This window comes from Melanostigma gelatinosum (assembly GCF_949748355.1).
Source record: "Melanostigma gelatinosum genome assembly, chromosome: 5".
Taxonomy (NCBI): domain Eukaryota; kingdom Metazoa; phylum Chordata; class Actinopteri; order Perciformes; family Zoarcidae; genus Melanostigma; species Melanostigma gelatinosum.
In genome coordinates, this window is record NC_136638.1 from 28,361,729 (window position 1) to 28,433,667 (window position 71,939).

The 71,939-nt window shown below is 43.0% G+C and overlaps 4 protein-coding genes across 10 annotated transcripts; 2 read left to right on the top strand and 2 right to left on the bottom strand.

Moving 5' to 3' along the window:
- Positions 1–7,032: 7,032 nt before the first annotated feature.
- On the bottom strand, positions 7,033–29,149 carry b4galt7 (xylosylprotein beta 1,4-galactosyltransferase, polypeptide 7 (galactosyltransferase I)). Of its 5 annotated transcripts, none has more exons than XM_079268237.1 (6): positions 17,557–18,075; positions 14,344–14,700; positions 14,033–14,258; positions 13,437–13,520; positions 12,711–12,815; positions 7,033–7,722 (listed from the first exon to the last, which is right to left on the bottom strand). In XM_079268237.1, the coding sequence occupies exons 1-6, from the start codon at positions 17,607–17,609 to the stop codon at positions 7,717–7,719; spliced, it is 831 nt and encodes a 276-aa protein (XP_079124363.1). In that variant the 5' UTR covers positions 17,610–18,075; the 3' UTR covers positions 7,033–7,716. The 5 variants fall into 5 exon arrangements, with proteins under 5 accessions (XP_079124363.1, XP_079124362.1, XP_079124360.1 ...); XM_079268236.1 differs by lacking the exons at positions 7,033–7,722; positions 17,557–18,075 and adding exons at positions 10,604–11,925; positions 29,070–29,149; XM_079268234.1 differs by lacking the exon at positions 7,033–7,722 and adding an exon at positions 10,604–11,919.
- On the bottom strand, positions 19,324–24,073 carry tmed9 (transmembrane p24 trafficking protein 9). The gene is made up of 5 exons (XM_079268426.1): positions 23,884–24,073; positions 22,829–22,929; positions 22,626–22,751; positions 21,905–22,051; positions 19,324–21,535 (listed from the first exon to the last, which is right to left on the bottom strand). The coding sequence occupies exons 1-5, from the start codon at positions 24,029–24,031 to the stop codon at positions 21,386–21,388; spliced, it is 672 nt and encodes a 223-aa protein (XP_079124552.1). The 5' UTR covers positions 24,032–24,073; the 3' UTR covers positions 19,324–21,385.
- On the top strand, positions 24,556–28,336 carry tmem216 (transmembrane protein 216). The gene is made up of 6 exons (XM_079268929.1): positions 24,556–24,567; positions 25,207–25,220; positions 25,370–25,463; positions 26,209–26,301; positions 27,655–27,856; positions 28,006–28,336. Exons 1-6 carry the CDS (start codon positions 24,558–24,560, stop codon positions 28,019–28,021), a joined length of 429 nt encoding a protein of 142 aa, XP_079125055.1. The 5' UTR covers positions 24,556–24,557; the 3' UTR covers positions 28,022–28,336.
- A 1,424-nt stretch (positions 29,150–30,573) lies between the features above and the next one.
- LOC306777840 (uncharacterized protein) lies at positions 30,574–38,106 on the top strand. 3 transcript variants are annotated; one of them, XR_013772014.1, is made up of 2 exons: positions 30,574–35,141; positions 35,340–38,106. XR_013772014.1 is itself a non-coding variant. In XM_079269143.1 (2 exons), exon 2 carries the CDS (start codon positions 33,633–33,635, stop codon positions 35,085–35,087), a length of 1,455 nt encoding a protein of 484 aa, XP_079125269.1. In that variant the 5' UTR covers positions 30,574–33,283; positions 33,588–33,632; the 3' UTR covers positions 35,088–38,106. The 3 variants fall into 3 exon arrangements, 2 of the variants coding, with proteins under 2 accessions (XP_079125269.1, XP_079125268.1); XM_079269143.1 differs by having other exon boundaries at positions 30,574–33,283; positions 33,588–38,106; XM_079269142.1 differs by having other exon boundaries at positions 30,574–31,790; positions 33,193–38,106.
- Positions 38,107–71,939: the final 33,833 nt, after the last annotated feature.

Here is a 71,939-nt window from a genome sequence, read left to right on the forward strand (position 1 = left end):
TCAGGATTGATCGCTTCCATCAGTCGATCTGATCTCGTCCATCGCTTGCTTTGGTCTGGAAGCTGATCTCAGATCTGTCCTGTCACTGTTTCTCTTTGATCTGAGGATCTGACCTGCTGGGCGAGCTCAGAGGATGTTTATTCCTCACCTAAAGTGTTGACAGGTGTCATGGGGGATGGGGGGGGGGGGCGACGACTATGTGTGTGTGTGTGTGCGTTGCTGATAGACACTGTCTTTGTCTCCAGGTGTGTGTGGCGCTCAGGGACACTCACACATTTCTTCTCATTTATGCATCAGTGTGTGAGTGTGCTGATGTTTCTCTGCCCAAACCTGTGTGTGTGTGTGTGTGTGCGCACGTTCAGGTGTGTGTATGTGTGTGTGTGCGCACGTTCAGGTGTGTGTATGTGTGTGTGTGCGCGCACGTTCAGGTGTGTGTACGTGTGTGTGTGCGCACGTTCAGGTGTGTGTATGTGTGTGTGCGCGCACGTTCAGGTGTGTGTATGTGTGTGTGTGTGCGCACGTTCAGGTGTGTGTATGTGTGTGTGCGCGCACGTTCAGGTGTGTGTATGTGTGTGTGTGTGCGCACGTTCAGGTGTGTGTACGTGTGTGTGTGTGCGCACGTTCAGGTGTGTGTATGTGTGTGTGTGTGTGTGTGTGTCGGGGTATGAGTCCTCCTGTGCCCCCAGGCTCTTCCTGTAGCAGCGTATGTTTCCGTCCCCCAGGCCTGGGGACTTTACAGGCTTTACCTGAGCCCATAACAGCTCCCCAGTGAAGACAATTAGCTGCTAAACGCCTCCCTGCTCGCCGCTGTTTGTTTACCGTCGGCCGCCATGTTGGCTTTTTGTCCTCGTTCGTGTTTCACCGACAGGAACGTCCGGAGAAGAAGAAAAGAGGAAAAAAACAAGTTTGTTGACGACACCAAACACATCCGTCCACAGCTGTCTGGTTTTTAGTTAATGCATCTGGATCACATGAACTCATGTTAACACAGACCCTGTTGTTTTGCTTCCTGTTTTCACAATAAAGGTCATCGCTATATGACACTAAAAGGAAAAGTTGTGCAGATTTTAAATCCGCCTAAAATAAAAAAGGAGCTGTGATTTTTTTTAAATGAAATAATGATCTGTTTCATGTTTTTCCTCTTTCATAAAATAATCAGAAGTAAACTGTAGATGTATTGTCTAATCATACAATTTACATATATTTATGTATTTTACATTCAGTAAAAGAGAAGTACACAGATAAAGTGATCCTTAAACTTAAATCTCTCACATGTTTTTGTGATTCATCTATCTTTATAATCATTCAAGTATTTTTATTTACCCATTTCCATAATACTGCATGGTCAAAAGGGTGTAGTAAGTAGTGTGTACTTTGTAGTATTTGTATAAAACAGGACACTGGGATATAGTAGTGTCTCCTGGAGTAAAGCTCACTTCTAAATATTATCGGTAAAATGTATGCAAAGGACACACAGAGGTAGAAGTTTTACTAAAGTAAAAGTAGTAATACCACAGGTTCAACATACTCTGTTCCAAGCAAATGTATTCAAATGTATTCAAAAAAATATATCGTGAGGTAAAAGTACAAAAGTATTACTTGAAGAACCAAAAGTAAAAGTACTCATTATGCAGAATGGCTCATTGCATAATGTATATCATATATGGAACATAATTATTGATCTTACTATAAAGTTCTTATCTTTATCCATAATAACATTATTACATATTTTTGTTTAATAACCTGAAGCTGCAAAGTAACTAGCAACTACAGTAAAGTAGAAGTTTATTTATTTAATGAAAAGTATCTTTTGTTCCTCACAAAAACATCTGCAAAACCAGTTTTTAAGAAGTATTTTAAGCCTTTCATTGTTTACATCCGTCGATCTTCTTCTATTCTCTTTTTGTTGGTACATTTCTGTGTTGAACTTGTATCTTGTTTAATAACGTTTAACAAACTTAATGTAAAATGTAGTTTCATCAATAAAAACTGCTGTAAAGACGAAGTCACAAACAGATCTCAGAGTCCTTTAACCAAACAGCCACTTAAAGAAGGTTTTAATCGTCTTCTGTCGGTCAAAAAGACATCAAATGTATGAATCTCATATACGATTAGAAGATTCAGAAGGTTTGGATTCAGTCTGCAGCACAAAGAGAACAAAAGAATAAAAAGTCTCATTTCCCTGTTGTGGTTTGAGGCTCAGACGTCTGTGGACTTGTCTCTCTGCCACATATTGAAATGGTCATTTTTTGTCCATTTTCACGGAGATCGTGGTGTGAAGGTTGGAGGTCGTGCTGAGACACATCGTACATCGACGTCTCCGTAAAACACCCGCCGAGTCTGTTTCACATGAATATGTGAGGTGTTATTCTGTAATCGAGTCATATCTCTGATTTAATTCAATTCAATTTATTTTTGTATAGCCCAAAATCACAAATTACAAATTTGCCTCAGAGGGCTTTACAACATGTACACGTTTGACATCCTCTTGTCCCGGGACCCTCACATCAGAACAGGAAAAACTCCCAAAAACCCCTTTAACGGGAGGAAAGAGGAAGAAACCTGTGGGAGAGCAATAGAGGAGGGATCCCTCTCCCAGGATGGACAGAAGTGCAATGATGTCATGTGTAGAACAGGACAGTGAATTACAACACATTCAATGTAATTACAGCACATTCAATGTAATTACAGCACATTCAATGTATGACACAACCACGACAGGAGGCAACACCTGGTCCAGGTAAACCCGGATACACAGGAACCTGTGAGGCCAGAAAGCACAGAGACTCTGGTGAAGAAGCAGGTCAATAATGTGCATTAATGGTATCGGCAATATGAAATAGTAAAGTGAGTAATAATAAAAGTGATATTAGCAGTTGGAGTCAGCAGGGCCATGGTAGGAGGAAGGACCAGGGTCCAGATGAAACCATGCTCCATGGAAACCTGTGAGGAGAGGAAGCACAAGGACTCCGGGGAAGAGACAGAATCAGTACTGTCCATTAATGGTGTCGGTAATATGATTAATAATGTTAATAATGAAGATCGTAGTAGGTGTCAGCAGGGCCGTGGCTGGTTGAAGAACCAGTGTCCAGATAAAACTGCGGTCATCCTGTGAGGCGAGAAAGCACAAATACTCCGGGGAAGAAGTGAAGTTAGTAATGAGCATTAATGGGACATCAATGCATACAGACGGAGGTGAAGAAGAGGAGGATCAACTGGATCAACTGGTGTCTGACTGGGCCGACTGACAGCTGATCACAGCTGATCACAGCTGATCACAGCTGATCAGCTGTGATCAGCTGTCAGTCGGCCTCAGTCATCAGAAACCGACGTCGCTTCACGTGACGCTTCACGTGACGCTTCACGTGACGCTTCACGTGACGCTTCACGTGACGCTTCACGTGACGCTTCACGTGACGCTTCACGTGACGCTTCACGTGACGCTTCAGAGGAAAGGACGTCTCATGTCTGTTAAAACATATCTCCTCGCATGGTTTTCTCTCTCCTCTCCATTTGAAAAAAAACTGTCCCCATTGGACATACGTCTGTTTTTTGCCCTGTTGGCTTTGGTTGTCTCTTTTGTCCCTGAAATGTCTCCAGCACGCCTCTGTCCATATGTGGCACAAAGCTCGGGTGTAGGATTACACAGGACTTACATTTGTTATACTGTGGTATTGCTACCCTGACTTCAGAAAAGGATCTGAATACCTCTTCCACTTCAACATTCATTATTTGTTTTACAGCAACCATCAGTTGAACAGATAACATTCAAACTGGTGCGTTCAAGTACAGACATTCTGCATCCCTCTTTCTACCACTTCATACTGCCGATGGACAAATGAGGCTGATGAAAAAAAGACACTGCACACAAGTCCCCAATAGACTGAATCACTTTAGAAATTCTTTACTTTTTGAGCCGTTAAATGTTAACCAAATTAGTTTGGTTTTCTTTAAGAACCCTACAGAGAAATACAACCCTTTTTCTTCATGTTTCGCTGAATCCGGTCTGTTTGTTATTGTGTCGAACCACGTCTCGCTCAAGGAGAAGTCTCGTTCCGCAATCATGCGACAGGTGACTTGTTGCACAAGAGAGAATGCAGCTTTAAGACTTTTCTGTCCACCAGGAGACTCTGAAACCCTCCGAGACCAGGTCCCCCACAGACATCCTGATGCTGTCATTAGCGTCCATCATCCACCAATCACATCGTCCCCTGAGGGACGACTGTTGATTTAAGACGACTGTGGAACTGGAAATTTTTTTTGGACGACCAGAGTGAAGTAAATATGAGGAGCTGGTCCACCTTAAACATGTGGCTCCACCTTAAGAGCTGAGGTTTAAATAGATGTGAGGAGTTTAGTATTGGGAGGCTTATCTGAAATCTTTTTTCTTATCTGAACCGAACAAACATTTTAGATTTTCTTTTTTGGCGGTAAACAAAAAATTTTAAATACATTTTTTGGGGGGTAAATTTACGCCTTTCTTTTGCAACATCATATATTTTTTCTCAAAACGTTACTCATTGAATTACGACATTTCTTTTATTTTAATTACAAAAAAAACATTCTTTAAATATTTGATGATATTTTTCCTCATAAAAATTTCGCCTTCATTTAAAATATCTGATGGCTCTTTTATTAATTAATAATAATATTAAAAGTATGTGGCTGCAAATGTTCCTGCTTCTAGTGGTCATATAAATATTTTTTTGTGTTTTAATGTACTTTTTATGTGCTTCTGAATTTAACTGAAAACACTTTATTGTTGTCAGTCGTCGTCGAGTGAAAACATTTAGACCTTTAACTAACATGATCAGACAGCTGTTTGACAGATGTCTGAGTGACATCTAAAGATTCTCTTCAGTCTCTAATTTAAATTCTTGTAAATTAAAGTTGAACAGGGGACCTGTTGGAAACCCCTGGAGGACCCTCGAGGAGCCCCCAGACCTCAGGTTGAGAACCTCCTCCGTCCTCTCCCAAACTGTCAGTCAGCGTTCAGTCGTCTCTAAACGGTAATTTATGTTGTTGTGAGGACAAATTGCTGCAGGAGGTGAACCATTAGCTAAACGGTGTTTCACACAGACGTGTTTTCACCTGCAGAAAAAATGAGAAAAATGTCCGGTGTCAATGAATTATGACGGCTGATTGAAAGCAAACCTCCCACTAAAGATTAATATCTACTTGTGTTCAAGTGGTTTGTTTTTCTGCACATGACACTTCATTTAAAATGTTATTACAGATTCATGAACATGATATTTGAGAACTCTGTAGATCAATAAAGAAGAAGCTCATAACAAACAGCACAGCGCCCTCCAGTGGTCGCTGGTTGTCATTCACATCAACGACACAAGAAAATCAAATCCTGTTTGTTTTTATTTATCTATATTATCTTTTTATCATTGATCAATGAACAAGGAAACAGCATTTTCATGTTACTGCTGGTTTACGTGCAGATAATTCAAAAAACGTGGGAAGGCAAGATTAAAAAGGGAAGATTAAGAAGAATAAACTAGATTAAAGTTGCAAATTTAAAAGAAAAAAACTCAAATCAGAATGTTGTTTTCTTCTGAATCAGCAGATTCACGGCGGTGTCCTGAAAGTCCAGATACTGATGATAACGTGCTGATTCGGACTATTTCCTAATTGATGAATATGATTTCAAAGCATAATTCGAATAAATCTTCCACTGCAGCTGAAAACATTTTTTCTGTAAATCTGTAATTTTATAATCTCAGAGAATAATCTGGTTTTTTTCAAGTTCAAGTTTGTGTGTTTTTCTCACAAAAGTACCACTTGAATCTCAGATAATTTGAAGTTTATTCCCTGAATATTACCCCGTTCCCCCATCGCTGTAACGTCTCATGATGTACGTGAACGGTCCCCGATGCGTCCTCATAGTTTAAGTCTTTTACCAACAAACGTGAATAACTTACTCGCCATTTAAAGAATTCTCTCGATCAGGATCCGAAGCTTTCGTATTTCTCATTGCAGGTTTATATTTCTTGGATTTCTGTGAATTTAGGATGCCAACGAAAAACAAACAACAATAATAAATACTTTTACTAATGCGATCAATCGATTTCCCCAGACGTCATCATTCTGTTCATGTCACACGAGAAAAGATTCATTGATCCATCGCTAGAAGTTTAACAGTCGAGCTGCTTGTGATGACGAGTAGGCGATATTTATACTTCATTGATACTGTTCGATATTTGATACATTTGATACTTCATATGTTTCATATTTGATACATTTGATACTTCATATGTTTCATATTTGATACATTTGATACTTCATAGGTTTGATATTTGATACTTCATAGGTTTGATATTTGATACTTCATAATTTGATATTAGATGGATGGATGTATATGTTGATTTAGTTTATCGAATAAACTAAACTGAAATCATCTTAAAACTTCAAATAAATTAGGTTTATTAAACACTTTATGATATTTGTTGTATTATTTCTATACTATTCTCATAACACTCTGTTTTTAATGCATCAGTGAATTGATCAAATCTAATCTCTGGTATTTCATGTCACATATTATTGCTATACTGTTCTTCCTATATGTGCCATACTGTCCTGTGTGTGTGCGTGTGTGTGTGTGTGTGTGTGTGTGTGTGTTGTCCTGTGAAATGTCTGTCAGGTTTGATTCAGGAGCTTCCAGCAGCAGCGAAGCAGCCAATCAGAGTGTGACAGACGAGTGCGAGTCCGACCATCTGTAGGTGGACTGATGCCGACAAGCGCGCGCGCGCACACGCACACACACGCACACACACACACACACACAATGGAGTGAACGATTGCTCGATTAGTTTCACGATGACGTCGATCAGCAGATCTTCTGATCTTCGATCTTCTTCAATGTGAATATTTTCTGGTTTCTTTCGTCCTCAACCGAACGTCTTTGAGAGAAACGGGTCTCAAAAGAAATCTACATTTCAAATCAAATCATTTACAGGATATTGCTCCTTTGTTTCTTTATAAAACATTTAATACGTCACTTATTTCTTTACAGGGTTTGTATGAAAGTAATAAAGTAGTTCATGAATATGAGATTTAGAGAGTTTACAGTTATTATCATTCCTCCTGTGCATTGTGGGGTTTGGGTTAAAGAAGTTTTACCGGTTACACTATTACATAATACAGAATATTCATTTTTCATACTTCCTCTGGTGTTTTGGAGAAACTAAAACGAACATAAACTCCGTCATACATACAGAGGCTCCTCCCCCTTCTGGGCGCCACTATAAACAAAGCTTAAAGCACCAAATGCCACTGAAAATAATGATACACATAATAACACAAAACTCATCCAACAAACGGAGAAGGTGAAACCAGCCGGATGTGTGTATTTAAATATTGAAAGCAGCAGATACTGAACATGATGTCATGCTCCCCCCCCCCTTTAGGTTCATTAACAAAAGATGAAAATACATGTCTTAGTTATAATCATTATTACTTCACAATTTACATTATTTTACATCAGCGCTGAGGTAAAAGCTTCATCATCACCGAGTGGGGAATTTAAGAATGAGCACAAAGCTGCAGCGAGGGAGAGCTGCTGCTGTCTATTTGTGGCGGAGGTGTTTCTGTACTTCCACCGCGGTGCGTCACCTCCAACTGAAGGTGACAATTGCACCCTGGGGGGGGGGGTTACCCTCTCTTTGTCTTCTTCTCTGGATCGTTCCCGAAAAATCCACAACTGCACCATCAGAGCTGCAGAGACACAAGCCACACACACACACACACACACACACACACACACACACACACACACACACACACACACACACACACACACACACACACACACACACACACACACACACACACACACACACACACACACACACACACACACACACACACACACACACACACACACACACACACACACACACACGCCATCGTGTTAAAAAAGTTACTCCGAAACACGCAAACGAGGAGAGAAGAAGAAGCGACGGTAAACACTGTGATCTCGCCTCCAGCTGAGTGATATGAACGACGGTAGAAATGTTTCAGTGTTTATCGATTTATTTATAGTTTCATTATTTAAGATGACTGAGAACAAACCAAACAAATGTCAATCAAGCTGAAGATGTTTGACAGTCATTTGTTGTGCAAAATAATAATTATGTGTCCAATAAACGTCCCTGAGGTGATCGACAACACCACCGTGATGTATTGATCATCTAATAACCGTACACGTGTTTTAACCCTCAGAACCCCCCAGCGGGACGGAAAAGCATGTTTTCTTTAAACAATCGCAAAAACAACACCGTTTATCACAACAAGAAGCTGCACAAAAACATATTTATCGTCAGATTGTTATCTTTACAACGGTCCTTGAACACATCATTTGTAACGATCACTTCCATCACAAAAAGCAGCCGAAACGAAGCTTAATTCAAATCTTGGTATTTCAACATTTTATTCTTCATGTTCTGATTCTGAATGTCTCCTCTAATGAAGCCTTCACTTTAACCAGATTGCGTAAAAGCATTAAACGGTGAGCTCCTCCTCCTGTGGACCCAGATGTTTGCTCTGAAGAATCCATTGTTTGTGTGCATCCTCCTGCAGAGGCAGTTTAAACCTCTGGGGCTCTGCAGGAGGATGTTTGTGTAATTCCTCTCTCTGCCAGAGGGGGAGACACACGCTCCGCTCTGCAGCTTTAAATACGATCCAACACAGGAAATAGAACAAGAAGCAAACAAGCCTTCAGTGTTTCTTTTGTAGACTCAGGTTTTTATAAATACTTAATATTGTACAAACACACGGTACCGCTCGTCTCTGTAACATAAAACTATGACATCACGTGGAACCTCAGCGCGCCCTCTGGAGGCCGACCGGCACACAACAGTCAGCCGACCTCTGAATATAAAAACTAAAGACAAGAGACTGGACCAGGACCAGGACCCCTGCAGGGTCACAGGTCCAGAGGAACTCAAAGGGACTTTTCAGTGACTCTGATGCTGTTTTGTGTCATTAAACGAGACAAATTCTGCATTTTAAAAAGGTAAAAATACTGATAAACGATATAAAACACGTTGCAGCTTTTCCTCAGGATGGAACTTTCTGCAACATTTAAATTCACAAGAAACTTATCGCTCATCAAAACACAATTATCAAAGAAGTGACTTTTAACTCTCTACTCAACAGGAAGTGAGCAGATAAGGACGTGAAATAATATTTTAAAGAGTTATGTCAAATGTACTTTAAACTCCCGACTTTAGATTTTGTCTTTAAAACTATATTTCAGATTTAATTTGACAGAATTGAAGGTATTAATCCAAATTATTATGTCTTTGAGAGTTCAACGGAAATCCTGCTGAGTAACTGAAATGAGAGAATAAAGTATGAATCTCGTGGTTGAGATCAGTTCAATTATAAAAAGAAAATAATACAAAAATAAACGTTTTTCACCAAAATATTTAACAAAAATACATTAAAATAATATTTCTCCCAAATAAATCTTTCAAATAAATACACCGAATCTCATCTGGTTTACAGTGAAAGCAGGAAATGATCTGTTGGTCAAATGGAGACGACACTCTGACAGAGACGTGAAGCTGTTACCTGTGATGGAGTGATGGGGTGATGGAGTGATGGGGTGATGGAGTGATGGGGTGATGGAGTGATGGGGTGATGGAGTGATGGAGTGATGGGGTGATGGGGTGATGGGGTGATGGAGTGATGGAGTGATGGGGTGATGGAGTGATGGAGTGATGGGGTGATGGAGTGATGGGGTGATGGGGTGATGGAGTGATGGGGTGATGGAGTGATGGAGTGATGGGGTGATGGAGTGATGGAGTTATGGGGTGATGGAGTGATGGAGTGATGGGGTGATGGGGTGATGGGGTGATGGAGTGATGGGGTGATGGAGTGATGGGGTGATGGAGTGATGGAGTGATGGGGTGATGGAGTGATGGAGTGATGGGGTGATGGAGTGATGGGGTGATGGAGTGATGGGGTGATGGAGTGATGGGGTGATGGGGTGATGGAGTGATGGGGTGATGGAGTGATGGGGTGATGGAGTGATGGGGTGATGGAGTGATGGGGTGATGGGGTGATGGGGTGATGGGGTGATGGAGTGATGGAGTGATGGGGTGATGGGGTGATGGAGTGATGGGGTGATGGAGTGATGGGGTGATGGAGTGATGGGGTGATGGGGTGATGGGGTGATGGAGTGATGGGGTGATGGGGTGATGGAGTGATGGGGTGATGGGGTGATGGAGTGATGGGGTGATGGAGTGATGGGGTGATGGAGTGATGGGGTGATGGAGTGATGGGGTGATGGAGTGATGGGGTGATGGAGTGATGGGGTGATGGAGTGATGGGGTGATGGAGTGATGGGGTGATGGAGTGATGGGGTGATGGAGTGATGGGGTGATGGAGTGATGGAGTGATGGGGTGATGGAGTGATGGGGTGATGGAGTGATGGGGTGATGGAGTGATGGGGTGATGGAGTGATGGGGTGATGGAGTGATGGAGTGATGGGGTGATGGAGTGATGGGGTGATGGAGTGATGGGGTGATGGAGTGATGGGGTGATGGGGTGATGGAGTGATGGGGTGATGGAGTGATGGGGTGATGGAGTGATGGAGTGATGGGGTGATGGAGTGATGGGGTGATGGAGTGATGGAGTGATGGGGTGATGGGGTGATGGAGTGATGGAGTGATGGGGTGATGGAGTGATGGGGTGATGGAGTGATGGGGTCTGGTGTGTTCAAAGAGCTGATGGATGAATCAAAGGTCCGCCTGACAGCAGAGTAAAGAGGTGAAGACGTTCTGAACAAAGCGTTCATTTGAAGAACATCTCTGCTGCTCTGGCTGGAGAAGAACTTCACACAAACACACGTCTGAACATCGCCGCCGTCTCTTTAACCTCCGATCAATGAAATCATCTGCTTGATGAACCCATGAGGATGATGATGATTAATCCTGCAGGCTATCGCTCTACCAGTGAAGCTTCAGCTCCTTCTCGAGGTGATGTTGGATTGAAATATATAAATAGTGTCTTCAGCTCAGCTCAGTTTACTTTGAAGAGAACAGGAAATACATTTGGGGACGTTTGGTCGTAATTAAGAAAATCCAGATTTCTCATTAATTATGAGAAAAAGTCTCATTTATTCCTGTTGTGATCAGTTCAAGAGACACATTCTGCAAAAAAACCCACAAAACATAAACTTGTTTCTTTCTTTGTCAGAATAAGCGTAGCGCCTCATGTGACCAGCAGGAAATGAACCGTGTTGAGATTCTTCCTCCGTTCGTCGTCACTTCTTCTCCAACGTGGATCAGAACAGAGAACACGAACCCTCTGACACGCATCTGAACATCTCGGCTCCTTCTGCACAATCACAGTTAAAAACAACAACAACAACAACGCCAGCAGGAACCAAAGTGCCCCGCCAAAATAAATGCCTTAAAACAGCCGAGCTCGTGTGTTTGAGTTCATCTTGGTTCAGTCTCGTCATCGGCAGGTTTTTAATCCACCGAAAAACCTTCAGCTGGCTTTAAAAAGACAAAGCAGCAGCTTCAAGAGCTGAGATGTTCCCGACGGTGGACGTCAGCTCCACTTGTGTCCTGGAGGAAACGAGTCAATGTTCGTACCATTGGTTTGTTTCACAGCCTCATTCGGTTTGTAGAAACACGACCAGCGTTAAACGGATCAAAGCCTCCAGGTGAGCGACCACGACTCCAGACCTGAAACCCGTTGGGGGTGTGTGTGTGTGTGTGTGTGTGTGCATGTGTGTGTGTGCGTCCTCTACGCCAGCAGACACCAGGGCGTGTGGTCCTGGTCACACTCCAGCTTGGTGTTGATGACGGTGCACGGAGCCCCGCTGATGGTCACTTCCTGTCTGGACTCCACCTGGTAACGGAGGTTAGTCAGACCCCCCTCCTGGTCCACCTTAAACTGCTCCTGCAGGGAGGAGGGAGGAAACAAGGGAAGGAGGGAAGGTGACAATGGAGGGTGTGTTGTGTTTAACAAGAGGAGCTTTCCATTGATTATTTATTGGTTGTTTCGTTGCTTTGTCACAGCGAAAGGAACTGTTCCTGAGTCTGAAGCTGCTAATTCCAACAAGACTTGTGTGTCAGTGAACGCAACACGAAGACCTCCTCTCCCGAGGACGTTTGGTGCAGCCGGACGGCGTCTTAGCCGCTCAAACAGCAGCTGTGATTGTGTATGATCCATGAAGAGAGTCCTCTCTGCAGGCTGCAGGAAGTGACCTGGATTTATTGTGATTGTGTGACTTGAGTGGTTCCTCAGTTTGCAGTTTCTGTCTAAGGTCAGCTTAGCTTAGCTTAGCTTAGCTTAGCGACAGTGACGGTCAAAGCTCCGGGTCTTTCCTGTAATAACTAGCGGAGCAGACAGAAGCTACTGGTCGCTACTTAGCTTAGCTTAGCTTAGCTTAGCACGTCTGTCTCTGGTTCACGAAACCTTTTCAAAGCATTTTGAATAAAAATGTGAGCAGAAAACCAGAATGAGGAGATGTGAGGTTTTCACCTGCAGAGGATCATTGAGTTCACTCACGTTCTCTGTGAAGAAGGAACTCTGGTGTTTACTGACGAGTCTTAGTCGAATCGAGTAAGAGCGCCGTAGCATCGACCACAGCTGTTGTATATTGATGAGATGTTTATAAAAGATATGGGCTGGGCTCAGAGGGACCTTCTGATTGGTTCCCTCTAACAGGTGAACTCTTGTACCTGTTTCTGGGCGGCGACCCTCTTCTGGTCTCTCTTTCTCCAGGCCGAGTCGTGGATGTGGAGGAAGGTTTTATATCCTGTCGTGATTCCACTCGGTCTGAAGAGCTGCAGAGACAATAAACACAGAAAGAATGTAAGACGTGGTCCGACATGGTCTAATGTGGTCTGACGTGGTCCGACGTGGTCTAACATGGTCTGACATGGTCTAACATGGTCCGACGTGGTCTAACATGGTCTGACATGGTCTGACGTGGTCCAACATGGTCCGACGTGGTCCGACATGGTCCGACGTGGTCCGACGTGGTCTAACATGGTCTGACATGGTCCGACGTGGTCCGACGTGGACCGACGTGGCCCGACGTGGTATGACGTGGTCTGACGCGATCTGACGCGGTCTGACGTGATCTGACGTGGTCTGACGCGGTCTGACGTGATCTGACGTGGCCTGACGTGGTATGACGTGGTCTGACGTGGTCTGACGTGATCTGACGTGGTCTGACGCGGTCTGACGTGGTCTGACGTGGTCTGACGTGATCTGACGTGGTCTGACGTGGTCTGATGTGGTCTGACGTGATCTGACGTGGTCTGACGTGGTCTGACGTGATCTGACGTGGTCTGACGTGGTCTGACGTGGCCTGACGTGATCTGACGTGATCTGACGTGGTCTGACGTGATCTGACGTGGTCTGACGTGGTCTGACGTGGTCTGACGTGGTCCAACATGTACCTGTAACTCAGCTTTCCTCAGTCTTCTGTAGAACTCGTCGTCCTCTCGGCCCCAACCCCAGAACCGGTTCGACATCCCGTTACACTGAAAAACAAAAACATGAAGCATTTTATTTCTCTGCTTCAGAGGAAATAAAGTGAAGATGTGACGAAGAAGAAGTCCTGAACTGAGGTTTCTGCTGAGTAGAGTCCAGCGGAAACGGGTGAAACAGCTCCACCTGGTGGACGGTTTGAATCATTACATCAACGTGATGTGAAACCACTGTCGGGTATTTTTAACTTCAGGAACTTCAACCACAAACCGGCACCTTCAAGATAAACGTCACTAAAAAGACTAAAGAGAGGCTTCGTGTTTCTGGGACTGATTATGGAACCGGAGCTCAAAGAACCACACTATGTCGATATATTGCAGAGCTCCATGTTACATAACATTTAGTTCAGTTCCTGCAATAGAACAGGACTAAAATAACCCCTTCAGTAACAGTCGTTTCATATTATCACTCTGTATGTTGTTTCCAGTGAAATATGAAGACACAGAGCAGACAGTCCCTCTGACCCCTCATGTTTAAAGAAACCACAGAAGAAGCCGCTCCGTACCGCGTGGTAGTGCTTCTTGGTGAGCAGCAGGATCCCCCCCACGTAGGTCTTGTAGTGGTACAGCGGGTGCAGCTCGGGCGAGGCCACGTGGAACGGACCCTCCACGGGGAACCCGTAGTCCAGCGCCTCGTTCAGGGGCAGCAGGTCCACGTCGTGCATCGCCAGGTAGTCCGTGTCGTTACCGCTCTCCAGGTAGCCCACGTTGATCAGGGACGCCCGGTTGAACCTGAACCCAAAGTCACAGTCTCAGTTGTGAGAGAGAGAGAGCTTCTTCTTCCTCCTCTTCCCCCTTCTCCTCCTCCCCCCCTCACCTGTAGTGATCCACCTGGTTGATGACGATGATCTTGTGTCTGATCTTCTTCTTGTTGAGGAACGTGTGCATAAAGGGAACAAACACCATCAGCTCGTCGAACCGTTCCCTGAAGGGGATGATGAGGGCCAGTCTGTGAGGACCCCAGGACGGGTCGTCCGCTAAAGACGCCCGATCGGCGGCGGGGGGGCAGGGCGGCTGCTGTTGTTGTTGTTGTTGTTGGGGGGGGCGTCGGTCTCCGTGCAGGGGGGTGGACATCTCACCGGAACAGCTGAGCTGAAGCCACAGCAGAGAGAAGAGCAGCAGCACCATGCACAGACCGAACAGCTTGTAGATCGTACATCTACCAGAGAGGAACCTGGAGACACACAGGAGGGAGGCGGAGCTTCAGGCAGCTGCTGAAACACTACAGAAATCTTTAAATACAGGAAACAACTACAACACTGACCAGGTCTGGATTTCAAAATAAGAGGTAAGATAAGATGTTAGATTATTGTGTGTATATATATATACACACACACACACACACACACACACACACACACACACACACACACACACACACACACACACACACACACACACACACACACACACACACACACACACACACACACACACACACACACACACACACACACAGAGGAGCTGGTGGAACATGTTCTCTGTAGGGCTGTGCCACATCCAATCAATCAGTCAGCAAACATCCCAGAATGATTTAATGCAAAAACATTAAGGTATCAAACACACATTACTGCTTTACAGTTAAATATTGAACCTTTATTCCAACATGAAAAAAAGCAGAAAATAACACTTTGATAAACACGTCAGGACATCTTATTATACTCTCAGTATAATATAATATATATATGATATAACATCATATATATCATATAATAATATTCACTATAATATAAAACACACACACATATATATATAATGATGTATTTATAACTATATATCATGTCTCAGCATGTCTTCATGTCTCTCACTCCCTAACTGTCCGTGCTGGATCCGTCCCCGTTGTTTTAAAAAGCTGAATAAGTGATTAGCATGACGTCATGCAGCTAGCTAACCTGTCTGGTGTTCAGCTGGTGGAGAAGCTTCATGTGCTGCTTCCCTTTCCCGCTAGTCTGCTGTCTGGTTGTGAGGTCAGGCTGATCTGATATCAGCTCTTTGGCCTGAAGGTTCTCCTCAAAGTTCTCCTCTCAAACGGGTCTTGGGGGAGGATCGCTTCCGGTTCAATCGATGATCCGGTAAACCGGAAATCGAGGAAATAACAAATAAGAGACTTATTCAAGAGACTTATTTGTTATTTAGACAACAAATAGTGCGATCTCTGAGGAGCCATGAGGAGGACCCACGAGAACAGACTTCCAGGAAGTGTTTTAACGGCCGACACGCCCCCTCATTGTTCATCTGTCATGTGATTGGACGCTGCAGCCGATCGGACTGATGAGATTTTGTTCAACATGTAAACAGTGAAGACGGATCACAGATTAAACTCTAGTTCATATTTGATTCGTTTTCTGATTCAACATCTGGTTTTAATAAATGTTCATTGTAGTCTGAACAACAAAAGGACCACAAACAACTTTCTGCATTTATTAGAAAGATTTGTGTTTTCATGATCTGAACTTTTATTATGGAAACAATTAAAGTCAGAGAGAGCTGGAGAGACTAAACCCGTTATATCTATCTATCTATCTATCTATCTATCTATCTATATATTAAATCAAACTAACCATTTAATTTAAATAAAACCAGTTCCTGGATTAACGTCCTCATACATGCAGTAATAAGTGACATTTTTGCATTTTTATTTTATGTGTATTCAGATTGCATCATTGTTTAGTTTTCATTTTAGTATTCATGAAGACGTCTGATCTAACGGGGTGTAATCCTGTTAGTGAGGAGTCGTTTGTGTCTCTATTGTGATTTTGAATAAATATTTTACATCAGAATAAAACGGTCTGCTTCACGACACAATGGAGCGTTGAGCCGGTAAAGAGACAGATATGTTTAATATATGTGTAATAAAACGCAGATCGGCAGAGATCTTTTCCAGACGTGGTTTGTGTGTGAGTAGTTGCAGAATTGCGGCAGTGTATGGTTGATTGCGTGCAGCGTAATGTCTCAGGGAGACATCAATTATTGTTTCAATGTATGTTTTAAATCTCCTTTACTTTTTACTACTGAATTTTATTTCTTACACTGTTTCTTTAATTGTTTTTAAATGTCCTTTTCTTTTGCCTTATGTTTTGATGCTTTTAATGGTTTTATGTGAAGCACTTTGAATTACCTTGTTGTTGAAATGTGCTATACAAATAAACTTGCCTTGCCTTGCCTAATAAACATCTATGAAACTTCAACTACAGCTGCAGCGTATTTAAATATACACTTAGTGACACAAACCAGGTTGAATGACGCGTTCATGGCACATGGAGAAAAAACGGGAAAACCATTCTGTTACTCCGACTTAAGCGTGTTTATTCCAAGATGGAATTTTATTGTACTATATCTCAGAGGTACATATTGTACTTTCTACTGTACTACATCTCAGAGGTACATATTGTACTTTCTACTGTACTACATCTCAGAGGTACATATTGTACTTTCTACTGCACTACATCTCAGAGGTACATATACTTTCTACTGTACTACATCTCAGAGGTACATATACTGTTACTGGTTTACTGGTGTAACAGTATGTAGTCATATCGAGTCATCAGTATTAAACAGTAACTTTAAGTACAAATAGTGATACTAAAGTGGAGAAATATTCTTGAAGTAAAAGTCCTGCATTCAAACACGTATTCAAGTAAAAGTATAAAAAACATTGGCATCAAAATATTCCAAGTACCAAAAGTGAAAGTACTCATGATGCAGAATGTCCCACTCATATATATATATATATATATATATATATATATATATATATATATATATATATATATATATATATATATATATATATATATATATATATATATATATATTCATAAATTAAGTACATTGATTTATAATTCTACTTTTAGTGAAGTATATTCACAGTGTGTGTTTTCTTTTTCAATATTTTATACATAAGATAATACTTCTTCCACCTCTGGGGCTATGACTGTGAATTAACAAGAATACAGTGAACATGATGTACTTCTAAGGTTGAATAAAATACCAATACATGAAATAATAAATAACTGAACATCCATCTTACCTTCTCTCCTCTTTGAAGTAGAGGACGGGTTTTCTTCTCGACGAGTACATCATCTTTAAAACATCACTTATGTCCAGTTTGATTACAAAAAACAACAACAGAGACTCAAACTTCTCAAAACAGAAGTTTCTCTCAGATTCTTCTTCTTCTTTTGTGTGACTGACACGAAGCTAACTCCACACAAACCCTCCCGGCACTCTTCTTCCACGGCCTGTCAACATTTGCTTCATTAAGAGTCAAACTTATTCAGTAATAATCCATATTTTGCAACCGGTTGGTCCTGTTAGCATTACATGGCTAACAGTTAGCTGCTAACATAGCTAACAGTAAAACTGTATACGTAGCATGTAGCGGTGCACACACCGCGACGCTCCGGGTTCAACTTCCGGTTTATCTGTTACCGGGTGTCCGTTAACGTTTGAATTCAGCGGGGAAATATTCAATTAACACAATAACAAAAAGCCCGACCGGAGGAATATTTAACGGTAATTTCACGATGGAAAGATTGCGATTGGATTGTTGTCCGACCTGTTGAGGAGTCCGAATGGAAACAGTGCCGGCTGCTACTCAACAAGGTTCCTTCTTCTCGCTTAATCTCCGTTCCTACTTCCGACAACCCAATAAAACATGGTTTCAGTTTCTTCTTCTTAAAACAAGTATTATGCTTTCCAATAACATAGAGAGAACTGTTAAAACCAGCTTGACTATTCCTTAGTCTTGTTATAATCTTGTTTCCTTCCACTAGATCCTCCCAACAAATGGTTTATTTAAAATATATAGATTTCCTTTTAGTCCCTTTATTCCATTTGTTCTGCCACATCCTTTTCATTTGTGCCATAATCACCACTTCTGACTTACCCATATTTACATTAATGTTATTTCTTCCACTCTTCAAAGCCATCAACTCAAACGTGGGACCCACAACAAATAAACACACATCCTCATTAGATGAATTCTGAATATTGATTGAAGTATTTTATCAAATAAATTCTCTCTACTGCTGGAGTCAAACTCATTAATAGCAAAGGTTCCACCATTAAAGGAACATTACACCAGTAAAGGAAACTGTGTACTGTGTAAAGTACTCAGATGTTTTACTCTGAGTACTTTTACTCAAGTACTTAAGTTGACTTTGGAGGTACTTGTACTTTCCTTATTTCTACTTTCCACGATATCACAGAGGAATATATTGTAATTTTTCCTGCACTACATTTGTTGGATAACTTACTTTACATATTCAGATGTTTAAAACTAAATAGAATCAACCAATAAATGATGAAGTATTACTCTATATTAAACTAGCAGCAGTAAATAAAGTGAATACAACGAGCTCCATCTTTACCTGCTGCAACATTAAAGTGATAAAGTCATTATATCAAGAATTATAATATAATATATATATTCTTCTGAATAATGAGTACTTTCATTTTTGGTACTCCAAGTATATTTTGATGCTAATACTTGTGTACTTTTACCTGGTAAAATGCTGTGGTAATAATACCTTTACTTTAGTAAAAGATCAGAGTACTCAGAGTAAACTACTGTCTCCAGTTTCCAGAATGAATCTTTTAAAAAGCAAGTTTTATTTTAGGAGTCATAATTATCATAGTTTAAACTTTATTACATTATTTTGCAGTCTCATTTCTTTGCTTTCTATATTTTATACTTATAATACAACGTACAGCCAATAAAAAACCTCCTTAAGTGACTTTTACAAACTGTTTCAGTGGAAAATATTACAAGAATAAAAGAAATCAGTCCTTCAAACCAAATGTGACAAACTTTATTCTGAGTGCAATGAGACAGAATCTCTCCAAAACTAAAAGATTGAATCAAAGCTCCTCCTCCAGCCTAAAAACAAAATTCAAATTCTAACCCGAAACATTTCTCAAATATTCCAGTAAACACAAAACCACCAGAGAAGAAATGAAAAGGAACCACATGTTTAGAGGTGAAGAAGGAAATTACGGACTGAGGAGGAATTATCAAAAGCTTCTTTTAAATCAGACAGCTGAGGAACGTTTCTAAATGTTCAGTTGAACTTCAGGAGGATTTGAAACCTTTTAGCTGCTCGTGTCACGTTGAAGATGAATATTCAGATTCATGACTTTGGGGGTTTAGATCTAAACTTTAACAGCTGAAGTTGTTTTGTACCTGAATAAGAGAATAATCTGGAGGTACGAGAGCTTCATGAACGAGCCGGTTTGCATCTCAACCACATCTGAAGAACCGCGGTTTGTTTTAGTCGCCTTTAAAACGATCCAACACCAGAAGATTGTAAATATTCCCTCTGATGAACATGAAGGTACATTCAGTTTGGACACACAGTGAAGAACAGAAAACAGAAGTCTCGTTTTGTTGGATTTCACTGAAATAAAAAGAAGAATCAACACAAACGTCATCTGAAAGCTGAGTCGTCACAGAACTCCACCTCATCAATAAACACATCTGTTGTGCATTAACAGGACATGTTATACGCTGTATGTGCTCAGAGCTACGTGTTTTTAAACCAGAGTCCAGCGTTACAGTAAAAGTAGTGTAATGTATTAGAAGTGTGGTTGTTTGAGGTACTTCTCAGTGTACTACTACAGTACAAACAGACAGGAGTACCAGCATGGGAGTAAAGTAATGTACTGCTGTGGATGTATTTTAGACAACTAAAACAATGATATGTACTATATTTAGAAGACTTTCACCTCTTTCCTCTGCTGTCAGACAGACTTACGTTATCTATTCTCTCTTTAAACACACCAGACTCCATAAAGCACTGATTCTACCTCTCAGAACACACCAGACTCCATAAAGCACTGATTCTACCTCTCAGAACACACCAGTTGCTGCTCTACTGCTGCCTGCATCTGTTGGTGTTTGTGTTGATGAGAGACTTTAGTGAACAAACTAACAGATGGAGGCAGCAGTAGAGCAGCAACTCATGAGTGCTTGGAGCTAAATCACTGTTTTATGAATGGAGTCTGGCGTGTTTAAAGAGAGAATAGATAAGAGAAAGTCTGTCTGACTGCAGAGTAAAGAGGTGAAAGCGTTCATTTAAACAGATACAGATTCTTTGAGGAGTCTGACATACGTCCACAGCAGAACATCACTTTACTCCTCTGACTGGAGCAGAACTTCATGCAAACACCTCTAAACATCACTGCTGTCTCTTTAAAGTCTGAAACTGAAGATGTTTAGTTGTTGAGTGGAGCTTGTTGACCATCGTTGGTGTTGAAGCGAGAGACGACAACAACAACGCCGTAACATCCTCGATGTCAATATTTGACTTTTGTTTGCAGAATCTCCACATTTAAGAAAATGTTTCACAAACTTAGTTTACACACATGAATCCAGATTATAATTTCTGCATTTTTGTTAAACGTCATCCAGAACACGCTGAACGACATCTCTAGTGGCCAGTAACACATCATGACCTCATCAGTGAGGGAGGAGGCGGAGGAAGACGAAGTCATTTCAAACTAAAATAAACCACAGAAACACACGACTATCGGCCTGGTGGACGCGGACAGAAAGCAGAATGCTGTAATAAATACAGTTGTCACATTTCCCCCCCCGACAGTCTGACGGTCTGCTGCAGAGGTGACGAGCTCGTTACAAACAAACAGAACATCGACAGTAAAACAAAGATGGCGTTTTCAGGCCGAACCTCTCAGCTGCTTCTCTCTCCGTCTCCTCTGCAGTTTATCCTCCGACAGCAGCAGCGACCGCCGCCAATCAGCAGAGACCACACACACACACACACACACACACACTCTCAGACAGACACACACACACGCTCTAAGACACACACACACTCTCTCAGACACACACACCCGCTCTACACCAGCTTCTTGGCCTCGAAGAAGCTCTTGAGGTGTCTCATCTGCCAGATGCCGATGGCCACCAGGATGAGGGTCTGGACGATGGACCACCAGAGGACCCGCTGGTTGGTGCTCTCGCTGGTCAGACGGAAACGCTCCTCGCGGTACTGAGAGGACAGACGGACAGACAGACACGTCACATGACCGCCAGCACGGACGAAAGAAACCAAACGTTTTTTCACAAAACAACATTCACAAATTAGTTTTCTTAACAAACTCAGTGTGTCGACAAAATATTCTTAATCCAAATATATTTGAGGAATAAAAAGCTTGTTGTGACCTGTTGCATTGTGGGAAAGTGTTAGTTCGGTGTTCCTACAGTTTGAAATGTTCCTGACTTTTTACAATGATAATTAGTTTTAGAGGAGGACAAAATGTTCCCTCAGTCTCCAGCGGGAGGACGGCGTCTGTTCAGAATAAACAAAGAGAAACCACATGAATGTGTGTGAATGCCGTTTAAACCCAGAGACACTGACCCTCTGGTAGTTCTGCTCCTTCTGGATCTGGTCCACCTGCTCCACCAGCTGTCTCACTCTCAGCTGCAGCTCCGTCAGCTTGTCTTTGGCAGCGATCTCAGCGTAGTTGTTGGCGTGTTCTCCCACCTGGATGTCCAGGTGAACCCTCTGAGACACAGGAAGAAGAAGAAGAACTATGTCAGCAGTGAGAGATGCAAGTGTTTCTAGTCTCTGATCATGTTTCATTGTAAACAACCAATCAGTGCTTAAAGCAACAGGAGAGCTAGTAACGTTAGCAGCACCGCTAACGGCTAACCAACAGGAGGAGTAGCTAGTAACGTTAGCAGCACCGCTAACGGCTAACCAACAGGAGGAGAGCTAGTAACGTTAGCAGCACCGCTAACGGCCAACTAACAGCAGGAGAGCTAGTAACGTTAGCAGCACCGCTAACGCCCAACTAACAGCAGGAGAGCTAGTAACGTTAGCAGCACCGCTAACGGCCAACCAACAGGTGTAGCTAGTAACGTTAGCAGCACCGCTAACCAACAGGAGGAGAGCTAGTAATGTTAGCAGCACCGCTAACGGCTAACCAACAGCAGGAGAGCTAGTAACGTTAGCAGCACCGCTAATGGCTAACCAACAGGAGAGGAAGTGGAGGAGAACAGCGTGAGAGGAAGTGGAGGAGAACAGCGTGAGAGGAAGTGGAGGAGAACAGCGTGAGAGGAAGTGGAGGAGAACCTACCAGCATGCCTCCGGCGAACAGGGCGAACTTGGAGGAGTTGGAGTGCAGACAGATCTGATGCTCTCCAGGTGTGTGAGACGTGAAGGTGAACCTCCCCTCTGAGCCATATTGTCGAGACAGGATCACCTGCAGGAGACACAGACAGGTAAACACTGATGGACTATGAGGTCATGATGAGGATGAGGATGAAGATGTTTGTTCACCTTGTCATCAGGATCTTTGACTTCCACAAACATCCCCAGACCCTGAGTGGCCGGCATGTACTCTTCTCTCTGTTTATCGTACAGCTGAGTACGGTAGTTACCTGCAGGGAGTGAGGAAGGAGGGAAGGAAAGGAAGGGAGGGAAGGAGGTGTGTTGTGGTTAGATTTCTGTATTCTCAGGAGTACTCATGAGTTATAAATCCTCTTAATAGATCTTTTCTGAGCACTGCTCTGCCTTTAATGCTGCATTTATTCCATACATTTTAGGAAATATTCTCATTTAATTCATACTTTTCTTGCATTTATATTTAACACACTTAACAGATTTTACTTCTCCACTTACAATGTGGTTTCATGTCGTAAGAGACTGATGCACTTCTTTCTTTGTTTATTATTTTTGTTTTGTGATATACTTGTATTCTCTGCATATATTGTGTTATACATCGTAGCATTGTGGACACTCCTTTATTTATATTATTCTTATACATCTTCATGCTTATATATAAGTACAACTGTGACGTACACGTTCATTCTGACAGAGTTCTTCTGATTCAACAGGTCGTGTTGTATTTGCACAGGTGAACTGTGAGAGGGAAGGAGTACTATCACCAGAGTACACAATGAAGTATGTTTACTCAACCACTGTACCTGCAAGGTTTGAGGTGCTTGTACTTCCTTGCTCTACTCCATCTCAGTAGGTACATATTGTACTTTTTACTGTACTACATACCAATACAGCTGCTTTATTTGAGATGTAACGCCATAGTTTGTTACCAGCTACTCTGAGTGAGTGTGTGTGCGTCTTCATAAAGCTATAACGTTCAACACATCAGCAGTACAGATCCGTCTTGTGAGTGTGTGTGTGTGTGTGAGTGTGTGTGTGTGTGAGTGTGTAGGTGTGTGTGTCTTCACAAAGCTATGACGTCAATCAACATGTGTGTTTGTGGACACGAACGACAACTTGAGCTCAGTTAGCCGATTAGCTAACTAGCTCAAGTTGGTGAGCTAGCTCGTTAGCATTAGCATCAGGTAGACTTCTTCTCTCTGAACACTCACCGATAATCATTGTCTCGTCCGGGATCTCCTCTATGAAACATTTCTTCTCGGTCTCTCCGATGTGAAAGTACAACGAGGACACGACGCTGTAGAAAACGTTCAGCAGCAAAACCGACAACACACACGATCGCATCCTGACAGACACCATCTTCCTTCCTGCCGGGAGAGCGCAGAGATCCGACTGAGCATGCGCGGACACAGCAATGCCACGTAAACCCTCGCTCGACTCTGGCCAATCAGCGCGACGTTTAGAGGATGCTGGGTGTTGTAGTTCTTAACGATTTACTAGTAAATTCAAGTTATTTGAGCTTCCTGGGGGCTGTTTGTACTTTTTTAAAATATACTACATTCACTTTACTATTACTACACTTGACTGTGTCTAAACGTGGTATGAATGTATTCTCAATACTGCACTTTGTTTTCTAGTATTTGGTCCTAGTTAATTCGTAAATGAATAAAAACGTAACGTTAAATTGTTCCCAATGCTTGGCATCAATGTTCACACATATTTACGTTTTACTGATTTAACCGGTAATTACAAATCTATCCACCCATCCATCTATCTATCAGTATCACATACAGCTACTAGGGGGCAGCAAACTAAACCCGCCCCGGTTGAAACCACCACCGAAGAAGAAGCACTTCCTTCCAAGCTGTTTCCATGACAATCAAACATGGCGCCGGGTAAGTCACTCACTCGTTGTCTAATAAAGGTTTAGACGTAACCAATACTAACAACAAGTTATATTTTAATTTATTTACCGATGTAACAGTAAACCGGATAACCGAAACATCAGAGAAGAGAACTTCCTGTTGTGTGTTCCGAATCTACTGGAGTTAGCCGATGTTAGCTTCGTTAGGTAGCGTTACCAGTCCTCGGTAATAACTTACCCGGATGTTAACCGGATGTAACAAACAGCCTACGGTAATAATTACCAGTAGAGGAAGAACTGCTGCGATACTTTTGAAAAATACTCCGTTACAAAATAAAAGTCCTGTCTTCAAAATGTTACTTAAGTTCAAGTATGCAAGTACAGAAACATGTGAAAATATCCATTATGCTGAATGCATCATAACACAGTATTAGCTATATTATTATAGATTATTAACTTAACTATTGTTTTCCAAATATATACTTTGATATAAAATATGTTTTCTTCACCTCTGCATGACATTATTAGGTTACTTGTTTAATCTTCGCTTTTGTAAATAAATACAAATTCAAAAATATTTAGGAATTTGGAACATTTGGTTAAATATCGCCTTATATATTGATGCATTTTGATCAATTGTTTCTAATTTATTTTCTCTTCATCTCTGCAGGAAGCCAACCAATCGTATCCTTCACATGAAGCTGATGCGCGTGCACACACACACACACACACCTGCTCTGTGTGTGTGTGTGTGTGAGTGTGAGAGACAATGTGTGTGTCTGTGTGTATGTGTGTCTCATGTCCCTCTGTTGTCCTTGACTCGTCTTCCTGAGCTGTCGTCCACTCCTCTTCAGGTCCTCTTCTACCTGAACAGCTGGTACTTTGCTGCCTTCTATGTGGCAGAGATCCTGATGTTCATCTACAAAGGTCTGCGAGAGAGAGACGCTGTTTTATACATTAAAATATATAATATACATATATATATATACAATTATATATTCATATTACTTTCCACTGTCACTGAGGTAAACCATCATCAAACAGCTCTGTGATACAGCAGCAATGTTTCCTCAGCATGCAGCAGAACATCACACACATTGAGGTGGAACACTGATGAAACTCTATATAATAGAATGTATGAGTTCATGTTGTACTGGTTGTGTGTGTCACAAGAAGAGGAGTGTTCCTCCTGGTTCCACTACACCGGTGTGATGATGCAGATTGTTACTAAACAACTGAAACCCATTAAAACCAGTTGAAGTTGAGTTTTTACCTTAAATCAGTAAAATGTGAACATTGATGACAAGCATGAGGAACAATTTCAGTTTTTATTCATTAAAGATCAACAAGGACCACAAAGTGCATACGAGGTACTGAGAATACATGAATACAACGTTTAGACACAGTCTAGTGTAGTAACAGTAAAGTGAGTACAGTATATATGTATATATATATATACATACATACAATATGAAGTACAAACAGCCCTCAGGAAACTCAAAGAACTTGATTAAAAAGAAAACATCTCAAGACGTCGCCACAGGGTTCAAATGATTTAACATTTCATTCATTTAAAATCCTCTTTTCTTCTTCTGTGTGTTATTGAGCTGGAAGTCAGAGGTTCTTCACTGTCCTCCTTAAAGCTGATGGATGAACTCTTCTTCTCTTGTAGGGGTTCTACTGCCCTACCCGTCAGACAACCTGGTTCTGGACGTGGTTCTGCTGCTTCTCTTCCTCGGTCTGGAGACGCTGCGGATCTTCTACGGTGAGCAGCGGGATCATTTCGGTGGATCGCACCGGATGCATCGGGTCATACCGTAGCAAAGTTACACTCTATAATCTTTGTTTTAACTGGAGGTTACACCTACAGGAGACCTCACACATAACTGGAGCTGTCACACACAGACGATTCATCTTTGATTGTGGTTTTACTTTACGAACATGCACTTCAGATATTTGCTCTTTGTGCGTAGACGTCCCTGCAGCTTTATTTATTTGATACGACCAAATAGAGCTAAAATATATATCGATATTTAGATCGACTCAAATCTGTCCAACAACCATCTGCTCAGACGTAGAAACTTGTATGTGTATTGTGGGCTCTGGTGGTCTGAGGTCTCAGCAGGTCCAGCTGGTCTGGGTGTATTGTGGGCTCTGGTGGTCTGAGGTCTCAGCAGGTCCAGCTGGTCTGGGTGTATTGTGGGCTCTGGTGGTCTGAGGTCTCAGCAGGTCCAGCTGGTCTGGGTGTATTGTGGGCTCTGGTGGTCTGAGGTCTCAGCAGGTCCAGCTGGTCTGGGTGTATTGTGGGCTCTGGTGGTCTGAGGTCTCAGCAGGTCCAGCTGGTCTGGGTGTATTGTGGGCTCTGGTGGTCTGAGGTCTCAGCAGGTCCAGCTGGTCTGGGTGTATTGTGGGCTCTGGTGGTCTGAGGTCTCAGCAGGTCCAGCTGGTCTGGGTGTATTGTGGGCTCTGGTGGTCTGAGGTCTCAGCAGGTCCAGCTGGTCTGGGTGTATTGTGGGCTCTGGTGGTCTGAGGTCTCAGCAGGTCCAGCTGGTCTGGGTGTATTGTGGGCTCTGGTGGTCTGAGGTCTCAGCAGGTCCAGCTGGTCTGGGTGTATTGTGGGCTCTGGTGGTCTGAGGTCTCAGCAGGTCCAGCTGGTCTGGGTGTATTGTGGGCTCTGGTGGTCTGAGGTCTCAGCAGGTCCAGCTGGTCTGGGTGTATTGTGGGCTCTGGTGGTCTGAGGTCTCAGCAGGTCCAGCTGGTCTGGGTGTATTGTGGGCTCTGGTGGTCTGAGGTCTCAGCAGGTCCAGCTGGTCTGGGTGTATTGTGGGCTCTGGTGGTCTGAGGTCTCAGCAGGTCCAGCTGGTCTGGGTGTATTGTGGGCTCTGGTGGTCTGAGGTCTCAGCAGGTCCAGCTGGCCTGGGTGTATTGTGGGCTCTGGTGGTCTGAGGTCTCAGCAGGTCCAGCTGGTCTGGGTGTATTGTGGGCTCTGGTGGTCTGAGGTCTCAGCAGGTCCAGCTGGTCTGGGTGTATTGTGGGCTCTGGTGGTCTGAGGTCTCAGCAGGTCCAGCTGGTCTGGGTGTATTGTGGGCCCTCTCACTGACCTGGTGCTGTCCTCCAGGCTGGAAGGGGAACCTGTGCGAGCGCTCGTTGGCCTCGTGCGCGTCGCTCTTCGTGCTGGTCCCGTGTGCCGCGCTGGCCGTTTACTTCCTGCTGCTGCAGACCTTCGTCCTGCGGCTGGAGTTCATCCTCAGCGCCGTGCTGCTCGTCTTCTACGGCCTGGAGCTGCTGCTGGGACTCCTCTCCCTATCCACCTTCTCCAGGTGAGTCCTGCAGGGTCCTGCAGGGTCCCGGTCATCTGATGCGTGTGTGGGGGGGTTCTCAGTTCAATACAAATCTTTTATTGAGGCTGGAAATATTCAAGTTCATACTTAATACTTAAATTGTCCCTTTCTTATGTGTTTCCTTGAAGGTCCAAAGTGGACTGAAGAAGAAGTTTGACTTCATCTGAAGCACAGAGCAGCACATCTTCACATGCCACGCTGTAAATAACACGTGGTTTCTATTTTCACATGAACATGTAAATCTGTTGCTTTTATACCAACTGTTTGTACAAATGTAATGATGATAGTTATGTAAATAAGACTCTTTCTTAATGGGTCATTTATTATTAACTCGCATGCAGAGATGAGCTGAAAGTCAGGTCTTAAAAATCTATTAAGAAGTCTGAAATGTAATGTTTCTCTGTGAGTGCAGGCGAGGCGAGGAGGAGACGTTCTGAATAAAACATCTTTCCCTCGTTATATTTGGTCACATAGAAAGTAATCATGAAAAACTGGATTACTTTAATATTTAAAGACACAAACATGATTATAAAAGAGAGCTTTCAGAATCAACTGAAAACATGAGAGAAACAAACTGATTTAAACTGGTGTTGATTCTTCAAGAAGAAGAAGAACAGGAGGAGGACAAGAGGGGGACAAGTTACCATTTGGACTTCCAGCTGATGACGACCACCATGTAGAGCGTGCAGATAAGAACCCAGCGGGCCTCCAGCACACAGGGGGCGCTGTGAGGAGTCGGACTGAAGACAGATCTGATGTTCTCCGGGTCTCCGTGACGTGAACGTGAAGCGTCCCGCTGAGCCCTGAGAACCAGACAGAACCAGCTGGAGGGAACAAACAGACAACGACCACGTTCACGTGCTCTGATTCCACTGATCGTCAGAATATGATACGTAGTAAACATCATATTCTGGTTGTATATTGTGAATGAGTTCTTATTGAAAATAACACTTTGATAAACACGTCAGGACATCCTATTGTAGTCTCAGTATAATATCATATATATCATATAATAATATTCACTATAATATGAAACACACACACATATATATATAATGATGTATTTATAACTATATATCATGTCTCAGCATGTCTTCATGTCTCTCACTCCCTAACTGTCCGTGCTGGATCCGTCCCCGTTGTTTTAAAAAGCTGAATAAATTATTAGCATGACGTCATGCAGCTAGCTAACCTGTCAGGTGTTCAGCTGGTGGAGAAGCTTCATGTGCTGCTTCCCTTTCCCGCTAGTCTGCTGTCTGGTTGTGAGGTCAGGCTGATCTGATATCAGCTCTTTGGCCTGAAGGTTCTCTTCAAAGTTCTCCTCTCAAACGGGTCTTGGGGGAGGATCGCGAGGATCGCTTCCGGTTTCAACTTCCAGTTCAAGCGAAGATCACTTCAGGTTGGAACCGGTTCAACCGGAATCGAGGAAATGACAAATAAGAGACTTAAGATGGACCCTTCATTCATGCTCTCCTCAGGATGAATGTTGTACATTCATGCTCTCCTCAGGATGAATGTTGTACATTCATGCTCTCATCAGGATGAATGTTGTACATTCATGCTCTCCTCAGGATGAATGTTGTACATTCATGCTCTCATCAGGATGAATGTTGTACATTCATGCTCTCAGGGTGAATGTTGTACATTCATGCTCTCATCAGGGTGAATGTTGTACATTCATGCTCTCCTCAGGATGAATGTTGTACATTCATGCTCTCATCAGGATGAATGTTGTACATTCATGCTCTCAGGGTGAATGTTGTACATTCATGCTCTCATCAGGGTGAATGTTGTACATTCATGCTCTCATCAGGGTGAATGTTTACATTCATGCTCTCCTCAGGTTAAATGTTGTACATTCATGCTCTCATCAGGATGATTGTTTACATTCATGCTCTCCTCAGGGTGAATGTTGTACATTCATGCTCTCATCAGGGTGAATGTTGTACATTCATGCTCTCCTCAGGTTAAATGTTGTACATTCATGCTCTCATCAGGATGATTGTTTACATTCATGCTCTCCTCAGGTTAAATGTTGTACATTCATGTTCTCCTCAGGTTAAATGTTGTACATTCATGCTCTAATCAGGGTGAATGTTTACATTCATGCTCTCCTCATGGTGAATGTTGTACATTCATGCTCTCATCAGGATGAATGTTGTACATTCATGCTCTCAGGGTGAATGTTGTACATTCATGCTCTCATCAGGATGAATGTTGTACATTCATGCTCTCATCAGGATGAATGTTGTACATTCATGCTCTCAGGGTGAATGTTGTACATTCATGCTCTCATCAGGGTGAATGTTGTACATTCATGCTCTCATCAGGGTGAATGTTGTACATTCATGCTCTCCTCAGGGTGAATGTTGTACATTCATGCTCTCATCAGGGTGAATGTTGTACATTCATGCTCTCAGGGTGAATGTTGTACATTCATGCTCTCATCAGGGTGAATGTTGTACATTCATGCTCTCATCAGGGTGAATGTTGTACATTCATGCTCTCAGGGTGAATGTTGTACATTCATGCTCTCATCAGGGTGAATGTTTACATTCATGCTCTCCTCAGGTTAAATGTTGTACATTCATGCTCTAATCAGGGTGAATGTTTACATTCATGCTCTCATCAGGGTGAATGTTTACATTCATGCTCTCCTCATGGTGAATGTTGTACATTCATGCTCTTGTAAGAAATTTGAGTAAAAAACTGTAGTTAGTAGATATAATAAAAGTGTTTAATAATTCATAATTAATAATTCATAGTTAGTCATAATCATAAGGGTTTTGAGAATGCATAATTAAGATAAACATAAGCATGAAACTTCTGCCAAGTGCAGAAGTATAACTTTTATTTTGAAGGATTATTATAGAAGGGTTTAAAACGTAACTGACAGTCATTGAATGTGATGATGAACTCAGAGCCAGACAGTAGAATACACTCCTGGAGGATAGCCAATAGGAATCGGGATAAACGGAGGAGGAGGTGTTTCGAACAGATGTGGGAGGTTTAATTTAAGACTTTTTTCCTCGCCCTTGTTCTGTGATGGCTCCCGGACGACAGACGTGTTACACCGGAGGAGCCGGGTGAGGTTTTTGCAAATGGGGTTTTATTGTTTTAATATGTCATAGGAGTGTACACTCCAATGTATAACTGTAATCGTGCTTACATCAGTGGAATTAAATTCCTTATAATTGTAAACCAGTTTTGGTAGCGTTATTGATGCAGCGTGTCGACGGCACAAAGCCGGCCACATGGCAGTCACATGTGCTCTGGCCTTCTCTCTTGTTGTGAGGTAAAATTCTTCCATAACAAATTTGGCACCGCAGATGGGACTTCCTTACCGGCCTCGCTGCTTGAGCTGAAGGCTGCACTGGTCAAACACACTTCCTGGGCCCATCATATCGGTAGGCAGAGCCGTTTCATGAAATCTGTGAGTTAGTTTTGTAGGAAATTTAGAGGAGGTGTCTTTGGCTAGCGTTGCTAACAGCTAGCTCTGAGGTGCGGTGAGGACGTTCCCCGGAGGAGGAGGCTATGATTTGCGGAGGCTATGATTTGCAGTCTGAAGTATACTAGCATGGTGAGCAGAGGGGACTAGTTCAGTGAATACTGAGATTCAGAGCGTTTGGTAAGCTGCGAGGACTGGGAGCGCTGAATCGATAAGCGTTGATGGGCGGCAGCCCTGATAGGCCGAACTGCGTGTTCTTTGGGAGTGGCGGACCAACACTGCTCGGTATAGGTAAGGGCCCGATGTCCGCGGATTACCTCGCCGGCCTTACCTAGAGTTTGAGTTTTGGATGGTGTGGTTCAAAATGGAATAAATACACTGACAAGAAGGAGCTGGTGAGCCAGGACAGCTTCGGTAGCTTTGGAAGCAACCAGGCACTGCTGCCGGGAATCGAGTCTGCAAAAGGTAAGATTGCCGCGGGGTGCTGGGAGGCTTTTGAATGCAAGATATTAAAGGACGTTCGGGTGGGTAAAAGATAAATAAGTCCGGTAACAATTGTGTCTTGTCATGTGCGTGGTTGCCGTGTGGCGATACGATTGTGAGAACACACTGGGTGAAGGGTTATATACGACGATCGTAGGGTCTGGTTAAACCAGAGGGTTTAAGGAAAAAACCGGACGATAAGTCCGATAATACGTGTGACTAGTCTGTGTTTTAGCAGCGTGGAAATACGTTTAAAATGATGACTAAATAAGTCCAATAATACGTGTGACTAGTCTGTGTTTTAGCAGCGTGGAAATACGTTTAAAATGATTGATATTGCATGACCGCGCTGTGAGGAGCTAACGCTAGCTACGTGTAGCTCCGGCGTTGCGGGACCCTGTATGTAAAATAAGTGCTTATAAAATAAAATAACGGCTGGATTGAGAGAGGAGACAGAAGGCGTATGAGTGGAATTAAAGTGTGGGATTTTGGTGATACTTGTGTGTGCGTACGCTTTATCAGAAGCTCCGTTTTTTCGTTAGCATTGCGGATAGCATATCTGTAAAAAAGCCGGTTTCATGACAACTTCCGGTTTGGCGCAGAACAACTTCCGGTTCGGCGCAGACGGCGGGGCAGGTTTATTTGTATAGCACATTTCGGAGTGCTTCACATGGGGCCATTGGAGGCATCGGAACGTGGGGCAAAAGAAAAGGAGATTTAAAAACAATTAAACAGAAGAAGGACTAACTGCAGGTAACCGTAAAGAAGTGTTTAGAATCTGAATTTTCAGAGATTCATTGTCTAAGAGCTGTGAGCTCATATCCTGACCTTAGTTTTAATTAAGCATTATAACTTTAGTCGTTGACTTTGGTTTTAGTTCAGCATTTTAACAAAGATTAATGGTTTCAGTTGTGTTTCTTCAATTCTTGAACTTAATTGTGACTCAGTATTGTGCAGACCAGAGTGTAAGTGCAGTTCAACAGTTTGACTTACATTGGTATTTCTGATTGAATATCTTTGAACACAGTTATTGACTTTTAAAGTTGAATTTAATATTTAATTGATTAATTATTCATTGTTTTTTAATTTCATTTTACTTCCAATTTTAAACCTTTCAAATTCTGATTTGGAACTGGATTGTGATTGTGATTCTGATTTAGATGTTGAGTTTGATTTCGGAATTCTAGCTTCAATTTTGGACTTGAGATTCCTTCACATATCCAGTATTGACTAATTTTGGTACATTTACTAATTTACACAGTTCCTAAGAATCAATTTTGACACAGACGGCGCAACATATTTGAGAGATCGTTGACCTCTCTTACACTACAGACGTATGCTAACATTTACTGCTGAACTTTTGGCAGTTCTGTGTTTGTATTAGTCAAGGTGAGTGGCTGAGGGTCCAGATCTGGGAAGTGGAGCAGCGGATCCCAGTTTTGGAGTCAGCGGCCACACGCCATACAGCACAGAGGGTGAGTTGACTTTGATTCATGTGATGACAAGCGTGCACATTTAACACACACATTAGAAACTAGACAAACACCACGCACACCCACATAACACATGCGATTGAAGGATTTAGAAGGTTACAGCAAGTTACGTTAACTATTATGCTAAAGTGTTTAGAATGTCACATGCAGGCTGATTCACTGCACAGCACATTTAGAGCATTTATTGGACAAAATATACTGCTGCTGTCTCTGTTTCTCTGTTCCCCCACAATCTGAGTTGTCAAGGGGGGAGATTCCACACTCGGACTCACTTTACTGACTACAGGAACAACGCAGTTCCGGGCACCTGTGTACAGAATAAAGGGGGGACATGGACGTGGAGACTCCAGGGGGCTGCCAGGACGAAGCAGGTCAAATGGGGTGCAGAGGAAAAAAGATAAAACGGGAGTGGAAGATGGGGAGTGGTGAGTATAAGACAGACGGTTATGTGTTCCCAAAACCCAGAAACAGACAGAGAGCAGCCACAAGTGATGATGACACCCTTGACGACACTGATGAGGACAGAAGAGAAGAGGTAAGTGGAGCAGCCGGAGGTTGTCCACTTCCCAGACGGTTCAACAGGAAAAGGAAGGCACCAGAACGCTGTCGAGAACGTCTTTATCCTGTAAAAGGTGAGATGCCACCATTAGCCCAGACCCAACAGTACCCCTTGCTGGTGAAATACAACGGACAAGCGGAGTATGTGCCATGGGGACATCGAGACATGGACACACTGGAGAAGGCACTGCCACCGCTGGGAGGAGGAGCCAGCCCTTGGATCCGTCTCTTTGAAAAACTCACGGCAGCGGATAAATTGGCACTGGGAGACATACGGGCCATGATTATCCGCACAGAGGGGACAATTAAGTTAAATGCCCTAGAAGCAGGAACGGGAACGGCCCGCAGAGTGGACCAGACCCCATTCGACAACTTCCGAGGAATCTACTGGGAAACTATGAGAAGCATCTGGCCCACGAAGCCAAACATGACTTCCCTCAGTGGATTGAAGCTAAAACCAGAAGAAGAGCTGCATCGGTATCTAAAAAGAGCTGAAGAAGAGTGGCATGAGGCCACAGGGGGGAGACATGACGGCAATGAAGCCACCACTGTAGTATGGCGACACACTGTGCAGAAGGGCCTGCCCCTACCAGTACAGACAGCGCTGGGAGGAGTGGTAGGCTTGAGCAACATGGAAGATGCCATGTGGAGGGAACACCTAACTCACTACAACCAGAGACATCTAACTGAGGAGACAAGAGGACAGGAAGATCTGGAGAGAATGACGCGGCGGCTGCTGAAACTTCAAATAGCGGCGGCCGACAGAGAAATAACTAGAAAACATCTGGCCAAGAAACAGATGGCCGTAGCCAAGGCTCAGGCCCCACAACAGCCCCAATATCCAGCTGCACCCCCGACCTCATACCAACCAAATCCAGCAGTACCAGCCCACACAGTGGTGTACTACCAACCTCCACCACATTACAGAGGCAGAGGACGTGCACGCGCATCTAACAGAGGGAGAGGTAACTACAGAGGAGGTTATGAAAGACCTGTAGGTAGAGGGAAGTGCTACGTATGTGGGAGAGAGGGTCATTGGGTGAGGGATTGTCCACATAAAAGGAGAGGAAGACAGATCAGTGCACCACCACAACATGCTCCGTTCCCACCACAACATCAGCAGTACCTACGACCAGGTCCAGCTGGACCTCCTCCCATGAGACATCAACAGATGCCCATGCTGTCACCAGGACCATGGGGAGGTTCAATGTATAGCCAAGATACATAGATGGTTGCCATGTGATCCCTTACAGCAGAGATATCGAGGTGAAGGGGGAATATGGTAAGGTGTCAAACATTTATGGTAAGGTGTCAAACATTTTTTGTAGATCCACATTTAGAATCGTTTTCAGTAAAGGTGCTACTCACAAATTTTGAGATTTAATAACGTCATGATAAACCACAACTAGACTTGCTAACTCTAGAAATTGAGAAATATACGGGAGCTCTAACTAACATGAGCCGAGTGTTGTTTCCTCAGGTGACAAACGCAGAAGCAGCAGCTGACGAAAGGAAGCAGGCTGATGTGTCACCAGGCAGTCTGGTGTGGATAAAAGTCCACAAACGCAAGTGGAGTGAACCAAGGTGGACCGGTCCATGGGAGGTAGTATTGGCAACCTCACATGACACCACCTCACTCACTGTGCAGCAGCGAAGGTAACAAGTGTGACACTCGCAGAGACAGGAGTGAACATCAGACAGGAAAATTTGAAGTTAAAGACACCTCAAAAGAGGGTTTAGACAGTACTGACAATGACGTTTCCCCCACAGTTTAAGCGAGGCCTTCCATTGGGAGACCCTAGCTTCAGTAGGTTATGGAAGTCTGTAATTATTTTATTCCTGAGTTCAGTAGCTTCCCTCTTAGTATGTGGAAATAACCACAGACAGGAACCAGATCACATGCATGACTACATCAGGATTCGACATTTAGCCTCAGTAGCTAATCAAACCGATCTTAGACCACGTAGAGAGGCTTCTCTGACGACACTCACCTATGAAAATGTAACTCTCACTCTTATGTTCAAAGAAGGTACAACATCAACGGTCCAGTTCGACTTCTGTGAAGTCGTTTCCGGTCCCAGGTATGAACACATCTACGGGTGGATGACCAAAACCGTGTGCATCATAACTGACGAGTGTGGGCCTGCCACACATAAGTATGGGAAGCTGTTATCATATTATGCCTGTGATGTGTACAAAGGGGGTGGGTAGATGTAATCCTTTAAGACTTACCTAAATTGACTGACTGAGGACTTTACGTAATACAGGGAAAGGCTACTGATAGTCCTGCCCCACAAGGGCTCATTAGGATTATTGTTAAGCCTGTAAAAAGACCAGGTTCGACATACGACTGACGCAGAGAATGAGGTAAGGGGTGGAAACCGGAATGGCAGATGGGAATTTATGGTGGTGGTGTGGAGGAAGAACCATACATCCAATCCTGCCTAAAGATTGGACAGGTGCGTTGATGCAACTTGTATTGTCATTCTATATCCTGCCTGTCACTGATGCAACTTATGGAGAACTCATCTCTCCACGCCCACATGCTAACAGAAGATCCAAAAGAGATGCCGGCGGCCCGAAGGGGGCCTTTGATGACCAAGTGTACATAAGATGTCATAAGACTGCCAAGGGGGGTGTCTAATGACTTTCAAGCCAGAAATCAAATAGCAGCAGATTTAGAATCTGTTTTCTCTCAGAGGGTGATGATTAATAAAAATGTCGATTGGATCAACTACATTTACTATAACCAACAGCGTTTAGTAAACTTCACCAGTGACGCCATATCAGGACTGCATGCACAGCTGGCGAAGACTAGTTTAATGACCTTGCAGAACAGAATGGCATTAGATATGATTTAGCAGAGAAAAGTGGCGTGTGCCAGATGTTTGGGTCTGCGTGCTGCACTTTCATTCCAAATAACACAGCTCCTGATGGATCGGTGACCAGGGCTCTGGAGGGACTGACAGCACTCAGCCAAGAGCTAGCAGACAACTCTGGTGTCACGAATCCGTTCACCGACTGGTTGGGAAGTATGCTTAGCCAGTGAAAACATACATTTTTGGCAATCGTAATTATTCTGTGTGCTGTCATCATAGACCGCCTAGTTGTCTGTGGATGGGGGTTCCCGTGCATCCGTGGACCTCTACAGGGGTTTATTGTTTCACCGATGAGCCAGACACCAGTCCAGGCAACCAGTTATGTGACGAGGATGAGGACGAATTGGAGCTTCTGATGGCCACAGTCTAGATGAGGCCACCAGAGGGACTTCACGAGCGGTTCCTGACCATCCAGATGGACTTCTAAAACATCCAGTGAGATGTTGGAAGTTTGGAAAATAGACGGATTGTTTTGGATGAGTATTTGGAGATTAAATTTTTTGTTTAATTGGGTTATAAAGGGATTTTAGGGTGGAAAAGATTAAGAAATGTAATTTTGTCACGTGTAAAAGAACAGTCAAGGCTTCTCAGTATGTGTTCTCTAGCCTACAGACTGTATCCTGATCCTGCCAGCCCCAAGACGTGGAAGGCAGTGACTCTCAACGCACTCTATCTTGAAACGAACTGAACAGAAATACTTGAAATGATATCTGTGTGCATGAATTCTTTGCCTCGGTTTAGATAGATAGGGAGCCTTTCCCTGGATTGAGTAGGGGGAAGGTCTCCAGGGACATTTGAAAAACTAACTACATTCGAGTAGCTAACTCACAGTGAACTGTGAGTTAGGGGGGAATTGTAAGAAATTTGAGTAAAAAACTGTAGTTAGTAGATATAATAAAAGTGTTTAATAATTCATAATTAATAATTCATAGTTAGTCATAATCATAAGGGTTTTGAGAATGCATAATTAAGATAAACATAAGCATGAAACTTCTGCCAAGTGCAGAAGTATAACTTTTATTTTGAAGGATTATTATAGAAGGGTTTAAAACGTAACTGACAGTCATTGAATGTGATGATGAACTCAGAGCCAGACAGTAGAATACACTCCTGGAGGATAGCCAATAGGAATCGGGATAAACGGAGGAGGAGGTGTTTCGAACAGATGTGGGAGGTTTAATTTAAGACTTTTTTCCTCGCCCTTGTTCTGTGATGGCTCCCGGACGACAGACGTGTTACACCGGAGGAGCCGGGTGAGGTTTTTGCAAATGGGGTTTTATTGTTTTAATATGTCATAGGAGTGTACACTCCAATGTATAACTGTAATCGTGCTTACATCAGTGGAATTAAATTCCTTATAATTGTAAACCAGTTTTGGTAGCGTTATTGATGCAGCGTGTCGACGGCACAAAGCCGGCCACATGGCAGTCACATGTGCTCTGGCCTTCTCTCTTGTTGTGAGGTAAAATTCTTCCATAACACTCTCATCAGGATGAATGTTGTACATTCATGCTCTCAGGGTGAATGTTGTACATTCATGCTCTCCTCAGGATGAATGTTGTACATTCATGCTCTCATCAGGATGAATGTTGTACATTCATGCTCTCAGGGTGAATGTTGTACATTCATGCTCTCATCAGGGTGAATGTTGTACATTCATGCTCTCATCAGGGTGAATGTTTACATTCATGCTCTCCTCAGGTTAAATGTTGTACATTCATGCTCTCATCAGGATGATTGTTTACATTCATGCTCTCCTCAGGTTAAATATTGTACATTCATGTTCTCCTCAGGTTAAATGTTGTACATTCATGCTCTAATCAGGGTGAATGTTGTACATTCATGCTCTCATCAGGGTGAATGTTGTACATTCATGCTCTCCTCAGGTTAAATGTTGTACATTCATGCTCTCCTCAGGGTGAATGTTGTACATTCATGCTCTCATCAGGATGATTGTTTACATTCATGCTCTCCTCAGGTTAAATGTTGTACATTCATGTTCTCCTCAGGTTAAATGTTGTACATTCATGCTCTAATCAGGGTGAATGTTTACATTCATGCTCTCATCAGGGTGAATGTTTACATTCATGCTCTCCTCATGGTGAATGTTGTACATTCATGCTCTCATCAGGATGAATGTTGTACATTCATGCTCTCCTCATGGTGAATGTTGTACATTCATGCTCTCATCAGGGTGAATGTTGTACATTCATGCTCTCCTCATGGTGAATGTTGTACATTCATGCTCTCATCAGGGTGAATGTTGTACATTCATGCTCTCCTCATGGTGAATGTTGTACATTCATGCTCTCATCAGGGTGAATGTTGTACATTCATGCTCTCCTCATGGTGAATGTTGTACATTCATGCTCTCATCAGGATGAATGTTGTACATTCATGCTCTCATCAGGGTGAATGTTGTACATTCATGCTCTCCTCATGGTGAATGTTGTACATTCATGCTCTCATCAGGGTGAATGTTGTACATTCATGCTCTCCTCATGGTGAATGTTGTACATTCATGCTCTCATCAGGATGAATGTTTACATTCATGCTCTCATCAGGGTGAATGTTGTACATTCATGCTCTCCTCAGCGTGAATGTTGTACATTCATGCTCTCATCAGGATGAATGTTGTACATTCATGCTCTCATCAGGATGAATGTTGTACATTCATGCTCTCATCAGGGTGAATGTTGTACATTCATGCTCTCCTCAGCGTGAATGTTGTACATTCATGCTCTCATCAGGATGAATGTATACATTCATGCTCTCCTCAGGGTGAATATTGTACATTCATGCTCTCATCAGGGTGAATGTTGTACATTCATGCTCTCATCAGGGTGAATGTTGTACATTCATGCTCTCATCAGGATGAATGTTTACATTCATGCTCTCCTCAGGATGAATGTTGTTCATTCATGCTCTCCTCAGGATGAATGTTTACATTCATGCTCTCCTCAGGATGAATGTTGTACATTCATGCTCTCATCAGGATGAATGTTTACATTCATGCTCTCATCAGGGTGAATGTTGTACATTCATGCTCTCATCAGCGTGAATGTTGTACATTCATGCTCTCATCAGGATGAATGTTGTACATTCATGCTCTCATCAGGGTGAATGTTGTACATTCATGCTCTCCTCAGCGTGAATGTTGTACATTCATGCTCTCATCAGGATGAATGTATACATTCATGCTCTCCTCAGGGTGAATATTGTACATTCATGCTCTCATCAGGGTGAATGTTGTACATTCATGCTCTCATCAGGGTGAATGTTGTACATTCATGCTCTCATCAGGATGAATGTTTACATTCATGCTCTCCTCAGGATGAATGTTGTTCATTCATGCTCTCATCAGGGTGAATGTTGTACATTCATGCTCTCCTCAGGATGAATGTTGTTCATTCATGCTCTCATCAGGGTGGATGTTGTACATTCATGCTCTCATCAGGATGAATGTTGTTCATTCATGCTCTCATCAGGGTGAATGTTGTTCATTCATGCTCTCATCAGGGTGAATGTTGTACATTCATGCTCTCCTCAGGATGAATGTTGTTCATTCATGCTCTCATCAGGGTGAATGTTGTACATTCATGCTCTCCTCAGGATGAATGTTGTACATTCATGCTCTCCTCAGGATGAATGTTGTTCATTCATGCTCTCATCAGGGTGGATGTTGTACATTCATGCTCTCATCAGGATGAATGTTGTACATTCATGCTCTCCACAGGGTGAATGTTGTACATTCATTCCCCCTGCCTCCATTCTTCATGCTAAGCTAGGCTAACCACACTGACCCAACACACAGACATGATATGAAATCGATAAACATCCTTCTGACACGTGTTCAAGCTGATGAAACTAATTTATTGGCAATTAACAGCAACTAAAACAAAGTACATTTACAGCGTGGGAAGTTCACTGAATCTTCTCAGGCTTAAGGACGACATTTTGGTTTGATCTTTGCATATGTTCAGTGTACATAAAGTTGCAGAGCTTCATCAACTTTTCGAGGGGAAAACTTTTCCCTTCCTTAAACCGTTTCTAATCTCAGATGACTAATTTAACAGTAAGCGAACATGCAGAATGTGACTGCTGGCGTTGAAAAGCGGATAAAGGAGCGCCGCTTCCTCCTCCTGACCTGCACATGTTTGTGCTCGCGGGGCATTTGTTCTGCTTGTCAAAGTCGCCATCCAATTGGGTGAAGCTCGTATTAAAGAGATCAGTGTATTTGCATGTCTCCACCATGGCTGCCTGGCTCGCTTCTCTTTGTGAATATAAAGTAGAGAGGGAACTTAAAGCTGAGAGGTTTCATTACCGAGGCTATCGCAGCCGTGCAGTTCCTGCCGCGCAAATTAAATTGTGCCACTTTGTTGAACACCCAACCTCTGCTCATAACTGGAGCTTCATCTGCACAAGTGTGTCCACAGCCGCCAGCTTCCCACCAAAAGTCACAATAAAGACACGACGCCGTTTACCTGTTTACGTCCTTTAGACTCGGATCTCAAAGGCCTCGGCCGATGCTTTACCTTCCACCTGGGTCACATAGGAGCTGAAGAAAGCTGCAGGATGACGACATCTCAATGAGACAGAGCCCGGCGTCGCCCTGCAGTCAGGCTCTGTGCTGTCAGAGTTCAACAGATTGTGTCTTTCATGAGATGGTGTGTCTCTTTAAGGGATTCACACTTCAAGGAGATTTAAACCAAAATAAACCACAGAAGTGTTCGACTAGAAAACTCTGACGGCTTCAACGAATCAATTTTTGTCATTTTAAGTTTGGAGATTTGATGGAAATGACACAACTTGAATTCTTTTATTTGCCTGCTTTCTCTCATGTTGACTTTGAGCTGCAGTTAGAAATGTAAACCTGAACTAAAATGTTTTATTATTCATCCTTCAGGTAATACCTGCTGCTACTGATTGTTTCAGAGCATTTAAGGAGACAAAATAAATATAACGCGACACTTCAATTATTGAATAAATGTTATTTTGGAAGCTAAAGAGCGTGACATGCCACGGGCTGTTTACATCGTCCTGCTTAAAGTCTCTTCGATTTAAAATCATATTCCATGAACTGGTATTTTCCATCACAGAGAGCATGATAATAGATGCTGCTGTCCTTTTCCTAAACGTCTATTCAGGCTGAACAGTCCGGAGACGTCCGAGTTATTCTTCATTAATATACTTGTTAATAATTGATTGTGGCCACTAGCAGATGCATGATTCTTTTAACGTACAAGTGATGTGATTCATAACTCATAGCAGGTGTATCTCTAAATGCAACATTATTTGATTTCAAATAACACAATAAGTGATGAGTGAAGATCTTCAGTGTACAGCGGCCAAAAGTCATGTTACAATAAACAAGTAGTAGCTATACAATTCTTACTATAATATAATACAACGTAACGTGAAGTAAGATATTGCAATGCAATGAAATGTAATTTCATCGATAATATTAATCGTATATAATAATGATAATGATAATAATAATAATAACTATTATTATTCATAAAACACACATAAGTAAAGGAACAGCAGATCAAGTTTTATTGATTTGTTTATTTAAAAACAAATGAACTCATCAGACCTTCTCGTCGATCGAGGCTTCCAGATATTGAACTCAAGACTAAACTTGTAGCTTTAACCCAGTTTATCATTAAATCTGTAGCTTAACAAGCAGTCCAGCGTCTGTTTAAAGGTACAGAGAGACGAAGTGAAACCAGAAACACGAATCATTAAATATCCAGAGCGATACGTCTTGTTCAATGAATCTTGATCTCTTGTTCAGCTGCAGTTCACACAGTCAACCAGCAGGTGTCAGTGAAGCTCCATCAGTCAGAGCTACGAGGTCTGCTTCATCAGCAGAAACCGAGCAAGACGAGGGGAAGAAGAGGAGAGACGGGGTGTTAATGAACTGTTAATGAGGAGGAAGAGGAGGAGAGAGGGGAAGAGGAAGCTGCAGAATAATTTGATACTTCGTGAATTATTAATTAAATTATAATTTATTTGAAATTCCATTATTTTAAGTCAAATGCAATTATTTTCTAAAAAGTCAGTAATTAATGATCAAAATTGTCTGTAACACTTGAACCTCTGTTCTTAACGAGTTCGGAGGCCGAACCGGCCAATCAGAAGTGCAGCAGCCCAACGAGCAGCAGGAGGCGGGGCTTCCGGGAGACAGACAGATGGATGGATGTCTCTGTCTCGTCCCTCAGTCGTGTTGACAGAGAGCAGAAGATGATTTACTAGGTGGGGTTTTATTCACGGCGTGTCCCGGATGAATAAAGATCAAATTAGAGGTTTATGAGCTCCGCTGTCTATCCTGACATTTATATGAGCTCTGGGCTCGGCTCGCTGTGATTTATGTTTACAGCAGCGCAGGAGGGAGATAAATAAATAAATTTAAAAAATCAAATGAAGTAGCCTGAAATCTTATTCTCATGCTCTGTCAACAGCAGCGCAGACGCAGAGAGGCATGATGGGGGATGAGAGGCGAGGAGTCAGAGGTGAGGAAGATGGAGATCACATTCAGTGCTGATGAAATGAAACAAAACATTTATCTGTTGGAGGAAAGACGACTGATGAAATATGAACTGAAAAAGGAGACCTGTGTCTCGTCAGATTCACCATCTTGTTCCTAACTTCATACAAAATGTTGCTAATTTAATGGTCTTATTGATAACATTTATATGTATTAAATATTTAAAAAATATATACTACATCCACAGAGGTTTTAGAAAGCTGCCAAATTAAATTATTTCTTATATATATATATAGTCAACGAGCGTTGGACTCAGCCGCAGTAGAGCACTGACTGTCTGTGAGAACGGGTTGGTTTTATATAAAAGATTAATTATTTTTTGTGCGTTTTTGTGGGTCCACTCAATACATGAATACAGTATTTTCAAAATAAACTTCCATCTCCACAGAAAACTACTTCGTTAGGTTGAGACAACTAAACTACTTAAATTAGGTTTAGATAACAAAACTACTTAGTTAGGTTGAGACAACTAAACTACTTAGTTAGGTTGAGACAACTAAACTACTTAGTTAGGTTGAGACAACTAAACTACTTAGTTAGGTTGAGACACTGCTAATATTCCAGTAATGTATTTTATATAATATGACTCTCTGACACCACTCTCAGACCATTCTGTCCAACAAGTACTTTTACGATTGATACTTTATGTACATTTAACTGTCACAGAGTATTTGATGAGAGCAGGATTACTACTTCTTCCACCACTGCTGTTACGTTTCATTCTAAAACATCTGTACTTTAATGAAAGGCAGGTTGTTAATCCAGGACTCTTTGGTGTAAAGAAGTATTTTAACATGTAGCTGCTGCTTTTACTTAAAATAAGTACACAATCTGAATACTTATTCCACCACTACTGTTCAGGGAATACAAATGTACAACAGAGCTGGTTAAACAGAGTACATAAATACAACAGTGAGAGTTGAAACTCAATCATATGTATCTGATGTCTCACGTGGGCTCTCTACTAGCAATGCAAATAAAGATTGTTATATTTGAACAAAACATAAATATGTGTAGACTCACCTTCTTTCGCCCTTTTTTGGAATCTGCAGCCACTTGATGGCAGTGAAGCACCGCGACTCAACTGTGGGAGGAAACAGAGGAAAAACCTGCATTAGTCATAAAAGGTGGTGAAAGAGAAGAAGAGGAGGGAGGAGGAGGAGGAGGAGGAGGAGGAGGGGAGGCTGGGAGAGCATCCATAATGTATGTGATCAGTCAGAGAGAAACACTGGGGGAAGATGCATATTTACAGGGGTTATGGTACGAATGATGACACAGATGCTGAAGCCCACATGAGCCGAGACAAAGAGAGCTTCCTGTCCGTCACACGGAGCTGCTGGGGAAAAATCTCTCTCTTTGTAAGTCCTGAAGTCTCATCTTCTTAAAACAAGAGAGGAAGAATCAGCCGATGAGGGGGTGAGATTATTTCACCTGATTCTGGTGCTTGAAATGGAATAAAAGAAAAAAAAAGGTGTCAAGACTGCGAGCAGCAGCTGCTCGGCATGCAGCTTTTATCTCAGAGGACACATCCTGGATCACTGCTGCACCTCCTGCAGAGGGTTCGCTTCAAAGAGGAAGGTGGAGGAGGAGGAAGGTGGAGCTCATGTGATGATATGTGGACGTCAACTTCATCAAGAGTGGTAAAAAATATCGTCACTGAGCAATATGTGTAACAATAATCACCCTTTTTCAGACCCAGCAATAAGTACATTTACTCAAGTACTTTACTTTATACTCATACAATACAATTCACTACTTGTATCTGCAGTTACTACCAGTGGTCAAGTACTCAGATCTTGTACTGCAGTATTCTCATGTAAGTGGTAATCTCGAACATTGTCATTGAAATAAATGTGTTTTAATTCACTCTCTCTGGCTGAAGGAGGAAACACTGGCGATTGGGCTGATAGCCCACTAAATATTACAATGTTACTATTTTACTGCTTGTAAAAAGTAGTAAAAGTAGCAGAATAACACGTATAACAACATTAGGTTCAGACAACTAAACTACTTAGTTAAGATTAGGAGAAGGTTGTCGTTTGGGTTGAAATAACTACAGAAGTGTTGTGACTGAAATACACAAGTTATACAATTTACTTGACAAATAAATCAACGTTGACTTCTTGTTTCAATTATCTGATGACACTTGTCCGATGGAGGAAAACTCGCTGTATGTTCCACCTCCACTCAGCCTCAGCAGTCTTTATTGTTCCTCAGCAGATTCTCTTTGAATCAAACCAGCACGAGTTCTTCTCTGACGTAAGAAGCCCAACCCTGACCGGCTGAGGACCCGTCCGTCTACTATCACCTCTTTTCTACGAGTTGCTTCTGAAAACAACAAGAAACACGTGGAGCTACGTGGAGATCGGCTCACCTGAAAGCTTCCTGTGAGAAATTTAAGTGGAGCTCTAAAATATCTGCAATGTTTTGGTGCCATTTATTTCTGCATGAATGTATATTTAGCATCCTGAGATAAGTAATAGGCCAATAGGAAAGCACTTGCATATTCGTGCATAACCATTTCCGATAATTTGTGTCTATTAAACACAATGTTATCATTTCCTGCTGAAGACATTAATGCATACGGGCGCTCTCCACACATTAGGCAGCGTACAATGTCTTTGGAGTGCTGTGGGCACGTTCATGATCGTTATGGGATTCAATCTAAGAAATGGGATGCAGCCTCGTTCCGGTCTGTTTAACGCAGTAACTGCTGCCTGTCCACTGCGCACTTGAGATTTTATTGAGTGATAAAAAACAACAACAACATTGAAAGGGTGAACAATGTTTCTAAATATTCTTTGCATGAACTGAAACTGTACTGATTGTATATATTTTTGCACAAAATATTGTCACCGAAAGTAATTCCAACACGGTGGACAATCGTCATGATTTACAACAAAACATCTGCTTGAATCTCTTTCTGTTTTCGACTCCCTTAATTCAGTGTCGATGTACAAAACAGCCGGAACAAAAAAACCCATTTTCTTCCCGGTCAGTGTGAAGAATCAGTCCGTCCTCCGTCACGTGGGTTTCTCTGCTGAATCCAGAGCCGGCGGGATGAAGTACAGCGAGCGGGTCATTATTGCCAAATGAACCCCGACAGGGTGATTCAAGAGCCCGTCGGCTCGCTGTACATTCTCCCTTACATATATATCTTCTGTTCCATCTGCGAGGGGAGAAATACGGACACAGTTAAAGCCCCGTGATGAGTCCGTTTTCCTCTGACCCCCACAGATACATGCTGACATGAAAAGCTGCTGCTGCAACAAACCGATGTTTCTGCGCTGAATGTCAGCAAATGGGCTGAATGACACACATGCAGCCCGGTGAGCGTCGCTGCTGATTATAGCCGGCAATGTACCGGTTTGTTCCCTTAATTCAGTAATCAATGTCCACAAATTACTTAATTACCTCAAACTAATTATTTGTGCCCTGAAAAAACGACATTCCTGCTTTCAGAAGGCAGTGATACAACGTTCACTGTATCATCCGAGTTTTACAGCCAAACAATCTGTCAACCACCGTGTCTTTGTTCCCTAGCGGACACTATTTCATTCTCGTTCTTATCTTTTCTATCAATATAAAAGAGTTTACTGCTTTGTTTTGTTTTTTTCATCCTAACGCATCTTTAATAATTTTCCAGGACTCCTTGTAGCATCTCAACAGGGCGTAAGTACATTTTATTTACACAGGCCAATATCACAAATCACAAATTTGCCTCACAAATCTTGACAGTCTTTTCATCATACGACACCTTCTGTCCTTTAGACCCTCGATTCAGAACAGGAAGAGTAACTTTGGACGGATCCATCTTTCTGGACAGACAGAAATGAATGTCTGTTTAACAGAATCACGATCATAGTATAATTACAGTACAGACAATCAGGATTACACGAATTATACTGAGAATGTAAACGTGAATAGAATATGGATCGGCAGCCTTCACACACCGGGGGTGTTTTTGTTTGTGCAATTGATTTGTCAATATATTCTTTCAAAGCGTTGTTTCGGTCACAAATACTTTCTTAGAAAATGTGAATATTATACATCGAAAAGCGACGGGATGACTTTTCCGGAACACGGTGGATTGTTCTGACCTTTCACTCCACGAATAAAAGCATCAACCAATCAAGTTGCGCCTATAATTATTAAATAACAACATGGAGGCTCCCTAGTTGAACCAAGACTGCAAACCTTATACCTCTCAACCTTGACAAAGGTTCTTCCATTCTTACCTTTCACAATAAAAGCCCTAGATATATAATATTCCGACGTATCCTCATGTGTTTTGTATGATATCGTACAAAAAAGTTGCTCCTACAAAAGTCCAGAAACACGTGTTCATTTCCGCTTCTTCTATGCACGCAGACTTTTCAAAATAAACTTCTGTCTTCACAGGAAACGTCTTCGATTTTGACAAATACTTAATTAGGTTTAGACAACAAAACTACACTACGCTACTAAAGAATATAAGTTACATGAGGGATAAATCATCACTGACTGTTATAGCGGTGTCTTGTGGGTGAAAGACCAAATATTGTTTCACCATACCTGTGTGGGTAATTGCTGTCTTTATACTTCCTGGTTCATAATTATATGGATTCCAGTCAAATTGATTTTGTGGGATATCTACAAATGACAGCGTATTCATCTGTGAATACAACATAACGCTGGGTGGGAACAGCCTGAATATTCATAGACGCTATTTAGCATCTTCGTGTTTCTAATCATCACTTCCTTGATGTGTAAACATATGTAGACTTCATCGTCACGATCATTTTCTATTGGAAGCAACAAAAAGACCAGATTATGTTCAATTGTGTTGTGAATGTTTTAACAGTCAATAATAATGTTTTTGAAATTCCTCCTTTCTTCACATGGTAACTAGATCACCCAGTGAGCATTTTGTGGTTCAAAAGACGTTTAAAAGACGTCTATGCCCGACGTTGAAAAGACGGGCAGAATTGGTTCAAAAGTGAAAGTTTTGCTCTCCTCAGGGTGAAGTTTTCGCCGACTATTTGTAGACGTTGAACAGACGTTCACGCTTACACCAGATTTAAACGTGATTTGCAATACGATAATTTTTCGTCCTCTACATTGTGCTCATACTAATATATCATGATTTAGAGGCTTACTAAGAAACCACATCCACATTTATCAGTTGAAAGCCAGTATTGGACATCACGTTGATATCTGGTCTAAACGTGAGCGTTGAATCAACGTCTACAAATAGTCGGCTAAAAACCTTTCACTTTTCACCGTGTTTTAACCGTGTATCTCACCGTGTTTTAACCGTGTATTCAACCTCACCGTGTTTTAACCGTGTATTCAACCTCACCGTGTTTTAACCGTGTATTCAACCTCACCGTGTTTTAACCGTGTATTCAACCTCACCGTGTTTTAACCGTGTATTCAACCTCACCGTGTTTTAACCGTGTATTCAACCTCACCGTGTTTTAACCGTGTATTCAACCTCACCGTGTATTAACCGTGTATTCAACCTCACCGTGTTTTAACCGTGTATTCAACCTCACCGTGTTTTAACCGTGTATTCAACCTCACCGTGTATTCAACGCCGAAATGCTTACAGTGCTTCTGGGTATAGAACACATCAACAGTTTCCACTTACAGGACAAAAGACCAAGTGACACAGCAACAGTTCATTTGTATTTATTAAAGCACAATATAAATATAACAATGTTCTTTATATAAAAACATAATCTCCTTTTCCTTCTTTAAATGTCGTTTTCAAAGCCACACAGGAGCCTGTTTCAGGAGATCTGCCATATTTTCTCAAGCTGGACATCTGTAAATAAAACAAGTATTAAAAAACATATTGACTTAGACCAGTTTTGAACGTCTCTACACCGGAGACCATAGACGTGTCTTCAACGGAACAATGCTGACCTGGATATTACACAATATTGTTTATATGTTGCCATAACCCAAACAACAATGTTTTGACCATGATCGTATTAACGTTAGTACAGTACATTAACTAACACACATGTCTACTGTTTACTGTTCGTAACCTGCTAACGCTACATGCTAACAAGCTAGCAGCCTCGCCCGCATGATGATCATAACATGATATTAATTGTATGGCAATAATATTTCGGTTTGCAATACTGGAATAAAGTAGTTCAAGTACTTACAGAGTACGTCGTAGCGTGAAGCCTCGTTTATACCGTCAGCTCGTTCACTTCCTCATCACTCAGTAAGAGCTAGCTAGCTCAGACCTTGTCGTGTTTCCAGCCTCTAACTTAGAACAATGCAGAGTCCGTGCGCATGCGTATTCCAGCAGTAAACACTGAGTTGTATTTTAGTGAACATATGCAGACATAATGTGCTCTGCTCTCATTATGATGTCCTGTGAGCTTCTTGTGGACAGCACACAGTCTATAGTTCCATATTTACGACGTTTTATATGAGACATTGAATGCGTTGAAATAACGTCTTCGTGTAGACCACATATGAACGGACAGCGGAATATGATTTTGGAGAAATACGTTTAAAGTAACCAAAATCGCGTCTCTTTCAACCTACAACTGAACAAACCATCAATATTTTAAAACAAATTGGTGTTTTGTGACACGTTGATATTGTAACCGTAATTTAGCCGGTTCAAAAGACGGTTAAAATACGTCTTAGACGTTCAGACCCCATATCAACGCTTTTTCAACCAGAAATCAACGTTGAAATCCGGGTTAGTGCTCACTGGGTATTTTACAGTCTCAAAGTCAAACAGGAGAAATGGCTGAAAACCTTTTCTCCTATTTTCATTTTTTTTTATTAGATTCATTCCTCAGAGCTGCTTCCTCTGCTCTGGGCTCCCCGGAGAGATCTGTCCACCAGCCCGAGAAAGTACGCGCGCCATGTGGAGAGAATATAATAAAGGTTGGGAGAGATTGAGAGGCTTTGGTCGGGTTTGAGCCGCCCTCGTCTACATGTGAGTGACGGAGGAGGCGGCGTGGATCGACAGGAGCAGCTTCACGGTCCTCGGGGGAGAACGCTGCCGAGCAAACCAGGTGGAAAGAAGGGTTTGAAAACCTCCTCTGCTCAGAATCACCTCACCTACTTTTCCTTCTCTAACTTTTTCTCTCCAACTGCAGAGGAAGACGTGATATTTCATCAGCGAATTGGACTTCTTGAATACCAACGGTTTGAACAAACACGTGAAGGAAAAAAGTTTCGAAGGTACGTTAAAAAATTGACATACGCACATATACGTAGAATTATAATAAAAAAGAATAGGATGCAATAAATGCTCTGGGTTTATGTAAGATAAAGAGTACCACAGCCGAACACAGATATGCTAATGAGTACCTGCTCGCTGCATTAATGTCATTCTTCAAAATTAAAATAATGTTTGGGACAATTCTGTTCTGTTCCCCCAAACAATGTATACGGACATGTCCCTATGCAGACCCACGCCCTGGTCATGGGCGACGGTGGCTCAGTGGAGAGCAGGGCCGTCTTTCGATCGGCGGTTCGATCCCTTGAGCTCTTGAGCTGTGCCGACGGTGGGATAGAATCTGAGTTGTAAGTCGCTTTGAACTAAAGTAACCAATGACAAACAGAGACAACGATCACACCGTCTGTGTTTCCTCTCCTGGCTGCAATGTGTCAACACAATAAGAAGAAGTTCGTATTTATCTGACCGCATTTCGGCATTGAATACACGGTGAAGTTGAATACACGGTTAATACACGGTGAGGTTGAATACACGGTTAAAACACGGTGAGGTTGAATACACGGTTAAAACACGGTGAGGTTGAATACACGGTTAAATCACGGTGAGGTTGAATACACGGTTAAAACACGGTGAGGTTGAATACACGGTTAAATCACGGTGAGGTTGAATACACGGTTAAAACACGGTGAGGTTGAATACACGGTTAAATCACGGTGAGGTTGAATACACGGTTAAATCACGGTGAGGTTGAATACACGGTTAAAACACGGTGAGGTTGAATACACGGTTAAAACACGGTGAGGTTGAATACACGGTTAAAACACGGTGAGGTTAAATACACGGTTAAAACACGGTGAGGTTGAATACACGGTTAATACACGGCGAGGTTGAATACACTGTTAAATCACGGCGAGGTTGAATACACTGTTAAATCACGGTGAGGTTAAATACACGGTTAAAACACGGTGAGGTTGAATAAACGGTTAAATCACGGTGAGGTTGAATACACGGTTAAAACACGGTGAGGTTGAATACACGGTTAAAACACGGTGAGGTTGAATACACGGTTAATACACGGCGAGGTTGAATACACGGTTAAAACACGGTGAGGTTGAATAAACGGTTAATACACGTGAGGTTGAATACACGGTTAAAACACGGTGAGGTTGAATACACGGTTAAAACACGGTGAGGTTGAATACACGGTTAAAACACGGTGAGGTTGAATACACGGTTAAATCACGGTGAGGTTGAATACACGGTTAAAACACGGTGAGGTTGAACACACGGTTAAAACACGGTGAAAAGTGAAAGGTTTTTAGCCGACTATTTGTAGACGTTGATTCAACGCTCACGTTTAGACCAGATATCAACGTGATGTCCAATACTGGCTTTCAACTGATAAATGTGGATGTGGTTTCTTAGTAAGCCTCTACATCATGATATATTAGTATTAGCACAATGTAGAGGACGACAAATGATAGTATTGCAAATCACGTTTAAATCTGGTCTAAGCGTGAACGTCTTTTCAACGTCTACAAATAGTCGGCGAAAAAACTTTCACTTTTGAACCAATTCTGAACGTCTTTTCAACGTCGGGCATAGACGTCTTTTAAACGTCTTTTGAACGGAAAAATGCTCATTGGGAAGGATCAGCGTCTCTACTCTGAGCTCCATTGGAGCGTCGATGAACTGGTGAATCAAGTTTTGCCTTCCAGCTCAGCTCTCTTCAACACAATGGTCTAGTCTGGCTGGTCTCATCCAGCATTCCTCTAACTTCTCATCGTGTCTGTGCATAGACTTTGTATGAAATCTACTTGTTTGTTGTGAACGCAGAATTAGGCTGAGACCAGACTCCCGACGAAGGAAGCTCATTTCAGCTGCTTGTATCATTCTTTCCGTCACTCCCCAAAGCTCATGACCACTGGTGAGGGTTCGTACCAATATGTGAAACACGGGGGGGGTTTGATTGACCCTTTAGACCCCCTGATAGCCTCAATAGCAAAATTTCGGAGGTAACTTGAAAATCACTAGACAATATTTGTTATTATTGCCGTTATCCCTAACATGTCTTTTAAGAGCTTACTAATACCTGCAGCTGTTTTAATTATTATAACTGCAAAACATTTTTTTGTGAAGCGAGCCGGTCGTCACGTCCCCCCTTTGGACAAAATTGATCCAGCGTCTTTCATGAGAATCTGGATTACCATCTCACTCCCGATCCGGATCTGAAGAGTACTCGGTACCCTTTAAAGGTTTGACTCTTTAAAGACTCAAAGACAGGAAAATGAGATGCTCCGACATCTGAGTCACGTGGAGAAGAAGAACAACCTTTTGTGAAACTAATATCACATTGCTGTTTTCCATGTTGCTCATTGTTTGTCTTCAAGGTTTGATTTTCTGACAAAGCTTTGATATTTTGATGTTCAGTATTCTTGAACTGTCCTTGAACGCATCACCAAAGTGACTTTGACAGGAGAGAAAAAGGTGATGGTTGATCTGAAACTGAACTCAAAATAATTCATTCCAAAACCTGGAGGGAAATTATGATGATTTTTAAACATTTTGATCACATTTCTTTTACTTTTTACCTTGACTTTTTTTTCACAAACAAAAAAATAACAGAATATTTGTATTTTTGAGTTGATCTTCTGACAAAAAAATAGCAATTAAGTGTCTCCGAAGTTGTTGAAGTGTCCTTGAACACACCACAAAGGAGACTTTGACTACAAAATAAATGCTGCGATATCTTCTGATGATGTCATTAAAGATTTGTTTGGAAAAAGATCAGAATTCAGATCAGTGTAAATAATTTCAGCTTATGAGGTAAAACATGAATAAACAGCGGTGTGGTCCTTTAAAGGAGCATTTCTAAAGTTTATCTTTGAAAGGAGTCTCCTCAGAAACAAATGTTTCCTAGAGAACACACACACACACACACACACACACACACCAGTCTCTGTCAATAAGTGACATTTTCCATCGCAGCGTTTTCTCTTTTAACATTAAATCATAAAAATTCAAATGCAGCCGGATGAATCTGAGCCTCAAAGCGAGCGGCTGCATTCACTTGAGTTTTGCTGACACCTCACGAGTCTCTGGTTTTTAAAGTTTAAACACAGGCGTGCGCCTGACTTTCGGTTCACTTTCTGAATATTTGAAAGGGGGAACTTCACAGGAGACGGATGAAGGTGAGAGGCTGCTGCCACCCAGATTAAACAGAAAGCATTAAAACCGAGTTCACACCGACTCTCTGCCTCTGCGCTCAGGTGCGATGGTTTTAATCCGAGGCCGGATTTCCAGATAGCGCTGCCTTTGTCAGTAACACTCCCCCGTCGTTAAAACATCCAGCGCCTGTCGTGAGAGAGAAAGTTTTAATTAGGCCAAAACCTCTCATGTTCTTCTCCGGCTGCATAACAAGAAACAGGGAGAGAGTGGAGATGCAACTTTCTGCCCAAAGACAATAAGATAAAGAGCAGCGTTGCTCAAAGGCTGCGCCCTTCAAAGAGCCTCTGTTATGATAAATCACCAGAATGAGACTCAGCAGTGAGTCTGCTCTCACTGAGCGCGTGCGGGGCGACCGCACGACTGATCACCACGATTATTATCTTCACCGCCGCCGCCGGACAGGACAGGAGAGGACGAGCGCTGCCACAAACACCAGACAAACTGTTCACACACCGTTCCCTTTACACCTCCGTCTCTCCGGTTGTGGTGAAACGTGCTCATTCGATCGGACGTTGTTGTTCTCGTGGTGCGTTTTCCCACAACGTGGCGGCGGCGGCGTAGAATCCTCGGGTGATCTCTGAAACAACTCCCCGACGTCCTCACCCTCCTAATGAGTCCGTGTGTTCCTCCTCGGCCTTGAGTTCAGTTAAAGCAGTGCAGCCTCCACAAAATAACACAGAACACAAACGTGTGAGGAGATAAGAATACAAGGAGACGAGGACACAAGGATATAAAGGGATAAGGAGAAGAGGAGCGGAAGAGATGGGGAGACAAAGACACAAGGAGATGAGGATATGAAGTGATGAGGACACAAGGAGCTGAATGGAGGAGGAAACAAAGAAATGAAGCGACAACAACAGAGATAGGGAAACAAGGGGATGAGACCAGGAAAAGAAGAGACAAGGGGATGAAGAGACAAGGGGATGAAGAGACAAGGGGATGAAGAGACCAGGGGATGAAGAGACCAGGGGATGAAGAGACAAGGGGATGAAGAGACAAGGGGATGAAGAGACAAGGGGATGAAGAGACAAGGGGATGAAGAGACCAGGGGATGAAGAGACCAGGGGATGAAGAGACAAGGGGATGAAGAGACAAGGGGATGAAGAGACAAGGGGATGAAGAGACCAGGGGATGAAGAGACCAGGGGATGAAGAGACCAGGGGATGAAGAGACCAGGGGATGAAGAGACCAGGGGATGAAGAGACAAGGGGATGAAGAGACAAGGGGATGAAGAGACCAGGGGATGAAGAGACAAGGGGATGAAGAGACAAGGGGATGAAGAGACCAGGGGATGAAGAGACAAGGGGATGAAGAGACCAGGGGATGAAGAGACAAGGGGATGAAGAGACAAGGGGATGAAGAGACCAGGAAAAGAAGAGACAAGGGGATGAAGAGACAAGGGGATGAAGAGACAAGGGGATGAAGAGACAAGGGGATGAAGAGACCAGGGGATGAAGAGACAAGGGGATGAAGAGACAAGGGGATGAAGAGACCAGGGGATGAAGAGACAAGGGGATGAAGAGACAAGGGGATGAAGAGACCAGGAAAAGAAGAGACAAGGGGATGAAGAGACCAGGGGATGAAGAGACCAGGGGATGAAGAGACAAGGGGATGAAGAGACCAGGGGATGAAGAGACAAGGGGATGAAGAGACAAGGGGATGAAGAGACCAGGAAAAGAAGAGACAAGGGGATGAAGAGACAAGGGGATGAAGAGACAAGGGGATGAAGAGACCAGGGGATGAAGAGACAAGGGGATGAAGAGACAAGGGGATGAAGAGACCAGGAAAAGAAGAGACAAGGGGATGAAGAGACAAGGGGATGAAGAGACAAGGGGATGAAGAGACAAGGGGATGAAGAGACCAGGGGATGAAGAGACCAGGAAAAGAAGAGACAAGGGGATGAAGAGACAAGGGGATGAAGAGACCAGGGGATGAAGAGACAAGGGGATGAAGAGACAAGGGGATGAAGAGACCAGGGGATGAAGAGACAAGGGGATGAAGAGACAAGGGGATGAAGAGACCAGGAAAAGAAGAGACAAGGGGATGAAGAGACAAGGGGATGAAGAGACCAGGGGATGAAGAGACAAGGGGATGAAGAGACAAGGGGATGAAGAGACCAGGGGATGAAGAGACAAGGGGATGAAGAGACCAGGGGATGAAGAGACAAGGGGATGAAGAGACAAGGGGATGAAGAGACCAGGAAAAGAAGAGACAAGGGGATGAAGAGACCAGGGGATGAAGAGACCAGGGGATGAAGAGACAAGGGGATGAAGAGACCAGGGGATGAAGAGACAAGGGGATGAAGAGACAAGGGGATGAAGAGACCAGGAAAAGAAGAGACAAGGGGATGAAGAGACAAGGGGATGAAGAGACAAGGGGATGAAGAGACAAGGGGATGAAGAGACCAGGGGATGAAGAGACAAGGGGATGAAGAGACCAGGGGATGAAGAGACAAGGGGATGAAGAGACCAGGGGATGAAGAGACAAGGGGATGAAGAGACAAGGGGATGAAGAGACCAGGAAAAGAAGAGACAAGGGGATGAAGAGACAAGGGGATGAAGAGACAAGGGGATGAAGAGACCAGGGGATGAAGAGACAAGGGGATGAAGAGACAAGGGGATGAAGAGACCAGGAAAAGAAGAGACAAGGGGATGAAGAGACAAGGGGATGAAGAGACAAGGGGATGAAGAGACAAGGGGATGAAGAGACCAGGGGATGAAGAGACCAGGAAAAGAAGAGACAAGGGGATGAAGAGACAAGGGGATGAAGAGACCAGGGGATGAAGAGACAAGGGGATGAAGAGACAAGGGGATGAAGAGACCAGGGGATGAAGAGACAAGGGGATGAAGAGACCAGGGGATGAAGAGACAAGGGGATGAAGAGACAAGGGGATGAAGAGACCAGGAAAAGAAGAGACAAGGGGATGAAGAGACCAGGGGATGAAGAGACCAGGGGATGAAGAGACAAGGGGATGAAGAGACCAGGGGATGAAGAGACAAGGGGATGAAGAGACAAGGGGATGAAGAGACCAGGAAAAGAAGAGACAAGGGGATGAAGAGACAAGGGGATGAAGAGACAAGGGGATGAAGAGACAAGGGGATGAAGAGACCAGGGGATGAAGAGACAAGGGGATGAAGAGACCAGGAAAAGAAGAGACAAGGGGATGAAGAGACCAGGGGATGAAGAGACCAGGGGATGAAGAGACAAGGGGATGAAGAGACAAGCGGATGAAGAGACAAGGGGATGAAGAGACAAGGGGATGAAGAGACAAGGGGATGAAGAGACAAGGGGATGAAGAGACCAGGGGATGAAGAGACAAGGGGATGAAGAGACAAGGGGATGAAGAGACAAGGGGATGAAGAGACCAGGGGATGAAGAGACAAGGGGATGAAGAGACAAGGGGATGAAGAGACAAGGGGATGAAGAGACAAGGGGATGAAGAGACAAGGGGATGAAGAGACAAGGGGAGCCACAGGAAACACTACGTCATAGAGGTCTATAAAACCAAACATGGGTCCTCCTGGTCCTTCAGCTCAGTCATCAGAGCGATGTAGAAACATCAGTCTGCTCCTTTAAAGCAGCTAGATCCACGCACACACACGCACACACGCACACACACACACACGCACACACACACTCTCTCTCCTCTCACTCTTTCACTCATGAATAATAAAAATATCAGGGCTGAATTATTGATGCAGATTTTTGCACACAATCTGCAGGGCCCATTATCCAGATCTGTGATGGATCTCATTTAATTCTGACAGATTCGATGCTCCGCACCGAAGGCGGTGGACCTCCTGCAGGTGATTACAAAAAGATAATCTGGAGTCTGGAAAGGTTACAATAAAAATGTTTCCATATGAATGAGACGGAGGTTTGTTTTTCTCTGACGGCGGAAATGTCAGCTCCCCCGTCGAACAGATAGTCTTGGCGGAGGGGTCCACACCGAGGCCCCGCCCCCCCTCCACCTGTGAAAGGTCAGGGTTCAGACGGCGGCGCCGAATGAGCGCTCAGATATCCATTTATCTTCTGAAAGCCCACAAACGAGGTAATCCTCTTATTTGACACCTCGACCAGACGCTCATTACTTCGCAGCACTTTCTGCAGCCGGCGCTCCGAATTCCATGTCAAGACCAGTTTCCTTCAGTTTCATTTATACAAAGAAAAATAAAATGAAGACGAGTGGAGAAAACAAGCTTTGTTTTCAGCGGCAACACAAAACAGCCAGCAGCACCTCTGCTGCCACCGGCTCTCTGAGATAAACTCACTTTTACATTAATGTGACTTTAGCTTTAACAAAATACCCATGAAAGCTCTTAAAGGAGGGGAAACACTGAGTAAAATACTTTATTCTTTAGGAACATTTGAGTTCTTACTTCCTGGTGAAATAGAATTAGATCGAGGTAACCACTAGGGGGCGTCTCATGGAGCGAACGTCACAAGGTCCGAACTACAGCAATTACAAATTGTATAACTCAATTTAGCAGAACACCTTGAATTCCCCAAAGACACAAGGAGATAAGGAAAGGAAAAGACAAGTAGCTGAAGAGACAAGGAGCTGAAGATACAAGGAGACAAGGAGATGAAAAGAAGAGGAGACCAGGAAATAAGGAAATGAAGAGAGGAGGAAAGAAAGAGCTGAAGGGACAGGGGTATGAGAAGATGAAGAGACAAGGAAACAAGGAGAGGAGGAGAAGAAGAGTAGACGAGGAAACAAAACAATTAGGACACGAGGAGAGGAGGAGACAAGGAGCTGAGGAGATAAGTAGATGAAGAGACAAGGAGAGGAGTAAATGAAGATACCAGGAGACCAGGGAACAAGGAAATAAGGAGAGGAAGAGACAAGGACATGAACAAACAAGGATATGAGGAGAGGAAGAGCCATAGAGACAAGATGAAAAGATCTCTTTCCCTGCTTTATGGTCTGTGTGACTCTAAATGGACCATAATGTACTAAATGAACATCATGCTGTGTTGAAGAAGCTTCACTTAAAGAACCGGAGGTTGTCTCCTTCCCTAAATCAGTAACATTGCACCAGCAGGGAGAGAGCACAGATTATTTTTATTGTTGATTTATTATAATTATTTTAACAAATTTATATTCATAAATGATGATCACGTGTTCCCAGAGTCCCGGATGAAAATAAAATAATTCAGATCACGATGACAGAAAGCAGAGAAAAGCAGAAAATCCTCTGAATCCAGAGAGCGGTTGACGTCTTTGCTTCATCATGAAACTCTCCGTGAATAAATAAATCCCTGAAAAACCAGTTGAGGATTAAAGCAGCGATCCCGGACGTTTAACGGAGAAATTAAGAACATTTAACGGATGAAAGATCGTTTTGGTTTGTAGTGAGGAAGAAGAAGAGATGATCCTCTGAGCCTCGTCACCTGACACCTCCGCCAGCCTCTCAAAGAGACAAACAGAAGGCCTGTGTGTGTGTGTGTGTGTGTGTGTGTGTGTGTGTGTGCGTGAGATCTCGTCTTATCTGAGCTCGTGTGATCACAGTCGCTGTTAAACTCCCACGGCAAATCACAGAGAGGAAGCATCTCCCGGGAGAAAGCGGAGAACAGAGGCAGCCACAAAAAAAAAATTAAAATCCCCAAAAGCATCAATTAACATGTCAGAGGAGACGAGAAGAAGAGTGTGTAACTCCAAAATACTCCAATATCCCCTGTGGAAATACAACCACTCGCTGGGTTTTCCATAAGAGTTGAGCAGGTGTCATTTATCAATGTGTGTGTGAAGATATCAGACGATGTGTGAAGCTGTAAAACAATAAAAGAAAACCTTCACAAGAGAAATCAATGATCACATGAAGGAAGGTTTCAGTCAACAGGTTGAAATGGTCTCTTTTATATTTACTGTCAAAACGTCTGAATGAAGTCGCTGTTTACAAATGGACTAAATGGAACAGAGTAACAAAAGAAATGGATATTTCAATGGATTGATAATAATAAAATGTATTGATTTCATACAGAAAATGAAGAGGTCAAATTACGTGCATGGCCCTTTAAATTAATAAAATGATAAACCTTCACAAGACGTTAATGTGACCTGACATTCAGTGTTGTAAATTATTGTTAAATAGTTTAGTTGGAGCGTCTTTGGTTGGCGAACTCAAAAGTCTTTTGCTTTGGTGTTTGACAAATAAAGTAACAATAAGTACAACAGAATTCAAGAACCATAAATACAAAAAAGAAAACATTTACAATAAAAATATGAAAAATGACAGGAAATAAATATGTAAAGAGGTGGCTCGAGAATGGTACTGAGCGTCGTAAAAAATTAATCTTTATTATCATCGGAATGTCATCCTTTTGGTTTAAAAACATTTGGCAAGAAGAGTCGGATCGTTACATCATTAGATCTCATTATGTGAGCAGGAAGCAAACAGGAAGTCAGTCGGCTCAGCCAGAGGATGACTTGAACCTGCTGACTGCTCCCAAAATCATCTGAAAATGTTCACAAAGTGAGGCCCAAGCTTCATGTGTTAAAGCTGCATTCTCTCTAGTGGCCACCAGGGGGCGACTCCTCTGGTTGTATAGAAGTCTATAGAAAATGACTCTACTTCTCTCTTGATTTATTACCTCAGTAAACATTGTAAACATGAGTTTATGTCTCAATCTCTAGTTTCAAGTCTTCTTCAATACAGCATGATGTTCATTTAGTACATTATGGTCCATTTAGAGTCACACAGACCATAAAGCAGGGGATGCTTTAGGGCGGGGCTACACAGTGAGCGCTGTCCGTGTTGTCTTTCTTCAAATCCGCGAGGTCATCCTCTGACCACCAATAACGTCTCTACGACTTTTCATGGAAATCCATCCAACAGTTGCTGAACTATCCATCCGGTGGCGATGTCCCACATCGTACAGTCGCTGTCATTCCGTTGTTTCCTTTCCTCCAAATCTACTTTGAATCCCAAACTGTTCAGTTTCAGGTTTTTACAAATTGAAGTTACAGGTTTGCTGAGTTTAAATTCAGCTCCAGGATTGTGTCTTAAAGAGAGGACGTAGAACACGACAAACCAACGCAGAGATGACACTGTAGGGAAGGAACTGATGAGTCGAGAAGGAGGCAAGAAACAGAGGGAGGAGGTGTCCAAGGAAGAAGTAGAGAAGGTAATAAGGAGGCAGGGACATAAATAAGGGAGGGAGAGAGAGGAAATAAGAAGATTAGAAGGAGGTACGAAACAAAAGGTAAATGAAGGGAGGGAGGGAGGAGATATGGGCAGCAAGGAAAGGAAATAAGGAATCAGAAAGGAGGGCGTAATGAAGGGCATCAGGTAGAGAAGGATGCAAGAAACAGAAAGGAGTAGGAATGAAAGTAAAGTTTGTGAGTGGGGCAGGGAAGGAAATGAGGAAGTATTGAAGGAGGTAGGAAGAACAGGTTAGGGTGATGATTAGGAAATCAAAAAAGGAAATGAGGAGGGAACAAAGAATAGGAGGCATAATGGAAAGGGAGAGAAGGAAAGGAGAAGGAAGGAAAGGTGATGAGGGAGGAAATAATCTCAAATCAAAAAAGGAAAAGGGAAGGAAGAAAGACAATATACAGATTACAAAGAGGTAAGGGAGAGAAGGAAAGGAGGAGGTAGGAAAGGTAATAAGGATCCCTCCTTAAGATGTGGAGCAACGGAGGGTGGAAACAAAAGGAGGTTCAGAAGGAAGGGAACAGATGATTGAAGCATGTGAGCAGGTTAAGTGTCATTCAGCCTACAGGCCATATAAGCGGAGCGGTGGCGTCGTGCCCGTGGGTGTCGTGGTTAAAACCTTTCTTCTAAAAAAGGTTCAATAAAAAGAGGCCTCGAGCTGTTTCCTCTCCACCGGCGTGTGATCCCGTCATCCGGATCAGTCAGAAAACCAAACCCGAAACATCTCCGCTCGGCTTTATCAGAGCAAATCATCAGCCGCTAATAGTTTTTTAATGAGTTTGTGGAATGCACTCTGGTGACAGTCTAATAAAAGGACAAGCTCCGCACTGAGACTCGGGCTGAATAATGCATGCGGGCCGAGGTAGCGCTAATGAAAAGATGATGAGAGGCATTCCTGAGAGAGGACAAGGTGCCAGGAACAAAAGTTGAAAGAGAGGCCCAATTAATCTTCATGTGCTTACAGAAGAAATTAAACAAACGCGAGGAAGAGAAAAGGACGAGCGAGAGAATAGTTTGAGGGAGAAAAGAGCAGCGAGACCTGCGGAGCTGCAAGAGAGCGACGAGGTGAACAAAGAGAACAAAGAGACTCTGAGATCGGGTCATGATTTCAGAGAAGGAGGCGAAGCTCAGACGGAAGGAAAGGAAAAAGGAAAGTTACTGAAGGAAACTTCAGAAAAAACACCAGAAACTACCTCTGTGAGGAAAGGAAGCATCTTGTGACAGGAAGTGATGCTGTCAAACAGGAGGTAAGGTAAACAGTAAGGGGCTAGGAAAGGACATAAGGAAACAGAGGAAGAGAGGGAGGAGATCTGCGTGGCAAGGAAAGGAAATAAGGAATCAGAAAGGAGGGTGTAATGAAGGAAATTATTAAGGTAGAGAAGGATTCAAGAAACAAGGAGGTATGAAGGAAGCATCCTCTAAAACAGAAAGTGATGCAGGGAAGGTGATAAGGAGGCAAGGAAGGAAAGAGGTAAGGAAGGAAACAATGGGAAGATAAGTTCAAGAGGAGGTAAAGTAAACAGTAAGGGGCTAGGACAGGATATAAGGAAACAGAAAGGAGGGAAGGAAATCATGAGGTGGAGAAGGAGGCAAGGTGAGAAAGGAGGGAGTGGTAAAAGGAAATGAGAAGGTAACGAACGAGGTAGGAAAGAATATGATGATGATCTTGTTTGTGTGTTTGGCCCAAAACAAGAAGTGATGCAGGGAAGGTGATAAGGAGGCAAGGAAGGACAAAGGCAGAGGTAGGAATGGAGGGTGTGGAGATCTAGGCAGGAGGAAAAGGAAAGATTTGGAGGAAGGAAAGGAAAGGAGGAGGCAGGGAAGGAGAGAGGTATACAAACACCAGCTAGAGTTTCTAGCAGGAGGACAGAGGACAGAGCTGTGTCTCCTAAACGTCCGTTCAGCAGCAGCTTTTTAAAACTGTTTTTTTGTCGGGCAGCGATTAAAATGAAAGCGTTGAGCGGGGGGGGGGGGGGGGGGGGGGCAGCGGGAGGTCGGGGGAGGATTAACGCGGAGGTTATCGCGCCCCAGGTGAGAAAGGTCACCTCTCTTGTTCGGCCTCCAACGCCCAGCCAGCCGCCGGGGTCACAGGTCACCGTCCAGATAAGCTGCCGGGACCTCAGGAGGTGAACTTTGTTCTGGAGTTCAACCGGCAACCCGACCCGAAAGAAAACAGCTCTGATGCTGAAGCACTTCATTAACATGTTCCTAAAGGAGCTGTTGAATAAAGTTCAGACCAAAAGACGTTATCACGCTTTGAGCTTTAACTAATGCAGCTGGGAAGCTAATCGCTAACACGCTAACCGAGGAGAAGAACTACAACTGTTCTCAGCATATATATAAATATATATGTATATATATGTATATATATATATATGTATATATATATATCTATATAAATATATATAATATATATATTTATATAAATATATATATATATATATATATAAATATATATATAAATATATATATATATATAAATATATATAATATATATATATATATATATATATTTATATGTATATATATATAAATATATTTATATTTATATATATATACATATATATATAAATATATTTATATATATATATAAATATAACCGAACAAAAAAAAAAAAATGTTCAGATGGAAATCAATCTCACATCTGTTAGTTCAGTTCAAGAGCTAGAGTTAGCTTAGCTTAGCATAAAGACTGGAAAGAGGGGGAAACCGCGAGCCTGATTCTGTCCATATACTGTATATATATACAGTATATTTATAAATATATATTCTGAATATTCATCACATCACCAAGAACAGAACAGAAGTTTCTTTGACTTGTCAGACGACGGCGTCAAAGAAACTTCTGGAAACTAAAGAAAGAAAAGCTGAGAGAGCTGAAAACGCTGAAACCAAATGATTGTGAGCAGTTGATGTGAACACTTGGACCTCTTCATCAAACCTGGTGACAGGAACATTAACAGTGAGGTAGCAGGTTAGCAGCAGCGTTAGCTTAAACACAGAGGGAACCGGAGAGATTAGCGTCATGCTAACGTCCTTCAGGCAGAACATTAACCGGCTCAGGTTTCTATAAGACGTCCTCCTCAGGGTGACTGTGAGCAGACTCTGAATGGATCCAGCTGGCGTTGTGTTAATATTGTTCTCTTAAACTTATCCTCCATCATTTCTCCTCGTGTGGAAGAAGAAGTGCCCCCCCCCCCCCCCCCCCCCCCAGGGCCTCTCGCTGCCATCTTTTATTATTTATGATCTGATTAATAATCTGCTGCCCGGCTGCAGGAGAAGCTGAGATCCATAAAAGCACCCAGAAGAAAAGCAGCATGGTGTAAAAGAAAGAGGAATCATCATCTCCAGCGCGCTTAATGAGAACAGCAAGCAGAGACAATGCTGCTGGGGGGGGGGTCAACAGACCGCCGATCATCAGTGTTTACCAGCAACAACAAGAAGAAGAACCTGCCTTACTGTGCAGAAACAGACCTTCAGTAGCAGTCATTGCTGCTATTTGTTAAAACGTCCTGGTTCCAGACCCCCCCCCCCCCCCCCGATAACATATTTAGGAATAAACAGCTCAAGTCTCAGTCACCGCTGAGAACAAAACACTGAACTCCAACATGTCACCCATTCGTCCACAAGCTGCCCTCTGCAGAAGCCAACAAACCTATTTCCTCTGTATGTATCAATGTATATGTATATAGATGTATATATATACAAATATATACACATACATACATCTATATACAGACATTGTATGTATATAATATATGTATATTCGTGCTGGGCAACGATTACAATTTTTAAACGCGATTAATCGCATGATTGTTTTGCAATTAATTTCATTGTTTTGCGCAAAATTCAATAATGAATTCTAAAGTAGTGTATTGTGCACTTTTATTTTAAAGTGCTGCTGTATGAACAAAAGGTCTAATGCTGCGTTCACACCGGTCGCGTTGATTTTTTGACGCACTGCAAAAAAGCGTCCAACGCGCCGCACAATCGCGTCCAACGCGCCGCCGGTCGTGTTCACACCAAACGCCGCAAAATCTCGTAGCGCCGGAGAGGGGGCGTGGTTTATCGTCCTGGAAGCCGTTCACATGGCCGCCATTTCTTTCCGCTTTCAACCGTGAAAGGAATAAGGACAATTGCTGCTTTGTACGTGTTGTGGAAGTCCCTCAAACGTCGGAATGCCAAACGCCGTCATGTCTGGTTCATAATATTGTTCAGAGGAGCTCCGTGGATTGTATCGAGCTGTATTCACTGTGTCTAGCAAGCCACCGGTCGCTGTTTACTACAGCTGTAGGAACACTAAATAAACTGATTTGGCTGTGATTCAACGGCAATAAACCGACAAAAAGAGACTCCGAAATAACTACGTAATGATGCCGATTTGTACTTGTCTTCTCCGACAAAAAGGGACTCCGAAATAACTACGTAATGATACCGATTTGTAGGTTACTGGTCTTCTCAATGGAGCTCTGATGGATCGGTGCTAGGCTATGCTAACATCGTAGCAGCTCCACCAGCACTCAATAACGTCACGTAGACGTAAATACGGCAGCGTCTATTCATTGTTTGTACCGTATGGTTCACACACACATGCATACACATAGTTTGGTCCGGTCTCTGTTGATATGAGGTATCGTAGAGCTCTGGGTGAACACAGACGGCTACAGGATTTATTTCCTGATTCAACAACGGCAGGAAGCCAGTGATGACAGGGGCAGCAACTCAACGCTGATAGGCTATCGCGCCACAGCGTCACGCGATTATGTCGCTGAAGTTGAAAAATTTCAACTCGCGCGTTGGCGATTTTCTGGCGTCCAAAGCGTCCACCGCACTGCAATAACGCGTCCAACGCGCCGCGCCATCGCAAAATCGCGGCGCGCCAGTCTCATCGCGTCTGTGCATAGACTTTGTATGTAATCTCGACGCGCGTCAAAAAATCAACGCGACCGGTGTGAACGCAGCATAAGACTTGGTTTGTAAACACTTTAAACACATCAGGTTCTTGTTAGCAGCAGTGTTCCCTTTACACAGCAGCAGTTATAACACAGTTATAATGATTCTGATCAGAGATATTCAGGTGTTCACAACTTCATCTTCATGTGTAAGAGATGCAATTTAAATACACACCTTGAGAACTGCAAACATATCATGTTTTTATATTTGATAAATTCTCAGTGGTGATACTAAATGATGCTTATTATACATATTACAAACAAAACACTTTAAAAACTCTAAAAGAATTGTTTGAATTAATCATTTATTTTTTGCCTGTTAACGGGATGCTAAAAAAACAGCAGCAGCCGGACGAGGCGTCCAATCACAGTGGAGAAGGGGCGGGACAAATAGCCAAGGAAGACGCACGTTGTGGTCACATTATGCGATTGTTGTGATGGCACACAGCCCCTCAGCGCATATGTTGGAGGTTATGTTTCCGTGAAAAACAAATGATGTCCAGAACAGAAGCTGAAGTTGTGGTTTCATGTTGCCTCTTTATTGCTCTTTAAAAGAATCTCCTCCTCACACTGAGAGACAGTGAACACACCGGGACACACAGAGTCCTGCTAAAAACCTGCTAATGTGCAATTAAAGAAAACAGCAAACAGCGGAATCAGCGCAGGCTGTCAGAGTTTATCATGTTTATTCCAAAGTGAACAACGCAGTTGTGGGTTTTAATCAGAAGGCAGGCGGCCGTCTGGACGTGGAGCCGGTGTTCGTTGCTCTCTGAGGACCAGACTGCATCAGAACGAACAGGAAGTCCACCTCCACTGTTCACGTGCACCAGCTGAGGGCTGTTTCTACACCTTCTGACTGCAGCTGCAGAGTGCTTTTCATTTGAAAATGTAGTTTTTCCTTCTGCTTTTAACTCCTCTCACATCTCTGCTCCATCAGCGTGTCACCGAGACGAGAGGATTTCTATCTGCCGCGACTAAAAATCAAACTGTCAGAAAAATATAGAAATGAGCAGATTGTGAGATTCTCCGCTCTGCGTTTTTAATTTCCCCTCCGTCGATAACTCGACCGTTACGTCTTCATCACCTCCGTGTGAACGACGGCTCGTCTGGATTCATCATTCGCTGTTATTTACAAAAAAAAGCTGAATTTAATTTGTCTTCAAAAACGGAGTTTGCTGAAGAGTTGTGCGCGGTTCAGCGTTGGGACTCTCTCGCTAATCGCCTTTTAACAGCCAGCAGAGGAAACGCTTCACCTGCTGCAGGAAAACACATCCACAGCTTTTGGGTATTAATTATTAAAGTTAACGGCAGATGAAGCAGCAGAGAGGACCTGCTGACCTTTATGAAAAGTAATAACCCCATCATGATCATCGCTGGCCTCCATCTGCACGGAACACTTTCATATGTCTCATAGAAACAGACATGACTATTGGCAGTGACTTTCATGGCCTGTATGTGAGGACAGATGGGTTGAAGTGCAGCTTTTTGGGGGTTACGGTTCAATGCAACGTTTGAGAACTCTTGCAACACCGAAGACACTTCCTGGAATCACTCAAAGTGCAATAATTAGTGTATTTGCACGTTCATTTGGCCCTTTGCACGATTATTCAATCAGTAATGGAACCAGCAGTGAAGACGTAACAGTCTCCGGGTCTCTTCACATTTCATCCTGTTTCATCCCAACGAGCCCAAATGTTGACGAGCAGCAAAGGAGAATGTGACTGAATGCAAATGAATGTCCCTCCGCTGTCATGTTGTCATGTTGAGTGATTATCAGGAGCTGATTGGTTGAGATCAGCTGGTGTCATTAAACGCTGTGGAAGAAGAAAAGCTCCTCCTCCTCCTCCTCCTCCTCCTCCTCCTCCTTCTCCTCCTCCTCCTCCTCCTCCTTCTCCTTCTCCTCCTCCTCCTCCTCCTCCTCCTTCTCCTCCTCCTCCTCCTCCTGTCGTTTACTGCAGACAATACCGTCGTGGTCGTACTCTACTGAGTCCACATTTCTTTATTTCTTTGGGTACGTTTTCTCTTCTGATGGAACAAGGCTAGCAGTTTCCCCCTGCTCCCAGTCTTTGTGCTAAGCTAGGCTAATCATCTTGAACAGAGATCACAAAATCTTCTCATCAGACCCTGAAGAAGACGGCAAACAAGAGGCCTTGTTGAGAGTTGATTGAGTCCATAAGCATTAAGGACAGACGATCTGAGACATGCTGTGAGATTCACATGATGCACACCCTGAGAAAGGAACCCTGTCCTGCACAGACCTCCTGATCCCCCGAGATAAAGGGTTCCTGGAGTCTGTTTTTTATCATCCACTGACTGCACTAGTTTGACCACAGGTTTTTAGCTGACAGTGCTGCTAACCTCTGCAGTAAATGCTGATCTGAAGCTGTTAGCAGAGGGAATATCACACTGAACCTCATCACGTCCTTACTGCCTCCATTTATCACAGGCAGCTTGTTAACCTTTTACTGCCGACTTCCAGGAGAAAAGACTTCACAAACCTTCTTCCAGTCCGCGTCGTAAAGACGAGCAGCCCACAGTGGTGCGAGAGGACCGCAGATAATGGAACATCAAGATCAGGGCACCTTATTTCCTAATGCCCATAACTCAGATTACAGCACTTTGTTCATTGCTCTGCTGTCAGAAAGGTAAATTAGATGCCTATTTGTTCGGGGGCGGTATTATGTCGGGGACTCACGTAGCCACTGAATCATTAACCGGCATCTGAAAATGATGAGACAGGAAGAGGGATTTCACGGGAATCATCAGCACCAAGAACAGACAGGAGGAATAAATGTTGATGTTGCTACGCTACGCTAGGCTGGATCGCTTCCACTGTCACAGAGGGAAAGGGCGGCACGTTTGGAAACAGAAGTGCAATAATAAAGTGTAACAGCTTGTCAAGCTCTATGAAAAACACTTTCCACCAAAGATGGAGGATGCAACCGAAACAAATGGACTTCAGTGAGCGGGTAGAGCACAAACATCTTGCAGACAGTTAATCATATGCTAACTCTCGACAACAATCGAGTCTGCAGCTAACGGACACAAGAAACAAGCAAATCAAAAGCTAACAAGCACGTGTCTGACCTGTTGAACGTCTCTTCACACGGGAACAGTTCTTTTTGACTTGATGGATGATAGACAAATGAAATGTCTTGTTTTTATGAATAGAAGTCTGAATTGTAACTTGTACTTTAAATGGTTACCATCGCCCACTCCCACTGACTGCTGCTTGCTGCTGGATATTTACCATCGCATGGTATTTACGGACAGCGTTGTTTCAGGACCATGGACAGCGCTGGTCGTTGTGTCCACAGAAGCAGTCGTCCTGACGTCTTCCGTTGGTTTGTGAACGTTTTGAATCCTTTGGTTCTGCATTTTGTACGTCTCCATCTTGTTTTTTTTGCAACCAGTGAACAGGAAGTGACCATATTAGGACTGAGGAGGAGTGACGTAGAGACGCCGTATACGTCTCTGGTAGAGACGTCAGAACAGCTTTCTGCAGTACTGAAACAGAGCGCAGGAGATCATGAGGCAAAGCATTTCATATCCATACATCCATCGGCCTCTGTTTGTTTCAATGCACCTCGTCATGCTAACTCCAGCCCTGACAGTTCTCCTCTCGTGTCTCTCATCTGTTTCTAAAGATTTACGTCTTTGGATACACAGTTATTGATCTGAGGACGGACACAAATCATAATTATTAACAGAGCAGCTGGAAACCATTAAAACAGAGCAGCATGTGGACATTTACAGAGATTATCACGCTGACTGAAGTGTTGTCTGATGTTTTATTCTGTATTTAGTTTTCCATTCTCTTCAACAAAGTGAAGAGTTGTGACGTTCTTGTTGTGTAGCGCTCCGTAGCTCATTAAAAACATTACTCAAATGAAAACGCCATCGAAAACCACAAAAAGAAAACTGTTACAACTTTCACTTTCTTCTGTTTAATTCTTTTTTTATTGAATCATCTTCCATAAAACCCCAAAACCAAGGCTACACATGTGCCATTAAAAAGACATCTGAGATCTAATCCGCGGTTAATGCTTCATCAACATGAAGAGGAAGAAGAGCAGACTGCTGGGATCCCCCCCCCCCGTCATTATCCGCCTGCTGACGTCAACAAGCTCTCCTAAAGTTTCAGACGTGATCCGAAGTCACTCGGCTTAATATCCAAAACGATTAAAAGAAGAAGTTCATCGAACTGTACAGTAAGGAAGGAGAGCCGTCCTCCGAGGCTTCTTATCAGCAGACATCTGGATGCGAGTGCGGCTCCCTGCAGACACTTCACATGAAACTTTAATTAATGAGGAGAGTTTACGATCACGCCGCGGTGAATCAGTGGCTGAACAACAACAACCTGACAGCGGCGGCTGCTTTTCTTTTTTTCGTACAGGAGGAGGAAGAGGAGGAGGAAGAGGAAGAGGAAGAGGAAGAGGAAGAGGAAGAAGAATAAGAAGAGCTGTTTCCTCTCAGTGCGCCCGGAGCAGCAACATGTGAGCAGAAGGAGACGGAGCAGAGAATTAAACGCCACCGCGGTGTCAGTTTGGCCTGTGATGCCTTCACGGTCAGGAGGAAACACCACACGCGGTCGTGTTCTACACCGAGTGCTAAATACAGGCCCAGAACTCAGGTGCAGGATAAAAAGAGTCCTGTAGAGACATCTCTGTCAGACAGCTGCTGCTCCCTGTGGCCTCTGACTGGCACTACTTTTTATCACAGTACACATTTGAGGTGCTTCAACTGCTTTAACGGCGCGTTCAAAAGCAACTAATACTGTACATGTGCAATATAAACACTCTGTAACACAAAGGACTATCTTCTATCTTGTCGGATCATATGCAAAACAAACGCATCAGATCAAGATCTGCGGACGCTCAGTGATGATGTTGAGGTTTCTAAACAAACATTGTGAAGGTGTCCCTTTGAACTCTGGGTAACTGTGACGTCATTTCTCACTGTTTTCACTATTTTTATGAACCAAACAATCACTGGATTATTGAGAAATCTAACTGTTGATTGAAGAGGATTTGACTTTGACGAGGTTTTGCAAAACTAAATTTGAATTCAATACAACTCACTGAACCCGATCGCCAACGCTGACGCAGTGAAAAACGACAGTGACGTATCCTGATGTTTCCATTCTATTTGATCGGTCAAAAGGAGAGGATGTCTGTCTCACGGTGTGCACGAGTTTACCTCAGAGCTCCTCTACATGACCCTCCATCAGTACACCAGACCATCACAGAGAAGATGCTCTATTTCTGTATTCTGAAATGACATTCGTCATGAATGAACATCATGCTGTGTTGAAGAAGACTTGAAACTAGAGATTGAGACATAAACTCATGTTTACAATGTTTACTGAGGGAATAAATCAAGAGAGAAGTAGAGTCATTTTCTATAGACTTCTATACAACCAGAGGAGTCGCCCCCTGGTGGACACTGGAGAGCTCAGACTTTTTAATAGTCCAAAAGTCAAAAGTTATTGGAACAAATATAATAAAAATAGATTAAAAAACATGCTTTTATCGAACAAAATAGTCGGCATGAATCCATATGTTGTTGCCTGTCAAGAACATAAAGAAGCTTTGAAGTGTAAAAAGAATCACCTTCGTTAGTGGCTCGGCCTGATTACAGTAGATTCATGTTACAGTAGAACTGTCGGGGTCTCCTGTTAGAGCGACTCCGGTGTTAGGAATATTACGGCTACGTGCACGGGGACAATCAACACGTCATTAAAGTTCCTCATCGTGACTTTGCTTTTCTTGTGACTCTTTGTTACGTGTGATCCGCCATAATGAATTCCCCCCCCCCCCCCCCCCCCCCAACATGAGCGCTGATCTACGAGCTGGTGGATCGTATGTGTACTTTGAGGACCTGTTGAATGTTCCTGCAGGTCTCAGCTGTCGTCGCTACCGGTGAGAACAATGCTGTTATCGCTGATAAAGAACTGTGACAATGAAGCTGAAGTCGTTCTAGAACTAGAAGACGACCGTCGGGACTCGTGGAATAAAAGTCACGCACACTTAACTACAGGACAAAAGCATCTGTCGCCTCTTTCTTGAGATCTTTCAAAGGCCAAACAGGAAGGCAGAGAAAGAGGCCGCGAGATG

Bases quoted from the DNA above. Each gene is read 5' to 3' on its own strand.
- tmem216 (XM_079268929.1), top strand. The intron at 25,464-26,208 runs GTCTGCGAGAGA...CTTCTCTTGTAG, and splicing joins CCTGATGTTCATCTACAAAG to GGGTTCTACTGCCCTACCCG. The intron at 26,302-27,654 runs GTGAGCAGCGGG...GCTGTCCTCCAG, and splicing joins GACGCTGCGGATCTTCTACG to GCTGGAAGGGGAACCTGTGC.
- LOC306777840 (XM_079269143.1), top strand. From the start codon at position 33,633: ATGGACGTGGAGACTCCAGGGGGCTGCCAGGACGAAGCAGGTCAAATG.
- b4galt7 (XM_079268233.1), bottom strand. From the start codon at position 17,609: ATGATGTACTCGTCGAGAAGAAAACCCGTCCTCTACTTCAAAGAGGAG. The intron at 14,701-17,556 runs GTAAGATGGATG...GTGTGTCTCCAG, and splicing joins TACTTCAAAGAGGAGAGAAG to GTTCCTCTCTGGTAGATGTA. The intron at 12,816-13,436 runs GTACATGTTGGA...TTGTCTCTGCAG, and splicing joins TGAGGAAAGCTGAGTTACAG to CTCTTCAGACCGAGTGGAAT.
- tmed9 (XM_079268426.1), bottom strand. From the start codon at position 24,031: ATGGTGTCTGTCAGGATGCGATCGTGTGTGTTGTCGGTTTTGCTGCTG. The intron at 22,752-22,828 runs GTGAACAAACAT...TGTCTCCTGCAG, and splicing joins TCAAAGATCCTGATGACAAG to GTGATCCTGTCTCGACAATA. The intron at 22,052-22,625 runs GTAGGTTCTCCT...CCTGTGTCTCAG, and splicing joins TGTTCGCCGGAGGCATGCTG to AGGGTTCACCTGGACATCCA.